Raw genomic sequence first — 60,948 nt, forward strand, 5'->3', positions numbered from 1 at the left:
TTTCTTTCCTTCTACTAACCCTGGGGTTCTTCATTTCTTCCTTTTCTAGTTGCTTTAGGTGTAGAGTTAGATTATTTATTTGACTTTTTTCTTGTTTCTTGAGGTATGCCTGTATTGCTATGAACCTTCCCCTTAGCACTGCTTTTACAGTGTCCCACAGGGTTGTTGTGTTTTCATTTTCATTCGTTTCTATGCATATTTATATTTCTTTTTTTAATTTCTTCTGTGATTTGTTGGTTATTCAGCAGCCTCTGTATATTGGAATTTTTAATATTTTTTCTCCTGCAATTGAGATCTAATCTTACTGCATTGTAGTCAGAAAAGATGCTTGGAATGATTTCAATTATTTTGAATTTGTCAAGGCTAGATTTATGGCTCAGGATGTGATCTATCCTGGAGAAGGTTCCGTGTGCACTTGAGAAAAAGGTGAAATTCATTGTATTGGGGAGAAATTTCCTATAATATCAATTAGGTCTAACTGGTCTCTTGTACCATTTAAAGTTTGTGTTTACTTGTTAATTTTCTGTTTAGTTGATCTATCTATAGGTGTGAGTGGGGTATTAAAGTCTCCCACTATTATTGTGTTATTGTTAATTTCCCCTTTCATACTTGTTAGCATTTGTCTTACATATTGCAGTTGTCCTATGTTGGGTGCATATATATTTATAATTGTTATATCTTCTTCTTGGATTGATCCTTTGATCATCATGTAGTGTCCTTCTTTGTCTCTTTTCAAAGCCTTTGTTTTAAAGTCTATTTTATCTGATATGAGTATTGCTACTCCTGATTTCTTTTGGTCTCTATTTGTGTGGAGTATCTTTTTTCAGCCCTTCACTTTCAGTCTGTATGTGTCCCTTGTTTTGAGGTGGGTGTCTTGTAGACAATATATATAGGGGTCTTGTTTTTGTATCCATTCAGCCAGTCTTTGTCTTTTGGTTGGGATATTCAGCCCATTTACATTTAAGGTAATTATTGATAAGTATGATTCCATTGCCATTTACTTTATTGTTTTGGATTCAAGTTTATACACCCTTTCTGTGCTTCCTGTCTAAAGAAGATCTTTAGCATTTGTTGGAGAGCTGGTTTGGTGGTGCTGAATTCTCTCAGCTTTTGCTTGATGTAAATATTTTGATTTCTCCTTCATATTTGAATGAGATCCTTGCTGGGTACAGTAATCTGGGCTGTAGGTTATTTTCTTTCACCACTTTAAGTATGTCCTGCCATTCCCTCCTGGCCTGAAGAGTTTCTATTGAAAGATCAGCTGTTATCCTTATGGGAATTCCCTTGCATGTTATTTGTTGTTTTTCCCTTGCTGCTTTTAATATTTGTTCTTTGTGTTTGATCTTTGTTAATTTGATTAATATGTGTCTTGGGCTGTTTCACCTTCAGTTTATCCTGTTTGGGACTCTCTGGGTTTCTTGGATTTGGGTGATAATTTGCTTCCCCATTTTAGGGAAGTTTTCAACTATTATCTCCTCAAGTATTTTCTCACGGTCTTTCTTTTTGTCTTCTTCTTCTGGGACCCCTATGATTCGAATGTTTGGGCATTTAACCTTGTCCTGGAGGTCTCTGAGATTGTCCTCATTTCTTGTAATTCGTTTTTCTTTTATCCTCTCTGATTCTTTTATTTGTACCATTTTACCTTCTACCTTACTAATCCTATCTTCTGCCTCCATTATTCTACTGTTTGTTGCCTCCAGAGTGTTTTTGATCTCATTTATTGCATTATTCATTAAATATTGACTCTTTTTTATTTCTTCTAGGTCCTTGTTAAACCTTTCTTGCATCTTCTCAATCCTTGTCTCCAGGCTATTTATTTGTGATTCCATTTTGTTTTCAAGATTTTGGATCATTTTCACTATCATTATTCTGGATTCTTTATCAGGTAGATTCCCTATATCTTCCTCTTTTGTTTGGTTTGGTAGGCATTTACCCTGTTCCTTTACCTGCTGGGTATCCCTCTGTCTCTTCATCTGTTTATATTGCTGTGTTTGAGGTGGCCTTTCTGTATTCTGGCAGTTTGTGGAGTTCTCTTTATTATGGAGTTTCCTACCTGTGGGTGGGGTTGTACTGGTGGCTTATGAAGGTTTCCTGGTTAGGGAAGCTTGTATCTGTGTTCTGGTGGATGGGGCTGGACTTTTTCTCTCTGGAGTGCAATGAAGTGTCCAGTTATGAGATGTCAGTGGGTTTGGAGTGACTTTGGGCTGCCTGTATATTGAAGCTCAGGGCTATGTTCCTGTGTTGCTGGAGAATTTGCATGGTATGTCTTGCTCTGGAACTTGTTGGCTCTTGGGTGGTGCTTGGTTTCAGTGTAGGTACGGAGGCATTTGATGAGGTCCTGTTGACTAATGTTCCCTGGAATCAGGAGTTCTCTGGTGTTCTCAGGATTTGGACTTAAGCCTCCTGCTTCTGGTTTTCAGTCTTATTTTTACAGTAGCCTCAAGACTTCTCCATCTATACAACACCATTGATAAAACATCTAGGTTAAAGATGAAAAGTTTCTCCATAGTGAGGGACACCAAGAGAGGTTCACAGAGTTACATAGAGAAGAGAAGAGGGAGGAGGGAGATAGAGGTGACCAGGATGAGATGAGGTGGAATCAAAAGAGGAGAGAGCAAGCTATCCAGTAATCACTTCCTTATGTGCACTCCACAGTCTGGACCACTCAGAGATGTTCACAGAGTTATACAGAGAAGAGAAGAGGGACGAAGGAGACAGAAGTGGCCAAGAGGATAAAGGGGGGAATCAAAAGGAGAGAGACAGATCCAGCCAATAATCAGTTCCCTAAGTATTCTCCACAGTCTGGAACACACAAAGAGATTCACAGAGTTGGGTAGAGAAGAGAAGGGGGAGGGAGGAGATAGAGGAGACCTGGTGGAGAAAAAGGAGAGTCCTAAGGGGGAGAGAGCAGTCAAGCCAGTAATCTCACTCCCTAGCAAAAATGGGTACTGAAGATTGGGTTCTTAAAGATACAAAATTGATACTAAATACCAAAAAGCAAAGATTAAAAATCTAGAGTAGAGGTTGGATTTTCAAAAATACAATATTAAAGAAAAAGAGAAAAAGTCATAAAATTATTTTATATATATATATATATATATTATATGAAGTTTGCTTTAAAAACTGTGGTCTTTTTTTTTTTTTTTTTTGCAAAGTAATAGTAGGTTATAAAATGAAAATTAAAGGAATAATAGAGGACTTAATTTTTTTTATTTAAAAATCTTAAAGAATGATGGTAAAAATAGTAAAAAATATATCTAGGACTTTCTCTGGTGTTGTTGTGGGCAGTGTGGGGTCATTTCATTTTCAGATAGTTCCTTGATCCGGCTTATATTTCTCAAGATCTATAGGCTCCTTCCTATGTACCCGGTACTATCTACAGGGTTTTAATCTATTGCACCTGTCACTTCCAAGGAAGGTCCCTCTGTTTTAGCTTCATCTGTTTGCTGGTCTCTTCAGTGTCTAATTTCCACGCTGGCACAAGGGGGCAGTGGTGGACACTTTTTTAGGCTCACTTGTTCGGTCATGCTGTGGAGAGGGAGGGATGCTGCAAACAAATAACACTGGCATGTGCTTGCAGTGTCTCGGCCACACTGGGTTTGCCCCCCGCCCATGGCGTGTGTGCTTTCCCTGTCTACACTGCTTAGGCCCTAGGTTGCTCTGCCAGGAACTGTCTGAGGCCGGCCCTGGGTTGTATGTACTTCCCAGGTCTAAGCTGCTCCGGTTCAGGTATTCAGGTAGTCCTCAGAGGCACAGACTCATTTGGGCCTGCGTTTTGTGCCCTTCTCAGATCCGAGCAGCTCACGTGACCAGGTGTTTGGTGAGCATGGTTGCTGCGACTTATCGCCTCCCCTATCCCTGCCACTTGGTTTTCTGGGTGTACAATTGGTGCACATTCGTAGGCGGATGTTGACCGTCCAGAATCCCAAGAAGTCTTGGTTAGCAACGAAGCCTGCTTGCAGTTTGGTAGTTAATGCCTCTCTGGGGCCGCAATTGCCCCCTTCTGGTTCTGGCTGCCCTCGCCTGCCTGTCTCTGGAGGGGGATGGGCTTGCCATGCAGCTGGCTAGCTCTGCTCAGTCCTTTGTTCTGTGAGAGGGCCTGGCGGTGTCTTAGGTTAGGGCTTTTTGAGTGGTAGTTATCCCACAGTCTGGTTTGCTATCCCAAGTTAGTTTCCTCAGATTTCCCTCGGGGCATTCAGGCCCGGTCCTTACTCTAAGCAATGCAGACTGCGCCTCCCTCCCAGTCCCCACTTGCTAGTGGCAGGTGCAGGCATCTGCACTGCTTCTCTGTTGGAGGAGTTACCATTGGGCACGTAATCTGTGGGTTTTAATTATTTATTTATTTTTCCTCCCAGTTATGTTGCCCTCTGTGGTTCCAAGGCTCACCACAGACTCGACAGTGAGAGTGTTTCCTGGTGTTTGGAAACTTCTCTCTTTCTTAAGACTCCCTTCCCGGGATGGAGCTCCATCCCTACCTCTTTTGTCTCTCTTTTTATCTTTTATATTTTTTCCTACCTCCTTTCGAAGACAATGGGCTGCTTTTCTAGGTGCCTGATGTCCTCTGCTGGCATTCAGAAGTTGTTTTGTGGAATTTTCTCAGCGTTCAAATGTTCTTTTGATGAATTTGTGGGGGAGAAAGTGGTCTCCCCGTCCTATTCCTCCACCATCTTAGGACCGAACCTTCTCTATAGTTATTTTAATATTTCCCTTAGACTAGAGCTAACTGGTTAGCACACTACCATATTCAGTATTAGAGAATTCTGTATTAGATTACATATTTATATTTACAAGTCTGTTGTCTGTTTTCACTTCTTTCATATAATAATCACCATCCTTCATTTAGCTTGAAGAACTCCCTTCAGCAATCTTGTGAGACAAATTTGTGTTGGTGAACTCCTTCAACTGTTGTTTGTTTGGGAAAGTCTTTATCTTACCTTCATTTCTGAAAGACAACCTTCCTGAGAAAAGTATTCTTGGCTGGCAGGTTTACTTTCATCAGTTTAAACATATCATCCCTTTCTCTCCTGGCTTGCCAGTTTTCTTCTGAGAAATCCACTGATATTCTTAAGGGAATTCCTTTTTTGTGAGCATTTGCTTTTCTCTTGATGCTTCTAAAATTCTCTTTGTCTTGATTATAAACAATGTGTCTTGGAGGCAATCATTTTGAATGAACTCTGCGGGGTGACTTAGCAAAGTTCGGTAGTTAGAATAGGAAAAAGCAGTCCAGAATGCCAGTAGCTAAAAGGAAGGAAAAAGCCCATGAAAATAGAACAAAGGAAGATCCGAGGACTGGAGTGAGCACCTCAGGTGGAACAAACAGCCCAGGGGGAGGAAAAAAAAAAAAAACATATAAAAAGAGGAGCCAAAGGGCCGGGGGTCTTTCTCTCGCTCTGTCTCTCACTCTCTCTCTCTCCCTCTCTCTCTTCTCTTCATGTCTTTTGGGTCATCATGCCCTCACACCTCGAGGATGTATTTTCCTTTATTTTCTAAATAAAACTGAGCTGAAACACAGACCTGTAACACTGATCTGTCTGAGAGCTGTGACACCGATCTGTCTGAGAGCTGTGACACTGATCTGTCTGAGAGTTGTGACACGGTCTGTCCAAGGGCTTTAACACTGGCCTGTCGCTTCAAATTTTTGTTGTGACGAGACAGAACTGAGGAAATCACACACTCCCCTGACAGCTACATGAACTTGGATGTCTAAATGTCATCAGATTTAAGACTCTTCTGTATTATTTCTTTAAGTACAATCTCTGTCCCTTTCTCCCTCTCTTCTCCTTCTAGGACTCCAATACTGTGCAGGTTGATTCTGTGAATGTTATCCTATATTTCACACAGGTTCTTTACACCTTTTCATTCTTTTTTCTCCTTTGTCCCCTGGCTAGGTAATTTCAATTGTATTGTCTTGTGCCTCAGCGATTCTTCTGCTGTTGCTGATGCTCTCTGTAGCATTTTTTATTTTGTTGCATTTCATTCATTTTAATCTTAAGCAACAAAATTTCTGTTTTCTTCCTTCTATTTTTCTGCCTTATTGCACAGCTTGAGGGGTCTCAGTTCCCTGATCAGAATAGAATTCATGCACAGCAGTGAAAACATTGGAGAAGGCAATGGCAACCCACTCCAGTACTCTTGCCTGGAAAATCCCATGGACAGAGGAGCCTGATAGGCTGCAGTCCATGGGGTCACGAAGAGTCAGACACGACTGAGCAACTTCACTTTCACTTTTCACTTTCATGCATTGGAGAAGGAAATGACAACCTACTCTAGTGTTCTTGCCTGGAGAATCCTGGGGACGGCGGAGCCTGGTTGGCTGCCATCTCTGGGGTCGCACAGAGTCAGACACGACTGAAGCAACTTAGCAGCAGCAGCAGCAGCAGTGAAAACATTGAATCCTAATAACTAAACCATCATAAAACTCCCTGTTTGCTTCCTTTTTTATGATTTTGGTCTCTGTACAAAAAAACTACCAAATTTATTCTGCAGAGCAACTCAAGAGCCTGTGCCCAACAACTATTGAGCCCATGCTCTAGGTCCCACAAACTGCAAATAGGAGCTGGCATGCTGCAACTACTGAAACCTGTGTGCTTAGAGCCTGTGATCTGCAACAAGAGAAGCCCCTGCATAGAGAAGCCTGCTGTCCACAAAGAGAAGTACTGCCTGCTTGCCACAACTAGAGAAAGCCCACATGCATCAACAAAGACCCAGTGAAACCAAAAATTTAAAACAATAATAATAATGGTAATAAATAACTTTTTAATCTTATTTTGTTCACATATTCTTTTCCTGAATTCCATTATCTGCGTTTTTTGGAGTTCCCTGAGCTTCTTGGTGGGTATACTTTATTTCTTTCATCATATGTCATTTATTTCATGACTTCCCAATGGTGAATAGCCATGTGAGCTACCCTGGGAGAAGTCCTGGGCATCTTCCCATTCCCAAACATAGCCTAGAACTATGAAGACTGCAAGTGTAACTGTAGGTCAGAGCCCTGGACACCATGCAGAGCCATCAGCCAGGAACTGGGTGGGTTCAACTCACAACCAGGCCATCACTCTCAGGTCTTATATTAGTTCAGCAGCCTCTCCACATGTCCACAATGGAATTGCGGGGGGAGGGGGGAGGGGGGGAGGGGTGCGGGGTGGTGGTGGTGGTGTTTTGAAATGTAATATTTACTGGGCCACTCCTACACGACAGCTCTCTGTACCCTGAAGAATCACAGCAGGATCATGTTTACATTTTCAGTAGTAACCAGACTAAAGCAATCTTGAAACAGTATGTCTTCAGAGGAGCCCATTAGTCTGAAATATTTCCTTTAAGAATTCAGTCATATCAGACCCCTCCATTCACATCTTTGAAACGTAAATAGACAAATGTACCTGATTTCCCCAGCTATCCCTTCTTCTGGATCCCCTCTGTCTAGGCTCCACTTTCTTGCCCTCTTGCCCCACGTGGATGCAGGGTGTGGGTGAGCACCAATTTGCCATCCATCAACTTAGAGATATGAGCTGATATAATTTGCTCAGAAGGATAGATAATTGGGAAGACAAGAAATGGCAACGTTCTGAAGAAACAGTAGGCAGGGATGGAAAGAATGGATTCATAACGATTTGATAACAACTAGACATGGGAGAAGAGCAAGGAGGAATCTATATCTGCTTGAGGAATAAACAGATAAAGTAACCTAGGGAATGAGAGATGAAAAGGCAGAGGTAGTTACCTAGAGTTAGAGTTTTAATTGACCCATGAACACTTAAGCAGGATAAGGAAAACTGTATCCATTCTCTCCCACCAGCAAACTCCTACTATGAAACTCACACCCAAGTCTGGTGCCCCAAAATAAGTTAAAAACAGGTGATGTGACATCTCAGGGAAGAACATACAGGAATGTTCAGGATTGGGTTTTTATCATGATTTTGTGAAATGAAAATATCTCCTGTCATATAAATAAACAAGAAATGCAACAACCATCAGTGATTTCTGGCCTCCAAACATGAATGAGGGTTCCCAAAACTGATCCAGGGGATGCTCCCACACCCCATGGTGATTGCTGAGGAGCTGGGGGAAAGCAAGAAGCAGCCATCTGCTGCTCCTTAAGGTGAACAAGGAAACAGGGTTGGCCCCAGATAGCTGAGCTGCATATGAAAGAATTGAATTCAGGGAGTCCAGAGGCTTGCATCTTCCCATACATAAAATGCTAAATTCCTTAACTTGGTACCTGATCTTTGATCTTCAGACTGCCTGCTCCCTTTGTTGTAAACTTGTATACAGCCTGGCTTCCCTTCCTGCCTGCTTGGAGCAGTTTTCTCAGAGCTACTGAGATGCTGTCTCCAGGGCTTAGAATCCTAAGCATTCCCACCAAATAAAATAACCTACCAGGTTCTGACTATATTTTTTGGTGGACAGTTCATCTTGCTAGGAAGGAGAGTGTGAATGTGAAACAAGTTTAGATGTGTTTTCTAAGTAAGAGTGACCTGGAGCATCTGTGTTCCTGGGTTAAGTCATACCCTCATTAGCCTTTGAAGGAGGTGAGAAAACAGGGCAGTGCACTCATCGTGTATTTCCTTTGAGGGAAATGGTGTTTGAGGACCAATCCTCGAAAATCATTTGTCATGGAACTTGGTAATAATTAACAAAGCAAAAAAAAAAAAATTTACTTTATACAGAATATTTCATTTTGAGCAATTCCCGTATAACACAATCACAGGTCAGCACTATTCTATTGAGATACAGGCAATTAGAATATCTGCAGCATGATCTTGTACTTAACACAACATCATGGAAAAGTCACTGTGGATGTTCCCAGGGCACTTAGTTCAACATCCTCATACCCATGGTCCACTTTCTCCCCCTGGAGCAGCCAGGGGCTCTCTTCTCCTTCCCCAGGATCAGCTTCCTCTCTAAAGATGTTTAGAGAAGAGCTTGAAAGAGGAAAGAGAGGTATGATTTAGAACAGAGACAAGGGGGCCAGACAGTGAGGAGGAAGCAAGTTAAGCATGTGGTGATGACAAAGCATCCCTGGGACCCAGGGGTGGGCAGGGAGGCTCAGCCTATTTCATATCAGTTGCAGTGAGGATGGATCCAAGCTGTCCTTTCAGATCCAGTCCACTTACTCTCTGGGACCTCAGCTCATGTGGAAACCCTGCATCACAGGAGACCTGTGCTCACACAGGAGCTCTGAGAAGACCTGCTTCCAGGCAGTGAAGTGCTAGTTATTCAGTTGTGTCTGGCTCTTTGTAACCCTATGAACTGTAGCCCCCCCGCCCCCCCCCCCAGGCTCCTCAATCCATGGGATTCTCCAGGCAAGAATACTAGAGTGGGTAGCCATTCCCTTCTCCAGGTGATCTTCCTGGAGATCTTTGACCCAGGGATCAAACCCGGGTCTCCTGCATTGCAGGCAGATTCTTTACCATCTGAGCCACCAGGGAAGCCCATCAAATGCATGAGATTATCCTGCATGAGATTCTCAAATGCATGAGAAACTGTAGAGAGGCTTGACATTGAGGAACTCAAATTCACCCTTTCCAGGACAGAGACCAAAGATTACAGGGGATCAGCTAACTCCACTCACCTGTCTGAGACCTCATCCCATCTTCCTTCTTTGGAAGCACTTCCTCCTCACTCCCCTGAGAGGTAGGATGAGCCCCACGCATTGGAACCTCTTCAGCATCATCATAATCCTCACCAAGGGCATAGGTCTTCTGATCTGGGGCTTCTGAGGGCACATCAGAGGTCAGATTAAACCACATTAGGTGGGTTGGTCTGGGAAATGCCTAAGATGCCTTCTGACCAGGTTTCTGAGCTGCTAAACAGAGGCACCAGTTTCAAAAGATTTTTTTTTTCTCTAAGACCATGTTTCATTTTGATGTGTCCATAAACCAAAACATGACTTTATATATCTTAATATTTCCTGTTTGAAAATATATATCTCAAAGCAATTCTCCCACCATTGAGCATTACTAAAGTATTTTGACAAATTGTGCTTTACAGATTTTTTTTTTAAAACCAGTGTGTATCTCTTGTGATTCTGAACACAGAGAGCCCAGTCCCAAATGTGAGACATCACAGAACAGCCAGAGAAGGATAAGGACAGACCCAATCTGGACACAAGGGATCCCTCTGGTCCATTAAAGGAAGATTGTTCCCCCTACATCTCCTCTCTATGAGGAGGGAAACTCTCCTCCCAACACTCAGCTGAAGCAGGTCCACCTCTATTACCTGGAGCGGACCTGGAGTCATTGTCCTCACCATCTGAGAGGAAGCCTAAAGTGGAGAAAAACATCACACAACACACAGAATGATCCTCCCACACCCACAGGACCGGTGTTAAGGCTGAGAAGGGATGGGTCTGGCTCTTGCAGTGTAGACAGAGGCTGGAGGTTCACAGGGCTGTAAGAGGCCATTCTGCCACTTTAGAGAGCTACCTCTGTGAGCCTGGGGAACGTGTGGGGTCTGCAGATGCTGAGAAAATACGCACACCCAGTGGGTGTGACAACTAGAGGTCCCAGGAGGGCAGACAGAGACACCCACCTGGGCTGCCAAGAAGACCCTCCTTCTGAGTCACAAGATGATCAAGCTCATCATACACGGCTTCAGCAAGAGCATCTTCATAGCTGGATAAGGCTGAGAGATCCCCCAGCAGGTCAGAGGTGCTTCCCCAGACACTTCGGTCCAGCAGGCCCACCCTTTATCTCCCTGATGTTCACACGGAGGCTGCCTGGACCTCGGCATCATCTTCCACCCCATGCACCATGTCAGCACCCTCTCCCCTGTCTGACCTGAATTCACAGCTCAGCCCTGACTCTGTCTGGTCTCATAGGAGAGGTCATGACTTATGAGAGTTCACGCCCCAGTCCTAAGAACCTCTGTCTACTCACCCCTTAGAGCTCAGCATGGAGAACATGGAGTTCTTCAGACTCACAACAGAGACCTGGCCCAGGTTCCCCTCCTCACACCTGCCCCATCTCCTGCCTCCACACACTCTCCCTGGTCCCCAGTTCCCCCTGCAGCCCACCTCTGCGCTCTGCTATCCATCTGAACACCTGAGTCACCAGGATGATGAGGACCAGGAAGAGAAGGGACCCCAGGATGAGGCAGAGGACCCCAGGCAAGGAGAAGATCCCAGGGAGAGGACTTGAAACTGGTCTGGACCCTAAAGAGAACAAGGCAACAGGGTGTGGAGAAGGTCCTGGGCACAGAGAAACCCCCTGTGCCAGCATTTCCAGGGGCTCCAGACAATGGCATCCCAGCCTCAGACACAAGTGCACTGACAGTGACGTGGCTCCCCCAGGTCTCATCCTGAGATGAGTCAACTCCATTCCAGCCCGTGTGACTCCAAGGCAGAGCTGGGGATTGTCAGGGAGCTGCCCTGCAGAGACAGCCTCTGAGGACCCAGCTCATCCCCTCTCCTTGGGCTTCAGGAGACAGAGCATCAAACAGTCCTGGGACCCACACCTCATTGATGAGGAGCAACACTCAGAGGCAGATGGGAGAATCTTAGATTCTGCAACACAGGAACCAGTCTCCCTTGGACCCCAGTCATGAGAAAAATGTGGCCCCAGGAACCAAGGCAGAGGAGTTCCCCAACATAACCCCCTGGGCTCCTCCCCAACAGCCAGGGCTCCTCAGGGTCTTTCCTCTCCTGAGCTGTCAGAGGGCCCACAGAACAGGTCCCCAGACCTGAGTATTCTCTCCTGCCCATGGGTGTTCACAGTACCTGTGGCAGTCGGGTCAATGTTTTCCTTACACCTAAAGAGAAAAACAGCAGTGTGAGGAAAAGAAATTGGCCAGAAAGCAGAGCAAACCCATTTTTCCCTCCTGAGCCTGAAATCAGACCTCAGTCTCCACAACACCAGTATCCCATCCTCCCAGCTCCCCCATCCTAGATCAGAGCCCCAGGACCTGGACACTGTCTAAATACAAACTCCCCACCACGCCTGGCTGATTCCAGTGCCCCTGCGCTGCCCCAGCTCACCCAGGGTAGACTCCAAGCCCCTCACTCACCAGAGCACCTCACACCAGTATCCTCCTCATGCTTGCTGTCGCTCTGCCCCCAGGACTTCAAAGCACAGTCGCACAGGGAGGACTCCCCACCCCCTCACCGCACCTCATCCAGCCAGATGCTCCCATTTCCAGGGCCAAACGCCGTGGCCCGCATGGCTTCCAGGGCTTGGCCACAGCCCAGCTGTGGACACACCACCTCAGCCTCTGCCAGGCTCCAGGAGTCATCGCACACAGTGCCCCAGGAGCCACTGTGCCAGACCACCCGCCCTGAGCACTTGGTGTCTCCTCCCCTGAGCTGGAGCTTCTCTCTGTCTGAAAAGGCAGCAGCCCCTCCTGTGACTCCCCTGGTGGGAGGAAGGAACCCCTGGGAGCCACAGGGGAGGGGGCGGGGCTGACGTACCTGTGCAGGGGGCAGCAGTTGGACAGCTCTTGGGTCTTCTTCCTGCAAACAAGAAGGAAACACTGGATCAGGAACAGCTGGGGGTGATCTTGTCCCCAGAAAAGATTATCTAAGGTCCTTGGGTCAGTGCAAATGACATGTGAAAACACAGGCTCATTATCTCCTGGGCTGAAACTTTCACTGCATCTGATCACAGCTGAAATTACTTAAATATTTACTTGTTTATCAGTCTTCACATCCCACAGCAAATATAAACACAGACACCTATAAATGTACACATACGCCTCTCTTAATGAAAGTTCCATGAAAAGAAGGACCTTATATATCTTATATATGCCATGTTTCTGCTATTAGGACAGTATCTGCACATTGTATGCACTCATTCAACAAATATATATGGAAAACCTTTTCTAAATACCTAGATAAGGGCTTGATAAATAGTCATTGAGTGAATGAATAGATGAATAAAATTCCATAAAATAAAACTTTAAATTCACACTAATCAGTGAAATAGTAAACCAAATATAAGTGAATGGTAATAGTCTATGATAATAGCTCATATTAAAAATAATCAGTCCAGAAGAACAGAGTTAATTTATACTCAAAATCTCACATACATAATTTTAATGGAAAATTATTAGATAGATTATAAGCTACTCTTACCTACTATTCAGTGTGACAAGTAGGCAAGTGAAGACTACTGTTGTAAAAGGAAACTGTTTTTTAAATTTATTTTTAATTGGAAGATAATTGATCTACAATGCAGTGTTGGTTATGTGTGCGTGTGTGTTAGTCTTTCAGTCCTGTCTGACTGTTTGTGACCTATGGAATGCAGCCCACTAGGCTACACTGTCCATAGGATTTTCCAGGCAAGAATATTGGAGTAGATTGCTATTCCTTTCTCCACTGGATCTTCCCTATCCAGGAATCGAACCCAGGTCTCCTGCACTGCAGGCAGTTTTTTTGCTGTCTGAGACACCAGAAAAGCCCAAAGTGTTGGTTAGGAATCTCTTAAAAAAGAAACATACAGGAAAGATGCAGAAATAGCAAACAGAAGACTGAAAAGTATATATAAAAGAATTGAAGCTGAGAGAAATAAATACAAATTCAAAGCAACACAAAAAACCAGAAGGGTAAATAGTACCTGTCATAAAGTATCAAAATTTGTATGTTCTTTCCAGATCATCCTATTAAATCTCCTACCCACTCTATGCAGAGAACCTCTGAGAAAAAGATGGCAGGATCTTTGTAAGCTGGTTGCTCATTTTCATGGTCAAAGACTTTCAATTCAGTTCAGTTGCCCAGTTGTGTCCGACTCTTTGCAACCCCATGAATCGCAAAACGCCAGGCCTCCCTGTCCATCACCAACTCCCGGAGTTCACTCAGACTCACATCCATCGAGTCAGTGATGCCATCCAGCCATCTCATCCTCTGTCGTACCCTTCTCCTCCTGCCCCCAATCCCTCCCAGAATCAGAGTCTTTTCCAATGAGTCAACTCTTCACATGAGGTGGCCAAACTACTGGAGTTTCAGCTTTAGCATCATTCCTTCCAAAGAAATCCCAGGGCTGATCTCCTTCAGAATGGACTGGTTGGATCTCCTTGCAGTCCAAGGGACTCTCAAGAGTTCTCCATAACCACATTTCAAAAGCATCAATTCTTTGGCACTCAGCCTTCTTCACAGTCCAACTCTCACATCCATACATGACCACTGGAAAAACCATAGCCTTGACTAGACGGACATTTGTTGGCAAAGTAATGTCTCTGCTTTTGAAAATGCTATCTAGGTTGGTCATAACTCTCCTTCCAAGGAGTAAGTGTCTTTTAATTTCATGGCTGCAGTTACCATCTGCAGTGATTTTGGAGCCCAGAAAAATAAAGTCTGACACTGTTTCCAGTGTTTCCCCATCTATTTCCCATGAAATGATGGGACCAGATGCCATGATCTTCGTTTTCTTAATGTTGAGTTTTAAGCCAACTTTTTCACTCTCCACTTTTACTTTCATCAAGAGGCTTTTGAGTTCCTCTTCACTTTCTGCCGTAAGGGTGGTGTCATCTGCATATCTGAGGTTATTGATATTTCTCCCGGCAATCTTGATTCTAGCTTCTGTTTCTTCCAGTCCAGCATTTTTATGATGTACTCTGCATAGAAGTTAAATAAGCAGGGTGACAGTATACAGCCTTGACGTACTCCTTTTCCTATTTGGAACCAGTCTGTTGTTCCATGTCCAGTTCTAACTGTTGCTTCCTGACCTGCATATGAATTTCTCAAAAGGCAGGTCAAGTGGTCTGGTATTCCCATCTCTTCCAGAATTTTCCACAGTTTATTGTGATCGACACAGTCAAAGGCTTTGGCATAGTCAATAAGCAGAAATAGATGTTTTTCTGGAACTCTCTTGCTTTTTCCATGATCCAGCGGATGTTGGCAATTTGATCTCTGGTTCCTTTGCTTTTTCTAACACCAGCTTGAACATCTGGAAGTTCACAGTTCACATATTGCTGAAGCCTGACTTGGAGAATTTTGAGCATTACTTTACTAGCGTGTGAGATGAGTGCAATTGTGTGGTAGTTTGAGCATTCTTTGGCATTGCCTTTCTTTGGGATTGGAATGAAAACTGACCTTTTCCAGTCTTGTGGCCACTGCTGAGTTTTCCAAATTTGCTGGCATATTGATGCAGCACTTTCACAGCATCATCTTTCAGGATTTGAAATAGCTCAACTGTAATTCCATCACCTCCACTTGCTTTGTTCATAGTGATGCTTCCTAAGGCCCACTTGACTTCACATTCCAGGATGTCTGGGTCTAGATGAGTGATCACACCATTGTGATTATCTGGGTCATGAAAATCTTTTTTGTACAGTTCTTCTGTGTATTCTTTCCATCTCTTCTTAATATCTTCTGCTTCTGTTAGGTCCATACCATTTCTGTCCTTTATCAAGCCCAGCTTTGCATGAAATGTTCCCTAGGTAGCTCTAATTTTCTTGAAGAGATCTCTAGTCTTTCCCATTCTGTTGTTTTCCTCTGTTTCTTTGCATTGATCACTGAAGAAGGCTTTCTTATCTCTTCTTGCTATTCTTTGGAACTCTGCATTCAGATGCTTATATCTTTCCTTTTCTCCTTTGCTTTTCGCTTCTCTTCTTTTCACAGCTATTTGTAAGGCTTTCCCAGACAGCCATTTTGCTTTTTTGTATTTCTTTTCCATGGGGATGCTCTTGATCCCTGTCTCCTGTATAGTGTCATGAACCTCATTCCATAGTTCATCAGGCATTCTATCTATCAGATGTAGGCCCTTAAATCTATTTCTCACTTCCACTATATAATCATAAGGGATTTGATTTAGGTCGTACCTGAATGATCTAGTGGTTTTCCCTACTTTCTTCAACTTAAGTCTGAATTTGGTAATAAGAAGTTCATGATCTGAGCCACAGTCAGCTCCTCGTCTTGTTTTTGTTGACTGTATAGAGTTTCTCCATCTTTGGCTGCAAAGAATATAATCAATCTGATTTTGGTGTTGACCATCTGGTGATGTGCATGTGTAGAGTCTTCTCTTGTGTTGTTGGAAGGGTGTGCTAAAATTCTAAAGAGTGGAGATCATTTCATTTTTAGCCAAGGATCTGAAGCTTCTCTTTCTCTATGGGAATTTCCCAATTTGTTGCCTGGATTAATGGATCAAAGTGGGACAGAGAAGCCTGCATGATTTGGGGGTTACCTGGTGCTGCAGTGACAAAATTGGAGACTTGAGAGCCTCTCTCATATAGCAGGTTTTCTCCTCAAATATCTGCTTAGTAAACATGCTGTCAATGGCAGGAGGCCAAAGAACTGTGTCAAACACCTTGGAAACAGAGTGGGTATTCCCTCATCCTCCTGACTGCTGAGCTACCAAAATATTCAGGTTTTCAATTATAAACTCTAAAAGCCCATAACACAGGGGCAGAGAAATCAGAGGCAGACTGAGTGCTACAAATACCGCAACCCAGACTTGTTACAGCTCAACTCTAGCTAGTTTAGACATCTGGGTGGTCTGAACCCCTTCTCCCACTTGCTTAACAAAACAGAATATAAATCCTTTCAGGTGTTAGAAAATGTATCTGGGATATCTTATTTTCTTATGCATCATTTTTCTCATTCAGTTAAAAATTGCATTGCATGTAAAGAGATGGATGACACGACAAATTTAAAAATTGAAAAAAGGAAGGTAAGAGAAGGCAGAGACACACATGCTAGATATGCTGGAGTTAGCAGATAAGGATTTTAACTATGAACAATGTGTTTAGGGGGAAAAGGGAAAGGAAAGAATCAAAATGTGAAAAGTGAAAAAAGTTAACAAATAATTGTAACTATAAGAAAATCAAAGGAACAGTTGCCAACTGAAAATAAAATATCTAGAATTAAGAACTGAATGAATAGGTTTAAAAGAATTTTAGACAGAACTGAACACAGCATTAGTGTCTTAGAGGAGTCCTAGAGTTGAGAGATGAGGAGGAGGAAAAGGAGAAGGAGGAGAAGGAAAAAGAAGGGAATAGGAGAAGAAGAGAAACAGAGTGCAGCAGAAGTAATATTTGAAGATGTAATAATTAAGAATTTTTTTTAAATGGTTGGAAGGCTATGAAAACCTCCACATCTACTAAAGCTGCAGAAAATCAAAGGAAAATGTCAAAAGTTACTGTTACTCTTTGGTGATGATTACTTTCTTTAATTCTTCAAGTTCCTTGAAATTTTGCTTTGCTGCTTTTGCCTTAGATGTAGCAGACACCACATTAAATTTTTACTGATTACCTTCAGGTGGTATATACTCTTCTCTGACCTTATATAGACTCACTCTACATTTATTGCTTCATCTTATAGAAAATACCTTAAGCTTTTATGTGTTCTTTGGTCCATAAAACTCAACAGGCTGCTGAAAACCTCTCATGTTTTGCAGAATGTTGAGCTACAGCTCAAGCCTGTGGTTACCTCCCTGCCCACAGACTCTAGTCTGTTTTTTGAGATCACTCCATTTACTGGAGTTTGCTTTCATCTCCACACTTGGAAACACACAAAAGCAGCTGTCAGAAGGGTGGTAGTAAAGATGATTTACTAAAGATTTAGTACCCTCAGGGACTTGGAGTACCTACAGGCCCAGGGAGAGAGATCTTTGGGTGACATTCTCCTAGAGGCTTATGGATGGGCTTCCTGCTTAAGCCCTGAGTGTAGTCGCAGGAATTGCATCCCTTTTACACTTTTTGACATTTTTAATGATCTTTCATATTTCCTCTCTCGCCTCAGTCATGGAGGTTCAGCCCTAGAACTCTGGGTGCTGCTGGAAAGAAATTGGTTTCCCCAGCAATATCAAGTGGGCACTAGCTCATTGCTTTCCTTTTCACCCGTGAGAGAGGCGCCACCAGCTAGTTCAAATTTATGCTGTGTCACCTTGAGGTAAGGAGCAGCACTGGCAAAATCCTTTAATCCTCCCCAATAATTCAAACTTAACTTTTTTGGCTCCAACAGAGTAATGAACTCTTCCTTCAGGAATCCTGGACTTCTAACAATTTCTATAGGTATCTGTCCAAATGAGCACTCACCATGTTTCTTCATGTTTTCCCTGACCATGGCCCAGGGGGCTGGGACAGCTTCACTAGCTCCTGCTGGCTCCAGTGTGTACCAATGTCTACCCACCTATTACTGGATGCCCAGGTGAGTGACCATCTTCCTGGTCCTTTGATATAAGTTATGGATCCCACAACTTTCACAGAGGCACTTTTAATCATGGATGTATGGTTAATTAGTTGTTAAAAAGAGAAGCAAATAGGAAGGAAGCAAACCACCATGATGCTGACATCACTCCTTCTTTGCCAAGACTTTTACACAATTAGCTGAAGTAGAGAAATTCTTTGAATAGTTCCATTTGAAATGACATATGGATGAATAGAAAATCTGAATAATTCTGATTTATTAAAAATATTGAATTTGTAGTTAAACCTTTCTACTATAACTTCAAAACAAAACAATTTCAAGTTCAGATGTATTTCAAAATTGTTAATAATGTGTGAAATTGAAATTTCCTGAATTTGAATGATGTTTTAAGAAGTACATGCTGAGGTTATCGGGTAAAGGAAACTGATGGGCATAGAAATTCTCACATGGTTCAGTGGGGAAAAAATCCCTGACTAAAGTATACCCTTTTTGCTTATATATTGTTCACTATGATTATACTTAAATAGTTATGTTTACTTAAAATATGTATTCTCCTTTATGGTTCTTGCCCCGATCTGAAACATGAATGAATAATGACAAAACCCATATTTTGTCATGAAATATCTAACGTTTGAAGTCAGTTTTCACTCCCTCCCTGCCATTGGAGACATATCACTCCAGGAGCATCCTGAGTACCAATAGCCCTTCCCTCTCTCTTACCTGAGCAGATCACAGAGGCCATGTTGCCATGAGAACAGTCAGAACCACCCAGGGCAGTCACAGGGCAACTGAACAGGAAAGACTCAGCCCCCAAACAGTGAAATCGGACTGTTGAGATCTGGTCATCTCTGCCACCAAGTGTGGTCCTCCGGGGGTGGAGATGGCGACTCCACAGCCGAGCTGATGACAGACAACATTGGCATTGGCCAGACTCCAGTGGGAGGCACAGAGCACTCTCCATTGTCCAGAAATGTTCATCTCCACCTGCCCCTCACACTGAGAAGGACCGTTTGTCATGAGCCGGACTTCTGAGTATGCTGGATATGAGATAACAGAATTTCAGAAACATCTCATGATTTCTCACCTGAACAGAATGTGCAGGGAGGTTAGTCCTGACCTACATCTCACCTGAAAGGACAAGCTGAACAGCTCCACTGTGGTGACAAGTGCCCCCTGGACAGGGCACTCTGGGGCAGGACCAGAGCTTAGTCTCCTCCCCCTCACACCTGAATGCTTCAGCCCAGACCTGGCCATCTGACTCTCTGAAGAGCTCATGTCCCAGGACTGACACAGATTTGCCACACCCCAGCTCTGCATAGATGACTTGGGCAGTGGGGAGTGTGAAGTTCCCATAAGACACTGGGATCCAGTCTTCTCCAGAATAAACTTCTACTCACCCAGAGCAGGGTCCATCCTCTCCAACCAGATGCACAAATCCTGAGAGAAACAAATAAATAAACCCACTGCATGTTCATGATCCTGGCTTGGCAACTGGAAACATGTCACAGGCAATGGTGTGAAAGCTTTTATTTTCCAGCACTGAGGCATGAAGAGAAAATTTGACAGTGTCAGAATTGCATTTTCATGGGCGGGTTTCAGAAGAGAAATCCAGAAGGATTTGCAGAGTTAGTTTAGAATGGTTGAATTCCAAAAACCTATATTTGATGCTGGTTAGGATGAGAATTCCTCATTTAAGGGTCTGGAAACTATAGGGCCCAAGGAAACCACACTGCAATGGGCATCAGACTTGGGTGCAGAACTGAACTAACCCAGAGTGAAATAGGTCCTTGGGATTCAAGAGTTTAGAGAACTAAGATCCAGACAAGGTTAGAAGGCCATCCTGACATTTCTGGGGCTAGAAGTCCAGCCGGATTTTTCTCAGGAGTCAATACTCAAGTCACTGATACAAGGGAAATCAATCGAGAGATCTGAGTGCAGGTCAGTCTATAAGCAGACTTATGGCTCATGGAAGGAAAGCTAGATATTATAACAAGTTTACTTCTTATGATTCCCATATGTTTCTCATAATCTCTGATGGTGAGAAATTCCAAGAATTTCTTATCCAACTTGAATTGTGAAAAAAAATTGTCCACAGATGAGTTTGAATATGAAGAAAGGTCAGAGTCATAGGAGAAAGGATTGGTCCTAGCCATCTTTCAAGAAAGCCTAGGATTTACCACTGAACCCAGGAGAGAATGAGTTCTCAGTGGGACTATACAAGGTGACTAACTGTGTTCATTAGTTCATATTACTGGTTTTCTTCCAACACATGAGAGTCTTAGCAAATGCTATGGAGTGGAGGTAATTTAATGTTTTTAAATTCTATCTATATGCTAAATGGTGCTTCCCAGGTGGCACTAGTGGTAAAGAACCCCCCTGCCAATGCACAAGTTCAATTCGTGGGAGGAGGGCATAGCAACCCACTCCAGTATTCTGTCCTGGAGAATCCCATGGATGAGGGAGCCTGATGGGCTACAGTTCACAGAGTCACAAAGAGTCAGACATGACTGAAGAGACCTAGCATGCACTCATAAGCTAACTGCAAACTACTTTCCTATTTCTTGAGAAATAGTCATCATGCTGTTTAAAAAAAAAAAAAAAAGGAGAGGGAGAAGAAGAGAAGACACAGCAAACAGCCATATATAATTTACAGATTTCTACATTACAAAAGCCTCAATATGGATGAAAGGAAGATTTGGGGAAAATATTTGTCCAGCAAGTTTTTAACACATTTTACCCCTGTCCTCCTTCCATCTGCGACCTAACCCTGTTTCCCTTTCCCATTTCTCCCACCGCAGACAAGAGAAAACAATCCTAAGAGCTACAAACAGATGGAAAAGAGAATCTGAAAGGGAAGAACTTCTGTAGGAGGGGAGTGTGGGTGGGATGAAGGGTAGGTTAAACTGAGAGTGGATGGAGTATGAAACTGAAAGAGGGAGACATTTGACCTTCAGGGACCACATTTTGGATAGAGGAAAGATAACCTAATGAAAAAAATAAAACTTCTCATCATAAAGAACAATTTTTAAATACATTTGCCTGATTTCTGACTGTGCTTATAATTATTTATGTACACGGTGGAATTCTTTCTGGCAAAGGACTCTGATTTCATAAGTATGAGAACATTGAAGGTTCAGAAAGAATATGTCAACAGAATAAAAATCTACTATAGAGAACAGGAGAGAACAGAAAAGACACTATAGAAATTAATGAATCAAAGGACCAGCTTGACCACTTATCCAAGAAGGAGTGGTGAGAGCCAGGATGATCTGTTAGCCTTTTGTTACTTACCCACTTTCAACTCCCCAGTCCAGGTTAGGACATCTGGTGTGGTCTGGCTGGGAGTTTGGTCATAGGATACACATTCTAATTAAAACATTTTTACTTAACAGGTTGTTAGTTTCTATATCAATCCCATGAGATTACAAATTTAAAAAGAACAAGAAAGAAATATTTCTTGTATGCTGTTTCATATACCAAGATACATGCTAAACACTCAAATATATGCTGAATAATCAATAAAGTCTTGTACACATCAGGATAGATACTTCTGAGATATATTATTATTTCTTTTTTATTTTCTACTTGATTTTAAATTTTATATAAAAGGATATGTGTGTGAAAATTGTAAGAAAATTTGTGCAATAGGAGGCTGGTGTGAGTGGATAAAGGTATTAAATATAATAAAAATACATCCTTGTCTGGTCTCTTGCTGTACAGACCTCCTGTATCCTTAGGCACACATAGCATCCTCCACACCACACCTGGACCCGCAGTGATGCTCAGAGAACCCCATATGGCCTTTGACATCTCCCATTGCCCTTCTTCTTCCTCTTAGCTACTATAAGTCTCCTCCACCTTCTTCAAAAATTACAGGTGTCTTCTTACTCCTATTCCTATCAAACAAGCCCCCAAACACAATTCTCTTATATCATTGAAGACATCAGGTATAAAATATAATTTATTACCACAAAACATAGAAATTCATATTTTATTGCCTATGTCTTTGACTTGTCAGTGTGTGGCTAAGTGTTCCTCCAAAATTTTGGTTTATACAGAGGTTTTAAAGAAAAAAAAAGAACAGACAATCCTTCCTAGTAACAATGAAAGGAGAACCCAGACTCAGAACATATCATCAACAACTCTGTTGTCCTACCAGTCAAAGAGCTATGAATATTCAAATCTAAATTTTCAAAGAGGACTTTCAATTTGGCACAAATCCATAAGTTCCTCTCCGATTTGTTTGATGATGTCCCCTGTGCCTCCACTCCTACTAACCTAGCACAAAAGTGTGTTTTGCACTATATATACAGAAAGGACTCCATCCTGGAAGGTACAGCCTCATTCTAGCCCTTTCCTCCTATGGGCTCACTGTGCAAAGCAGGTGCGTGTGGTGATCTGCAAATGTTTCACTCTTCCAAAAGTAAATTATATAAAAATGAGTATCAATTTTTATTGGGATATAGATTAAGCTATATCAGGTAAGATCACTGGGGAAGAAATAGCAGAGACTTGTAAGAGGAAAGTAGCAATAAATGAAGCCCATCAGGAAATCAGTCCTGAATATTCATTGGAAGGACTGATGCTGAAGCTGAAACTCCAATACTTTGGCCACCTGATGGGAAGAATTGACTCCTTTGCAAAGACCCTGATTCTAGGCAAGACTGAAGACAGGAGAAGAAGGGGAGGACAGAGGATGAGATGGTTGGATGGCATCACCGACTCAATAGACATGAGTTTGAGTAAGCTTTGGCAGTTGGTGATGGACAGGGAAGCCTGGCATGCTGCAGTCCATGGGTAGCAAAGAGTCGGACACCACTGAGCGACTGAACTTAACTGATCACTCACAGATACTTTATGCATTCAAGGAGGATATCTCAGATGTCTCTAGCTTACACATCTATTGCCCTGGTGATCAGACACCATCTTCCTTGGAGCTTTCTGTTCTTTCAGTAGGTGGGCAATTCACTGATCATACCTGAGCAGGTAACTCCTGCATCCTTGTCATGACCACAGTTGTGCTTCCCCCAGCCACGGGAAGGGCACTGCCACACGTGGGACTCCATTCTTCCACAATACACATGATCCAGCAAGATGGGTCCTGATCCCACCCAAAAGGGAGCAGACTCCACAGCACTGAGGACTTCTCCACAGCCCAGCTGCCTGCACACCAAACGGGCACCGTCCAGGTCCCAGCTGTCATCACAGATGGTGCCCCAGGAACCCTGGTGAAGGATCTCCACTCTCCTGGTGCAGGGCCCGCCCCCGTCCACCAGGCAGAGCTGTCTGCTGTCTGAGGAGACAGAAATGGGGCAATGGGGTGCTGACCAGGAGATGAGAAAGATCTTCTGTCCTGTGGGACCCTCACCCGAGCAGTTGGGGGCGCTGTCTTCAGAAGCTGATGCTGTGGAGCCAGTGCCCTGTGGAACATTTGGATCTGGTTTCTTATGGAAGTGATAAGAGTATAACAAGGATGAAAATGGACAAAAACAGGAAATATTACTACTAGGTAGCCTGAGACAGATGGTGTTACAAGGTCCTATCAGAGTTAACATTCTGATTTGTAGAGCTCTGCACAGAATCTGAGAAAGATTTACAGGAAATGTTGGTCTCTCTACCCTGAGGGGTTAAATGAGTTCAGAGTCACAGGATTAGGCTGGTAGCTGGATGTATTCTTTATAAGCTACACACTCTTGGTCATTGACTTTAGAGTCAGGCAGTGGCCTCATCAGAAGCTTCGGGAAGCAGCCATGAATCCTCTATCGTTAAAATCATTCTCCTTGGTATAGTCATGAGAACTGAAAAACAAATGGTCTGTGAGACACCATGGTTTACCCCAGAATAGTTCACTTATGATTCTAAGCTTCAAACTCCAGATCTGGATACTTAGTTTCAAAAAATATAATCTCTTTGAGTAGATTAAACAACCCTGCAGTGAGAGATGATGTCAGAAGATATTGACTGACATTGGCCAGATTCCACTGGGAATCACAGAATGCAGCTTCTTCTCCCAAATGAATATAATCTCTCCTTGGACATTGTGTCAGGAATTGCTATTATATAAAATTTGGAGTTATTTGTTCTCTAGGGGAAAATATGTATTTCTAACTCTCAGAGCAAAAATATGTTATAGTCCTGCTTTGAAAGCCTTTGAACAAACAATATTGACAGACACACTACATTATTCTGTCCTTTGATACATAACCAGTCATGGAAAGAAAGGGTAAATGATGTCTATCACTGTTGTAGTTTAAGTAAGTGAAAACTAGAGAATAAAACCTCAAATTCTGTACTTCCATGAAGAATGGAAGAGAAAGCAGGCCAATGGTCTGGTTAGGCACAACTTTAAATGCTGGAAATTTTCTTTAAGTAAAGGTATCATTGGAAAAGACTCTGACGCTGGGAGGGATTGAGGGCAGGAGGACAAGAGGACGACAGAGGATGAGATGGCTGGATGGCATCACCAACTCGATGGACGTGAGTTTGAATGAACTCTGGGAGGTGATGGACAGGGAGGCCTGGCGTGCTGCAATTCATGCGGTCGCAAAGAGTCGGACATGACTGAACGACTGAACTGAATTGAAAAGTATCAGAAATTTGTGGACACAACATGGACTAAATATGTTAAAATTCTAAAGAGTGGAGATCATGTAATATGTTTCAATGTTAGCCAAGGATCTACAGCTTCTTTTTCTCTGCAGGAATTTCCCAATTTGGTGCCTAGGTTAATGGCTCAGAATCTGGGCTCAAGAAACAGAGGACTCCTATTTGGACAGAGAAGCCAGCATAATTTTGGGTTACCTGGTGGTGAGACAGAATTGGAGACCTGAAATCCTTTCTCACACAACAGATTTTTTTCCTCGAATATGTGCTCATTATACAAGTCATGAAGCTGGCAGGAAGCCAAAGACCTATGTCAAAAGTCTTGGAGAGCAGAGTGGATATTCCCTTACTCTCTTGGGTGCTGAGCTTCCAAAATATCCAGGTTTTCAACCAAAATCTTTGAAGGCCCATGCCACATGGACAGAGAGATAAGAGGTGGATTGAGTGCTACCAAAACCGCAACCTAGACTTGTTACAGCTCAGTTCTCAGTTGTATTTATACATTTGAGTGATCTTCAACCCTTCTCCTACTTGCTTAACAAAACAGAATATGAATCCTCTCAAGGGTTAGAAAATGTATCTGGAGGATCATTTTTTCAATGCCGAGGACATGGGATGACATGACATATTAACAAAGTGAAAAAAAAAGAAAATAAGAGAAGGCAGAGACTCACAGGATAGAGGTGCTGGAGTTAGCAGATATAGATTTTAACTAAGATCAATATATCGAGGAAAAAAGAGGAAATGAGAGAATAAATGGTGAAAAGATGAAAAACATTAACAACTTATTATAACTATAAAAATCAAGGAACAGGTACCAACTGAAAATAAAATGTCTAGAGAGTTGAATTAATAAGTTTAGAAGAATTTTAGATAGAACTCAACACAGAATTACTGACTTAGAGGAGTCCTAGAGATGAGAGATGGGAAGAAGGAGGAGTGGGATAGGAGGAGAAGAGAAGCTAAGACAGAGAGACAGAGCAGCAGAAGTAATAATTGAAGATATAATAACTGATAATTTTTTTTAAATGGATGGATGGGCATGAAAACTCCCACACCTAGTAAAGCTGCTGAAAATCAAAGGAAAAAGGAAAATTTGGAATAATAACAGATCTGTTTAATACAAAAGAAGGGGGGAAAGAGAGGAAAAAGGAACATAAAGCACATGCGTCAATTAAAAGGAAATGATAGATACTAGCCCAACAATACCAATAACTGCACTTACAGTAAATTGGTTAGATATTTCAAATTAATGCCCATCTTGATAAAACCACAAAATTCATGTAAATGCTACCATGAAGATATTCAGCTTATATATGAGGGTAAAGAAAGGTTGAAAGTAAAATGATGGGGAAAATGTACATACTGTGTGAATCCTAACCGTAAGAAAACTGGAGTAGCTATACAAATGTTACAGAAAGTAGACTTCAAAGCAAGATGTGCTAATTGAGTTAAAAGGGGTATTTTCATGATTATAACAGGATACACCCTTAATGAAGATATTATAGATATTAAAATCCAAGAAAATGTCAAAACATTGCTTTGAAATATAGAATAATACTTGACAGAATGAAAACAGTAATAGACAAAATCATAATCAAAATGTGGGGACTTTAACATGTATTTTGCAATAGCATGCAGACCAAGTGTACAAAAAAGAATGAAGAATATAGCAGATGTAAACAACAGTTAGCTAAATAACATATATAGAGCAATACACCCAACAATGAAAGAACTTGTTATTTACATTATTGTAAATTCACTGCAAACTTTCATTTTTAAATGATCATCAGTTCAGCTCAGTTCAGTCGCTCAGTCGTGTCTGACTGCAACTCCATGGACTGCAGCACGCCAGGCCTCCCTGTCCATCACCAACTCCCAGAGTTTACTCAAACTCATGTCCATCGAGTCAGTGATGCCATCCAACCATTTCATCCTCTGCTGTCCCCTTCTCCTCCCACCTTCAACCTTTCCCAGCATCAGAGTCTTTTCAAATGAGTCACTTCTTCCCATCAGGTGGCCAAAGTATTGGAATTTCAGCTTCAGCATCAGTCCTTCCAATGAACATTCAGGACTGATTTCCTTCAGAATGGACTGGTTGGATCTCCTTGCAGTCTAAGGGACTCTCAAGAGTCTTCTCCAACACCACAGTTCAAAAGCATCAACTCTTCGGTGCTCAGCCTTCTTCACAGTCCAACTCTCACATCCATACATGACTACTGGCAAAACCACAGCCTTGACTAGATGGACCTTTGTTCACAAAGTAATGTCTCTGCTTTTGAATATGCTATCTAGGTTGTTCATAGCTTTTCTTCCAAGGAGTAAGTGTCTTTTAATTTCATGGCTACAGTCACCATCTGCAGTGATTTTGGAGCCTCCCAAAATAAAGTCTGTCACTGTTTCCACTGTTTCCCCATCTATTTGCCATGAAGTGATGGGACCGGATGTCATGATCTTAGTTTTCTGAATGTTGAGCTTTTTCACTCTCCTCCTTCACTTTTATCAAGAGGCTCTTTAGTTCTTCACTTTCTGCCATAAGGGTGGTGTCATCTGCATATCTGAGGTTATTGATATTTCTCCCAGCAATCTTGATTCCAGCTTGTGTTTCATCCAGCCCAGAATTACTCATGATGTACTCTTCATATTAGTTAAATAAGCAGGGTGACAATATACTGCCTTGACTTACTCCTTTCCCTATTTGGAACTAGTCTGTTGTTCCATGTCCAGTTCTAACTACTGCTTCCTGACCTGAATATAGATTTCTCAAGAGGTAGGTCAGGTGGTCTGGTACTCCCATCTCTTGAAGAATTTTCCACAGTTTGTTGTGATCCACATAGTCAAAGACTTTGGCATAGTCAACAAAGCAGAAATGGATGTTTTGATGATCATGTGATAGAGCAAAAACCTTCAGAGAATTGAATTTATACAGAATATTTACTTTGACCAGAGTGAAATTAAGTATTAATAAGAAAATATAGTTAGCCATCCCTACTGAGAAAATTAAGAAATATTCTTCCAAAGAATTCCTGGGTCTGGAAATAACTTTCAAACTTGAAAATATTGTGAAATAATGGTAACAAAGATATGCTGTAACTAAATTCTTCCAATGCAACTAAAGTAGTGTCTAAGGGAAATTTATACCCTAGATTTAGAAAAGAGGGGAGACATAAAATGAAAAAATGTAAGCTTTCATTTAAGAAGCTAGGATATGGGAAATAAAGCCTAAAGGATGTACAAGATTGGAATTAATAAAAAAAATAAAGTTAATCTAAAAAAGAAAGTAAGCATAAGACAAAGACAATAGAGGAAAGCTGTTCAAACATGCCTCATGAAAATTGATCAACACTGAGCAATACTAATCAAGAGCAGAGAGAAAAAACTTAATACCAGAATGAAAAGGCAAATCACTATAAATTATACAGATTTTTTGGTCATAGTTTTGAAATGCAATATACACATTTAATGTGGATAAATATCCAGAAGAGTTCCAGTTTCTCCACAACCTTGTCAACATTTGTCTTTTTTTTAATTATAGCCATTTTGACAGGTGTAAGATGACATCTCATTGTGGTTTTCATTTACATTTCTCTGATGATTAGAGATGTCAGTATATTTTCATATCCCTGTTAGCTATCCATATGTCTTCTTTGGTGAAATGGCTAGTTCCTGACTAATTTCTTTAATCAGTTTATTAGAGATTTTGTTGTTGTTGCTTTTGTTTTGCTCTTGAGCTGTAGGGTTCTTATATATTTTGCAAATTAATCCCTTATATGATTTGCTGTAAGGTGCCTTTTCACTCTACTGTTGTTTCTTTTACTGTCGTGCTGGTGTTCAGTCATTCAGTCGTGTCCAACTCACTGCAACCCCATGGAGTATAGCCTGCCAGGCTCCTCTGTCTATGAGATTTCCCAGGCAAGAATACTGGAGTAAGTTGCCATTTCCTTCTCCAGGGGATCTTCCGGACCCAGGGGTTGAATCCATGTCTTGTGTGTCTCCTCCACTGGCAGGTGAACTCTTTACCACTGAGCCATCTGGGATAATCTCACTTGTCTATTTTTACCTATTCTTTTGGTGTCATGCCCATGAGATCACGAAATAATATATTTTTATTTTGAAATTATAAGTAAAAATACCACATATCATATATCATATATCATATATATATACCATATATCATATATATATACCATATATCATATATCATATATCATATATCATATCATATATCTAAGATATAATTCCTAACTGGTGACAATACTACACCATCATACACAATAAAACAAATTTATATGCAGTAAGGTTTTAAATATTACTTAGTGGAATTATAAAATCATTTGTAGAAAATAAACTTGATTAAAAGTTATTTTGAGATGGAGAATGGCATTTGAAACATTGCATTAAAGGCATAGTCAAAAAACTAAAACGTTATAAATTTGGTCACATAATCTCCCATACACATATACAAACCTAAAATCATACACAAAAGATGGGGAAATATTTCCAAATAATGTTAAAAAAAATGGTAAATGATGTTAGTTTATAGAGTTCCTAAAAATAAATAAGAAAATTTGTAAAATATTCTAGAGAAAAAAATTAAAGATGGAGAAAGATATCTGAAACACCTATAAATATTTACTTATTAATCACTCTCCACATTCAGTAACAAATATAAACACAGGTGTCTATAAAGGCACACACACACACTAACACACCGCTGAATGAAGGAAAGACCTTGCATACTTTAATTAACCTGTGTTTATTCTATTAGGACAGTGCTTGTACATTGTATGCACTCATTCAACAAGTATGGATGGAGAACATTTTCTAAATACCATGATAAGTGCTTGTTAAATATTTATTAAATAAATGATCAGATGAATAAAATTCAGTGAAATATGTTTTCTTTAAATCAATGCTAATCAACAAAATAGTGAAGCAAATATAAATTAATGATAAATGGTTTATGAAAATAAAGTGTATTAAAGAAAATTAGTCCATAAACACAGAATAAATTTATATTTAAAATTTCCCTTATATACTTTTTAATATAAATGTATTTATTTTAATTGGAGGCTAATTACTTTACAATATTGTTTTGGTTTTGCCATACATCAACATGAATCCATCACGGGTTTCAGTGGAAAATTGTTAAATAGATTCTAAACTACTCTCATCTATTATTCAATATGACATACGCACAAGAGAATATTTCTGTAGTAAGAAGAAACTCTTTAAGGGAATATACAGATTTACCAAGTAGACTTAAGAAAAAGATAGACAAATAGCTACTGAGTAAAGCAAAACCCTCCTTGCTATTCTTTGGAACTCTGCATTCAAATGGGTATACCTTTCCTTTTCTCCTTTGCTTTTTGCTTCTCTTCTTTTCACAACTATTTGTAAGGCCTCCTTGACAGTCATTTTGCTTTTTTGCATTTGTTTTTCTTGGGGATGGTCTTGCTCCCTGTCTCCTGTACAATGTCATGAACCTCCATCCATAGTTCATCAGGCACTCTGTCTATCAGGTCTAGTCCCTTAAATCGATTGTCACTTCCACTGTATAATCGTAAGGGATTTTTTTAGGTCATACCTGAATGGTCTAGTGGTTTTCCCTACTTTCTTCAATTTAAGTCTGAATTTGGCAATAATGAGTTCATGATCTGAGCCACAATCAGCTCCTGGTCTTGTTTTTGCTGACCGTATAGAGCTTCTCCATCTTTGGCTGCAAAGAATATATAATCAATCTGATTTTGGTGTTGACCATCTGGTGATGTCCATGTGTTGAGTCCTCTCTTGTGTTGCTGGAAGAGAGTGTTTCCTATGACTAGTGCATTCTCTTGGCAAAACTCTGTTAGCCTTTACCCTGCCTTCATTCCTTACTCCAAGGCCAAATTTTCCTGTTACTCCAGGTGTTTCTTGACTTCCTACTTTTGTATTCCAGTCCTATATAATGAAAGGGACTTCTTTTGGGGGTGTTAGTTCTAGAAGATCTTGTAGGTCTTCATAGAAGCTTTCATAGAAGCTTCATAGCTTCAACTTCAGCTTCTTCAGCATTATTGGTTCGGGCATGCTGCTACTTCTGCTAAGTTGCTTCAGTCATGTCCAACTCTGTGTGACCCCATTGATGGCAGCCCACCAGGCTCCCCTGTCCCTGGGATTCTCCAGGCAAGAATACTGTAGTGGGTTGCCATTTCCTTCTCCAATGCATGAAAGTGAAAACTGAAAGTGAAGTCACTCAGTCGTCTCCAACTCCCAGAGACCCCATGGACTGCAGCCTACCAGGCTCCTCCGTCCATGGGATTTTCCAGACAAGTGTACTGGAGTGGGTTGCCATTGCACAGACTTGGAATACTGTGATACTGAATGGTTTGCCTTGGAAATGAACAGAGATCATTCTGTTATTTTTGAGATTGCGTCAAAGCACTGCATTTCGAACTCTTTTGTTTGCTATGATGGTTACTTCATTTTTTCTAAGGGATTCTTGCCCACAGTAGTAGATATAATGGTCATTTGAGTTAAATTCACCAATTCCAGTCCATTTTAGTTCGCTGATTCCTAAAATGTCTACGTTCACTTTTGTCATCTCCTGTTTGACCACTTGCAATTTGCCTTGCTTCATGGACCTAGCATTCCAGGTTCCTATGCAATATTGTTCTTCACAGCATTGGACTTTGCTTCTATCCCCAGTCACATCCACAGCTGAGTGTTGTCTTTGCTTTGACTCCGTCTCTTCATTCTTTCTGGAGTTATTGTTCCACTGATCTCCGGTAGCAATTTGGGCACCTACCAAACTGGGGAGTTCATCTTTCAGTGTCCTAACTTTTTGCCCTTTCATACTGTTCATGGGGTTCTCAAGGCAGGAATACTGAAGTGGTTTGCCATTCCCTTCTCCAGTGGACCACATTTTGTCAGGACTCTCCACCATGACCCGTCCATCTTGGGTGGCCATATTGGCATGGCTCATAGTTTCACTGAGTTAGGCAAGGCGTGGTCCATATGATCAGATTGGTCAGTTTTCTGTAATTGTGGTTTTCAGTTTGTCTGCCCTCTGATGGAGGAGGATAAGAGGCTTATGGAAGTTCCCTGAAGGGAGAGAATAACAAGGAAAGATAAGAAGCCTTCCTCAGTGACCAGTACAAAGAAATAGAGGAAACCAATAGAATGCAAAAGACTAGAGATCTCTTCAAGAAAATTAGAGATACCAAGGGAATATTTAATGCAAAGATGGGCTCAATAAAGGACAGAAATGGTATGGGCCTAACAGAAGCAGAAGATATTAAGAAGAGGTGGCAAGAATACACAGAAGAAATATATAAAAAAGATCTTCATGACCCAGATAATCACGATAGTATGATCACTCACCTAGAGCCAGACATCCTGGAATGCAAAGTCAAATGGGCCTTAGGAAGCATCACTATGAACAAAGCTAGTGGAGGTGATGGAATTTCAGTTGAGCTATTTCAAATCCTAAAAGATGATGCTGTGAAAGTGCTACACTCAATATGCCAGCAAATTTGAAAACTCAGCAGTGGCCACAGGACTGGAAAAGGTCAGTTTTCATTCCAATCCCAAAGAAAGGCAATGTCTACAAATGTTTAAACTACCACACAATTGCACTCATATCACACACTAGCAAAGTAATGCTGAAAATTCTCTAAGCTAAGCTTCGACAGTACATGAACCATGAACTTCCAGATGTTCAAGGTGGTTTTTAAAAAGGCAGAGGAACCAGAGATCAAATTGCCAACATCTGTTGGATCATCGAAAAAGCAAGAGAGTTCCAGAAAAACATCTGTCTCTGTTTTATTGACTATGCCAAAGCCTTTGACTGTGTGGATCACAAGAAACTGTGGACAATTCTTCAAGAGATGGGAATACCAGACCACCTGATCTGCTTCTTGAGAAATTTGCATGCAGGTCAGGAAGCAACAGTTAGAACTGGACATGGAACAACAGACTAGTTCCTAATAGGGAAAGAAATATATCAAGGCTGTATATTGTCACCCTGCTTATTTAACTTATATGCAGAGTACATCATGAGAAATGCTGGGCTGGATGAAGCACAAGCTGGAATTAAGATTGCCGGGAGAAATATCAATAACCTCAGATATGCAGATGACACCACACTTATGGCAGAAAGTAAAGAAGAACTAAAGAGCCTCTTGATGAAAGTGAAAGAGGAGAGTGAAAAAGTTGGCTTAAAGCTCAACATTCAGAAAACTAAGATCATGGCATCTTGTCCCATCATTTCATGGCAAATAAATGGGGAAACAATGGAAACAGTGACAGACTTTTATTTTGGGGAGGCTCCAAAATCACTGCAGATGGTGACTGCAGCCATGAAATTATAAGATGCTTACTCCTTGGAAGAAAAGTTATGACCAACCGAGACAGCATATTACAAAGCAGAGACATTACTTTGCCAACAAAGGTCCATCTAGTCAACGCTATGGTTTTTCCAGGAGTCATGTATGGATGTGAGAGTTGGACTATAAAGAAAGCTGAGCACCAAAAAATTGATGCTTTTAAACTGTAGTGTTAGAGAAGGCTCTTGAGAGTCCCTTGGACTGCAAGGAGTTCAAACCAGTCCATCCTAAAGGAAATCAGTCCTGAATATTCATTGGAAGGACTGATGCTGAAGCTGAAACTCCAATACTTTGGTCACCTGATGTGACGAGCTGACTCATTGGTAAAGACCCTGATGTTGGGAAAGATTGAAAGGGGAAGGATAAGGGGACGACAGAGGATGAGATGATTGAATGGCATCACTGACTCAATGGACATGAGTTTGAGCAAACCCTGGGAGTTGGTGATGGACAGGGAGGCCTGGTGTGCTGCAGTCCATGGAGTTACAAGGAGTTGGACACGACTGAGCAACTAAACTGAACTGAAAGTAAAACTGTCTGCAATAGACTCAAATAGATATACTGAGAAAGCTAAGTAATCAGAGGAAACAGAAATTACAAACAAAACACCAAGAAAAAGGCACAAAAGCCTGAAACTGAAAGAAATATATACAAGTGTAAAATGTACCTGTTAAAAAATATCAGAATTAATGTATTCTTTCCACATCATCCTATCAAACCTCCTACCCAATCTATACAAAGATCCTGTGAGAAGTGATGGCAGGATTTCTGCGAGGTGGTTACTCACTTTCAGGGTCAGAGACTTAACCACCTCCCACTTTCTGGTGCTTTACTGTAGGAAAAATATCATCAATAAAAGATTTAACAGTTTAATACTTCTTTAGCCTTCAAGTGGAAAAGACAAAGAGATGAGGCAAGAGAGGCAAGGAGTGGTGAATATATGTTTTTGAAATATCTGTCACCACATTCTCTCAGGCAACACCCAGCATATCATTCAAGATATACCTGAATGGGGTGTGTGTGTTTGTGTATGTAGGAAAGAGAGAGAGAGAAATGTTGCAGGGAATAAGCACTTTGGTTTGAATATCTGTCACCCCCCAATATTTATTTACTTCATTCAGCACTTGCTGTTGAAATCCCAACTCCCAGTGTAATGGTAGAACCTTCTCAGACTCTTCCAAAAGCAGAAGAAAAGAACACTGCCAAACTCATTTTATGAGGCCAACAAGGTTCTGATATCAAAACCAGACAAGAAATATCTCTGATAAACAGAGGGACAAAAATCCTCAACAAAATATTAAAAAACATAATTCAATAATGCATCCAAAGGATCATGCATGATGATCAAGTGAGATTTGTTCCAAAGGATGCAAGGATGGTTCAATATTCACAGATTATTCAATGTGATACACCAAGTAAACAAAATGAAAATGAAAATCATATCCTCTCAGTAGATGTAGAAAAAACATTTGAAAACATTAACATCCATTTCTGATTTTAAAAACCTCTATAAAGTAGATATAGAGGGATTATATCTCAATATAATAAAGACCATATACAAACTCACAGCTAACCTCCTACTCAACAGTAAAAAGCTGAATATTTTTTCTCTGAGATCAGATGCAAGACAAAGATGCCTAACCACCACTTTTATTTAACATAGGTTTGGTATTTCTAGCCAAAACAATCTGGCAATGAAAAAAAATAAGGACACACAAATCTGAAAGGAAAAGGCAAAACTGATGCTATTTGGAGATTTCATAATATTATATATAGAAAACCCTACTGCCCCCACCAAAATCTGTCAGAACTAATACACTCAGTGAAGTCGCAAGATACAAACTTCATATACAAAAATCAGTTGCATTTCGATACACTAATAACAAATTGCCACAAGGAAAAATTAAGAAAACAATTCTATTTACAGTTCAACAAAAAACTGATAAATTATTAGGAACAAATTTAACCAAAGAGGTGATAGTCCTGTACACTGAAACTCTAAGACACTGATGAAAGATAGTGGATTTTGTTATCAAAATTCCAAAGGAAATTTTCACAGACATGGAACAAACAATCCTAAAATTTGTATGGAACCACAAAGGACCCTCGGAAAAGGCAATGGCACCCCACTCCAGTACTCTTGCCTGGAAAATCCCATGGACGAAGGAGCCTGGTAGCCTGCAGTCCATGGGGTCGCTAAGAGTCGGACACGACTGAGCGACTTCACTTTCACTTTTCACTTTCCTGCATTGGAGAAGGAAATGGCAACCCACTCCAGTGTTCTTGCCTGGAGAATCCCAGGGACGGGGAAGCCTGGTGGGCTGCCGTCTATGGAGTCACACAGAGTCAGACACGACTGAAGTGACTTAGCAATAGCAATAGCAACAAAGGACCCTGAATAGCCAAAGCAATCTTGAGAAAGAAGAACAATATTGGAGGTGCCATGTTTCCTGATTTAAAACTATATTTCAAAGCTCTATTAAGCAAAACAGTATAGTGCTGGTATAAAACTGGGTGCAGAGATCAACAGAATAGAATATAGAGCCCAGAAATAAACCCAAATACATACAGTTAATTAATTTTTGACAGAGGAACTAGGAATATGCAATGCCGAAAGGACATTCTCTTCAATAAATGGTGTTGGGAAAACTGGACAGCTACATGCAAAAAATAAAACTGGACCACTCTCTCGTAGCATTCACAGAAATTAATTCAAAATGGATCAAAGACTTAATCATAAGTCCTGCAGCCATAAAAATCCTGGAAGAAAAAGTTATAGACATCAGTTTTGGTGGTGGCTTTTTGGATTAGGCAACAAGAGCAAAACTAACTAAGTGGGACGACATAAAACTAAAAACTTCTGCACAACAAAGGACACCATCAGCAAAATGAGGAACTTAGCAGGCAGTCCAGTGGTCAGGACTCAGTGCTTTCACTGCCATGGCCCAGATGAAATCTCTGTTTGGGGAACTAAGATCCAGTAGGGCATGCAGGTTGGTAAATATATAAATAGAGGGCAAAAATATTGTGGTGAAAAATATTTTTTTTTAAATGGAAAGACAATCTATAGTATCAGAGAAAATATTTGCAAAATATATTTCTGATATGGGTTAATATGTGGAATACATAAAGAACTCATACAACTCAATAGCAAAAGAATACAGTCTCATTTAAAAATGGGCAGAGGACCTGAGTAGACATTTTTTCAAAGAAAACATACAGTTGTTCATGAAAAGGTACATGAAAAGATATACAACATTACTAATCATCAGGAAAATGCAAATCAAAACCACAATGAGATATCACCTCATAGAGTTGTTTTTATCAAAAAGACAAGAAATAACGAGAATTTTTGAGACTGTGGCGAGAAGAGAAACCTTGTGCACAGTTGGGGGAAAGATAAGTTGGTGCAGCCACCATGGAAAACAGTATTAAGGTTCCACAATAGAAACTCAGACCTAAAAATAAAACTGCCATGTGAGTTAGTAATTTCACTTTGCGGTATTTATTTGAAGAAAATAAAAACACTAACTTAAAAAGATATGTGCAACCCAATGTTCATTGCAGAATTATTTAAAATAGCCAAACAACATTAAGCCTTTTTTGATGGATGAATGGATAAATAAAATTTGCTATGTACATATATCCAGCCATAAAAAAGAAGAAAATCTTGCCATTTGCAACATGGATGGAACTTGAGGGCCTTATGCCAAATGAACTAAATCAGATAGAGAAAGAAAAATACCATTTAATCTTATTTACATGTGCATTATTTAAAAAAAAAAAAAAAACAGAAAAATGAGTTCAGAGATGCAAAGAAGTTTGGTGGTTTCCAGAGGGTCAATGTGGTCAAAATGGGATGGGTGAAGGTAGCCAAAAGATACAAACTTCCAGGTCTAAAATTAATGTCATGAGGATGTAATGTACAGCATGGTGGCTACAGTTACCCCTGTATCTTATACTTGAGAGTAGGTAGGAAAATACATCTTAAAGTTTTCATCATAAGAAAAAAAATTGTAACTACATGTTGCGATGGATATTACTATACATGTGGTGATTATTTACCAATATGTACAAATACATAAATGCTATGTTGTACACTTAGGACTAGTACAATGTTACAAGAATTACATCTCAAAAATTTTAACAATCAAGGTTGGAATATGTGAATTAAATTAGTTCCATCCTTACCTCATTTAGGTTTCTCTAGTGGCTCAAATGGTAAAGAATCTGACTGCAATGTGGAAGACTGATTTTGATACCTGGGGTCAGGATGATCCCCTGGAGAAGGGAATGGCAACCCATTCCAGTATTCTTGCCTGAAGAATTCCATGGACAGAGGAACTTGGCAGGCTATACAGTCCACAGAGTCGCAAAGGGTCAGACACGACTGAGTGACTAACATTTTGACTTAATGTCATTTTTGTGGACCCAAATTAAACTTAGATTACTAAAATATCACTTAGATTTTAAAATATCAAATCTCACTGCATCCTACCGGGATTGAGACAGACACACAGAAACATACAGTGAGTCACCTGCACACGAAATATAGGCTTCCTCCTTCAGAGAGCATGAAGTGTAATTCCAAGGGTCAGAGGGACACGGCCAGAGAGAGGTGTCAGTTTTCCAACAGTGGATTCTATCCACCCACTGGGGTCTAGAACCTTCTCTGATACCAACAGAAGAGTTGAGTGTTCCACTGTCCCCACAGCCAAGCTGTCTGCAGATCATGGACACAGTGATGTCTTCCATGGGGCTGCAGCAGACACTGCCCCAGGTCCCATTGTAGAAAACTTCCAGCCACCCAGCACAGTGCTGGTCCTCGCTCACCATCCTGAGGGCCAGGAACTCTAAGGTTGAAAGGGGAGGAGACAGGACACAATAAAAACTTTGCTGGATGTTCTAGGTTTTTATTTCTTCTAGAAATAGTGAACATTCATCTCTGACCTTTTTCAAGAGATACCCACTAGACGACAAGACTGACATCACCTCCCTTTTAACTGACTTTGTCCATTTGTGTCTGTCTTTCTATTTCTACCACAATGGTGTAGTGGAAATGAACTGAGAGGAAGACCAAACTTCGCGGGTGCTAGTGAGGGAGGGAAGCTGAATCCTGCTTCCTGATAAAATCTTTAGAGTATGTCAAAGGGATGTGATGTGGATACTGGGGAGATAGGCAGAATAATTAACCCCAGAATGTCCACATCCCAATCTCTGCAACTTGTGAATCTGTTACCATATCTGACAAGAGGGATTTACAAATGTGATTAAGGTAAGGACCGTGGGATGGTGAGTTTAAGCTAGAATATTGTATTAACAATGTGAGCCTAGTCTAACCACATCCTTAGACCCATTGTCTTAAAAAGTAAAATACTTTTTTTAGCTCTGGTTAGAGAGATGTGACTCTGGATAATGGTTGAAGACAGGCAGCATTGCTGATCTGAAAATGGATGAAGGGGGCTATGAACCAAAGAGTGTAGGCGTTTTCTAGAAGCTTGAAAAGACAAGAAACAGATTTGCCCCTAAAGCTGCAAAAATGATGCAGCACTGCTAAAGGCTTGATCCCAGCCCAGTGAGATCCCTGCTGGACATCTAAGCTACAGAAGTAAGGCAATAAACACATATTGTTTTAAACCACTAGTTGGTTTGTTGTTACCTAAGCAAATGAAACTAGTACTGTGGGTTTAAATTTTTTGTATGTAACTGGAGAGAGCCCTGCTTTCAAGAAAACCTGTGAGAAAAGGCTCTGCCAGGAAACACTGCTGAAAAGAAAGGACCAGAACCTCAGCTGCTGCAGGAGGAAGTGAAAGCACCTCATCTTCATATCTTCTGGAAAGACAGGCTCCATGGAAGGAAGGCTCCTTCTCTGGTCCTTTCAGCATCTCTCCCTCAGGGCTCACATCCCCGTCCCCCAGGGCCCCACCCCTCCCCAGCCTGTGGACAGTGTGCAGCGCGGACCTGAGCAGATGACCCCCGCGTCCTGCTTGTGTCTGCAGTCGTGCCGCCCCCAACCCCGGGGAAGGGCACCTTCACACGTGGGACTCGTTTCCAGCACAGTTCAGGTCGTCCAGCCAGATGGGCCCTGATCCTGCCCCAAAGTGAGCAGACCCCGTGGCATTGAGGGCTTCTCCGAGGCCCAGCTGCCTGCACACCACGCGGGCATCGTCCAGGTCCCAGCCGTCATCACAGATGGTGCCCCAGGAGCCCTGGTTAAGGATCTCCACTCTCCCGGCGCAGAGACCTCCTCCGTCCACCAGGCGGAGCTGTCTGCTGTCTGAGCAAAGAAATGGGACAGTGGAGCGGTGACCTGGGGAATGAGAAGGGTCTTCTGTCCTGTGGGACCCTTACCTGAGCAGTAGGGGACTCTCTCCTCTGAGGCCATAGAGCCTGCTGGTTCAGATATGGAGTCGTTGCACTATGGCAGCACCTGGGTCTGATTTCCTGCAGAAACAGCAATGATCAGAAGTCTGGAAGGGTTGAATAACAAAACTGTTAAAGGAAATAATGACCTAGTGATGGAGCCTAAGATGAAAGTTGTGACCCAGTAATAAAGTTATCATAATCTTAGTGTTCACCTTCTCCAAAGATAGTTCTGCTTTTGACAGTACCACAATTTCTGTTTTAACCCAAGTGTTGCTGTAAGAATGAGTTAAGTAAGATGTTTTATCGCTAAATCTATCCCTGAGCTTTGCTTAGTCACTCAGTCTTGTCTGACTCTTTGCAATCCTGTGGACTGTAGCCCTCCAGGCCCCTCTGTCCATGCTGATTCTCCAGGCAAGAATACTTGAGTGGGTTGCACACCCTCCTCTAGGGGATCTTCCCAACCCAGGGATGTAACCCACGTCTCCAGCTTTGATGCTTTACCGTCTAAGCCACCAGGAAGCCCAAATCTACACCTAAGTAGAAGCAAAACAAAATTCTTTCTGAAGGAGTTCTACAATTTCTTCAATATCTATCTTTAAAACAAACACATATAAAATAGATTTCATGAAAAACAGAAAGGAAAAAGGAGACACTAGAAAGAATTTCCCAGGGCTTTCAGCTGCTAGAGTTATCTGACAGAGAATTTAAATAGCCGTAATTAAAGTGCTTGTGGAATTAAGCACTGACAAAATGTGTATCTTTGTAGAGAAATGATAACAAAACCAAATACTTCTAGAGCACAAAAACTTGTTACCAGAAACTAAGAACTAAAGAATAAGTGTAGCCACACATTAGCTCAGCATAAGGTACAAACATCAAAATGAAGATCAGAGGATATTCTTCAGATTAGAAATTCAGGTTCTGGTTATATTGTTGTATAGCAGATTTTTCCCCAAAACTTAGTCCAGTCACTCAGTCATGTCCGACTCTTTGTGACCCCATGGACTGCAGCATACCAGGCTTCGCTGTCCATCACCAACTCCCGGAGCTTGCTCAAACTCATATCCATCGAGTCACTGATACCATCCAACCATCTCATCCTCTGCTGTCCCCTTATCCTCCTGCCTTCAATCTTTCCCAGCCTCAGAGTCTTTTCAGATGAGTCAGTTCTTCACATCAGGTGGCCAAAGTATTGGAACTTCAGCTTCAGCAACAGTCCTTCCACTGAATATTCAGGACTGATTTCCTTTAGGACTGACTGGTTTGATTTCCTTGCAGTCCAAGGGACTCTCAAGAGTCTTCAACACCACAGTTCAAACGCATCAATTCTTCAGCACTCAGCCTTCTTTATGATCCATCTCTCACATTCATACATGACTACTGGAAAAACTATAGCTTTGACTAGACAGGTCTTTGTTGGCAAACCAACGTCTCTGCTTTTTAATATGCTGTCTAGGTTGGTCATAGCTTTTCTTCCAAGAAGTAAGCATCTTTTAATTTCATGGCTACAGTCACCATCTGCAGTGATTTTGGAGCCCCCAAAAATAAAGTCTGTCACTGTTTCCACTGTTTCCCCATCTATTTGCCATGACATGATGGGACTGGATGTCATGATCTTTGTTTTTTGAATGTTGAGTTTTAAGCCAACTATTTCACTCTCCTCTTTCACTTTCATCAAGAGGCTCTTCAGTTCCTGTTCACTTTCTGCCCTAAGGGTAGTGTCATTAGCATATCTGAGGTTTGTGATATTTCTCTTTGCAATCTTGATTCCAACTTGTGATTCATCCAGCCCGTCATTTCGCATGATGTACTCTGCATATAAGTTAAATAAGCAGGGTGACAATATATAGCCTTGACATTCACCTTTCCCAATTTGGAAACAGTCTGTTGTTCCATGTCCAGTTCTAACTGTAGCTTCTTGACCTGCATCCAGATTTCCCAGGAGGTAGGTAAGATGGTCTGGTATTCCCAACTCTTGAAGAATTTTCCACAGTTTGTTGTGATCCACATAGTCAAAGGTTTGGTGTAGTTAATAATGCAGAAGTAGATGTTTTTCTGGAACTCTCTTGCTTTTTCTGTGATCCAACGGATGTTAGCAATTTGATCATTATGAAAAGGCAAAATTTAGTAGCTGAAAGAAAATATATATATACTTCATTTTGCTTATGACTCTGGGTCATTAATCAGAAAAAGACTCAGTTTGGCAGTCTTTCAGTCGGGCCTTTCAGTGCTGCAATTAGATGTTACCTGGAGCTGAAGTCATTTAAAGATTTGACTGAACCCTGGTTCTGTAAGGAAATTCCCAGAAGTGTCCTAAAGGTAAAGGAACATCATGTCTTCAACTTAATTCAGAAAGATTTTGCATACTCAGGAAGAAACGGGGCAGAAGGGGAACAGAGAAGGAAGGACACAGAGAGAGAGAGATTAAAGAAAATGTTTATACAAACATTGAGAAATCCAGGTAAATGTCATCAGGGAATTTTTATTTTATTTTCCCAACACTTTTATAAGTCTCAATTACATCAAAATTTAAAAAAAAAAATTAAAAGATGAAAACAAGTCAAAGATAATTCATTGCCAGGACACTTTCACAAAAATACTCATAACATAAAAAATTAAATACCTAGGGAAAACTTAGTAGAAGACGGGCAAAATCTCTGAGAGAAATTCAAGATCTAACTGAATGGGGGGATGTATTATGTCAATGATTTGGGGAGCTCAAAAAGATACAAGCATCTGAATGCAGAGTTCCAAAGAATAGCAAGATGAGATAAGAAACCATTCCTCAGTGATCAATGCAAAGAAATAGAGGAAAACAACAGAATGGTAAAGACTAGAGATCTCTTCAAGAAAATTAGAGATACCAAGGGAACATTTCATGCAAAGATGAGCTTGATAAAGGACAGAAATGGTATGGACCTAACAGAAGCAGAAGATATTAAGAAGAGGTGGCAGGAATACACAAAAAAACTGTACAAAAAAGATCTTCACGACCAAGATAATAATGATGGTGTGATCACTCACCTAGAACCAGACATCCTGGAATGTGAAGTCAAGTGGGCCTTAGAAAGCATCACTACAAACAAAGCTAGTGGAGGTGATGGAATTCCAGTGGAGCTATTTCAAATCCTGAAAGATGATGCTGTGAAAGTGCTGCACTTAATATGCCAGCAAATTTGGAAAACTCAGCAGTGGCCACAGGACTGGAAAAGGTCAGTTTTCATTCCAATCCCAAAAGAAAGGCAATGCCAAAGAATGCTCAAACTACTGCACAATTGCACTCATCTCACATGCTAGTAAAGTAATGCTCAAAGTTCTCCAAGTTAAGCTTCAGCAATATGTGAACCATGAACTTCCTGATGTTCAAGCTGGTTTTAGAAAAGGCAGGGGAACCAGAGATCAAATTGCCAACATCTGCTGGATCATCAAAAAAGCAAGAGAGTTCCAGAAAAACATCTATTTCTGCTTTATTGACTGTGCCAAAGCCTTTTACTGTGTAGATCATAATAAACTGTGGAAAATTCTGAAAGAGATGGGAATACCAGACCACCTGACCTGCCTCTTGTTAAACCTATATGCAGGTCAGGAAGCAACAGTTAGAACTGGACATGGAAGAACAGACTGGTTCCAAATAGGAAAAGGAGGATGTCAAGGCTATATATTGTCACCCTGTTTATTTAACTTCTATGCAGAGTACATCATGAGAAACACTGGGCTGGAAGAAGCACAAGCTGGAATCAAGATTGCCGGGAGAAATATCAATCACCTCAGATATGCAGATGACACCTCCCTTATGGCAGAAAGTGAAGAGGAACTAAAAAGCCTTTTGATGAAAGTGAAAGTGGAGAGTGAAAAAGTTGGCTTAAAGCTCAACATTCAGAAAACGAAGATCATGGCATCTGGTCCCACCACTTCATGGGAAATAGATGGGGAAACAGTGGAAACAGTGTCCAGTTTTATTTTTGGGGGCTCCAAAATCACTGCAGATGGTGACTGCAGCCATGAAATTAAAAGACACTTACTCCTTGGAATAAAAGTTATGACCAACCTAGATAGCATATTCAAAAGCAGAGACATTACTTTGCCAACAAAGGTCCATCTAGTCAAAGCTATGGTTTTTCCAGTGGTCACGTATGAATGTGAGAGTTGGACTATGAAGAAAGCTGAGCGCTGAAGAATTGATGCTTTTGAACTGTGGTGTTGAGAAGACTCTTGAGAGTCCCTTAGATGGCAAGGAGATCCAACCAGTCCATTCTGAAGGAGATCAGCCCTGGGATTTCTTTGGAAGGAAGAATGCTAAAGCTGAAACTCCAGTCCTTTGGCCACCTCATGAGAAGTGGTGACTCATTGGAAAAGACTCTGATTCTGGGAGGGATTGGGGGCAGGAGGAGAAGGGGCCAACAGAGGATGAGATGGCTGGATGGCATCACCGACTCGATGGACATGAGTCTGAGTGAACTCCAGGAGTTGGTGATGGACAGGGAGGCCTGGCTTGCTGCGATTCATGGGGTCACAAAGAGTCAGACATGACTGAGCGACTGAACTGACTGACTGACTGAGGGAAAACCTAGTAGAAGATGGGCAAAATCTCTGAGAGAAATTCAAGATCTAACTGAATGGAGGGATGTATTATGTCAATGATTTGGGAAGCTCAACATTGTCAGTGTCAATCATCCTCAAATTTCTATGTCTTCTCTCAAATTTCTAAACCTATTCTCAAGGTAAATACCCTTAAGCTTTTCTTTTGGTGAAAAATGACAAACTGATTTCTAAATTCATACAAAATACAAGCAACCAAGAGTGACCAGCACAATTGGTAAGAAAAGCAACAGTGTTAGAGGAGTTAATATAAAGTAACTCTTGTAAATTAAAATTATTCAGACTTACTACAAAGCTTGAAACTCGGGGAAATACTGAAGGACACGGAAGCCTGGTGTGCTGTAGTCACATGGGATCACAAAGAGTCAGACATGACAGCAATCGAACAACAACTATGACGTTATCATAATTAAGAAAATACAGTATTAGAGCAAGGATAGGCAAATGATAACATGGAACAGAATAGAAAGTCTCAAATAAGACAGACATACTTGCCCTTCTGCGTATGACGAAGGCAGCACTGCAGTGGGGAGAGTCTTTTCAGAAAAAGATTCTGAGTCAGTTGGATGTCCATATGAAACCTGACCCTTATCTTACACAGATATCAGTCCCAGAAGGAATGCACAATAATATGCAAGAGAAAAAATGATAAAATTTCCATAAGATACTCTTAGAGAATGTTTTTAAGATTTTCGAGTAGGCAAAATTCTTTTTTAAAGTATATAAGAAGCATTAAATGTACAGAAAAAAGTTGGTAAGTTATGTTTACAGAAGATTAAGAAATAAGTTCATCAAAGGACACCATCTGATTAAGAATATGAAAATATAAGACCAAGGGTTAAACATGGAAAATAAGTAACACATATTTGCGTCCAAAGACACTGTCATGGTAAGTCGTCACATCATATTTGTAATAGTCAAGAACTGGAAACAGCTCAGATATCTACTGTCAGTCTAATGGATCAGTACATGGTCCTGTACTGATACGCTAAAGTAATAAAAAATAGGTGCTACAATAAACAACATCATGTGTGAATCCCAAACATAATTTTGAGGCTTAGAAATTAGATACAAAAGATGCAACATACAGCATCCTTTTATAGAAAGTTCAAACATTGATAAAACACTATGTTAGCAGAAGTTAGCTAAGTGATTTTCCGTTTAGAGGAGGGAGGACACAGTTACTGGGGACGACAGTGACTGTGGTGCTGGGGACATTCTCTTTGTTGCTCTGGGTTGGGGTTCATACTGAAGTCTATATTTACTGCCCCTACATTGTTTTCTATGATTATATATAAGCAACAATGTTGCTTAAAAATATATTATTCCCCTTCACATTTCTTGCCCTGATCTGAAAAATGAATGAACAAGAAGATCGACATTTCACCATGAAATACCTAACTTTCGAAGTCCATTTTCCCTCCCTCTCTGCTACTGGGGACATATCACTCCAGGAGCATCCTGAGTACCAGTAGCCCTTCCCTCTCTCTTACCTGAGCAGATCACAGAGGCAGTGTTGCCATGGGAACAGTCAGGACCACCCAGGGCAGTCACAGGACAACTCCACAGGAAGGACTCAGCCCCTGAGCAGTGAAATTGGGCTGTTAGGATCTGATCACCTCCTTCCACCAAGTGTGGTCCTCCGGGGGTGGAGATGGCAACTCCACAGCCAAGCTGATGACAGACAACATTAGCATTGGCCAGACTCCAGTGGGAGGCACAGAGCACTCTCCATCGTCCAGAAATCTTCATCTCCACCTGCCCCTCACACTGAGAGGAGCCATTTGTCATGAGCCGGACTTCTAAGTATGCTGGTAGAAGAAGACAGAGTTTCAGCAAATCACATGACTTTCTCACCTGAGCAGGGTGTTCACAGAGGTGAAAGGCCTGACCTGCATCTCACCTGAACAGACAACCTGAGCAGCTCCACTGTGGTGACAAGTGCCCCTTGGACAGGGCACTCTGGGGCAGACCAAGAGCACAGGCTCCTCCCCCTCACACCTGAACTCTTCAGCCCAGACCCAGGCACTGGACTCTCTGAAGAGCTCATGTCCCAGGACAGACACAGCCTTGCCACACCCCAGCTCTGCACAGATGACCTGGGCAGTGGAGAGTGTGAAGTTCCCATAAGACACTGGGATCCAGGCTTCTCCAGAATGCACTTCTACTCGCCCTGAGCAGGGTCCATCCCCTCCAGCCAGACGCACAAATCCTAAGAGGAAACAACAGCAAAACCAGTGAGTGTTCATGGTACTGACTTGGCAACAGGGAACCGCACATCACAGGCAGTGGAGTGAAAGTTTTTCATTTTAGGAGTGGAGCATGTAGAGAGTCTTTGACAGTGTCATAATTGAATTTTCTTTTTTTTTTTTTTCTTTATCTTGTAGTTTTTTTTTTAATTTTATTTTATTTTTAAACTTTACATAATTGTATTAGTTCTGCCAAATATCAAAATGAATCCGATTTTCATGAGCAGGTTTCTAAAGAGAAATCCAGGAGGATTACAAGGTCAGTTTGGAATGGTTGAATCCCAAGAACATACACTTTGAAACTGGTTAGAAATGTGAATTCCTTGGTCTAGGAGCCTGGAAACTACAGAGCCCAATTCAGATCATTGGAATGGCTGAATACTGGAAACACATCTTTTAGCATTGGTTGGAGAAGTTAATTTCTCATTTAGCAGCCTAGGACCTATATACAGATCCAAGGACACTGTATAATATTCAGGCACTTAAACTTGAACATAGAGATATGAGACCAGAAGCCACTGAGAGGAATGTGGGCTATAAGATTAGAGACTTAGCATCCAGACAAGCTTAGAAGCTTTCATGGGACTTGTGGGGCTAATATTCTGACCAGTTTTCTCTCCCAGAAGCTAGTCCTCAAGTGACCTAGGTTAAGGAAAGTCCTGAGGCTGGATCGATGAGGGCATGCCAACCTGTAGATGGGTGACAGCTCCAGAGAAGAAATATGGACACTATCACTAATTCAAGTTTATGGCATCACATCGTGTCTTTCTGATACTTTTTGATGCCAAAAAATTCCATGAATTCCTTCAGTGACCTCAGTGGGAAGGAAAATGAGTTAAGAAAACTCAGAGAGTCATAGAGAGTCCCAGCCATCTCTCTTGAAATCCTAGGATTTGTCAAAGAATCTGGGGGAGAGTGTGCTCTCAGTGGGAGTTTACCAGATAGCTGAGTTTCCACATCATCTCCTATTAAAGGTTTTTCTTCTCAAACAGGACTCATAGAAAATGCTAAGGGCTGATAATAATTGATTTTAATACTATCATTGTACTAACTCTAACCACAGAAAAACATGCATTCTTCTCAAGCACACATGGAATAGTCTCCAGGCTAGGTTACAAATAAGCCTTAACACATCCAAAAATATTAAAATAATTCCAAGTATCTTACATGACCATAATGGAATGGAACTAAAATTCAATAATGATCAGACAACAGAATTCATGAATCTATAAAAATTAAACCACACACTCATATTTTAACATTGTTTTCCTATTTCTATAAAGAATGCTATTTAGATAGGAATTGCATTAAATCTATAGATCACTTTGAGAAGCATAGGCATTTTAACAATACTAATTCTTTCAGGCCAGAAACACAGAATGATCATATTGTCTTTAATTTCTTTCATGAATGTTTTACAATTCTAAAAGAAGATGGCATGTTGCCAAAAAGAAGGAGGAAGAAGAAGGAGAAGGAGGACGAAATGAGCAAACAAGCCATAATTTGAAGAGTTCCAAGTTGAAAAAGCCTCAATATGGATAAATATGCAAATATTTGTGGGGAAACACTTGTTGAATAGGTTGTTAGCATACTACATCACCCCCTGCTCCTCCCATCTACCACCTAAACTGTTATCCTTTCTCATTTCTCCCACTTCAGACAAGCAAACACCATTTTAAAAGATACAGATAGATGGAAAAGAAAATCAGAAAGGGTAGCTACTGCTGAAGAAGTAGGATGTAGGTGGGGTATATGGCATGCAAGGTGGGATCAAGGAAGTTTTGAAACTAAAGGAGGAAAACCAAAATAAAAGTTCATCATTTGGTCATCAAAGGAACACATTTTTTTTTAATTTTATTTTTAAACTTTACATAATTGTATTAGTTTTGCCAGATATCAAAATGAATCCATCACAGGTATATTTTGAACTGAATGAAGATAACCCAATGAAAAAACTTTATTTAATTCATCAAGTACATTTTGAACTGAATGAAGATAACCCAATGAAAAAACTTTATTTAATTCATCAAGTACATTTTGAACTGAATGAAGATAACCCAATGAAAAAACTTTATTTAATTCATCAAGTACAATTTCCTGATTTCTGGGTATGTTCTGATTATTTACTTCTGAAGTTCTTCCTGGTGAAGGACTGCTTAGTGATGCCCAACATCCAAAGAAAAAATTATTAGAATTTCAAAAAGAGAGAAATGTAACCCATAACACATTTTTTTAAAAACAATCATTTAAAGCGGGTTCAGAAATTACAGAAATGATTGAATTGGCTGAAGAACTCCTTAAATCCCTAATATCAATATGCTTAATGAAGCATAAAAATAAACAGGGAGGAAAACTAGGAAAAATAAACAAATGAGACTTCTGAAACTGAAAAATATAGTATTGGAATGAACATTTGGATTAATTACACAAGAGACTACACATTGCAGAATAAAAGAACTGGGAAGTAAAACACAGCAGTAGAGACTATCTAAATTGAACCAAAGAGAGTAAAAAGGCAGAAAATATGAATGGAAACACAATGGCATGTAGGATAATATATAAAATATGTGTATTTGGAGATTCAGAATAAGGGATGTGTAGAAAAATATTAAGAAAAGATAAATGACATTTTCCCAAAGTTATTGAAAACTGTAAACCCACTTATCCAAAAAGCTAAACAAACCCCAAGCAAGATAGTGAAACCATTCTCAGAAAACTTGACAATGTAATTACTGATGTTCATTGGTAAACAAACAAACAAAAATATGTTAAGAGCAGCCAGGGAAGTTTGACACATTATATACAGGGAACAAAAGGATAAATATTGCTTACTGACTTTTTGTTGGAGGCAATGAAAGTCAGGTGACAATGTAAAAACATATGTAAAGTATTGGGGTTAGGCATTTGTTAACCTAGAATGGAATCACCCAAGAAAATACTTTTCAAAACTGAATGAAAATTAAAATGATTTCAGGTAAATGAGAGATGATAGAATTGGAGGCCACCAGACACACACTACACAAAACTGCCTCAGAAAGTTCTTCAAGCTAAAGGGAGATGACAGCAGATGAAAACATGGATCCTCTCAAAGCTATAGAGACTGTGTTGGTTCTCTATTAGAAGATTTAAAGCAAAAATATTAGCAACACACTATAAGATTCATAATAAATTTATGAGTAGAATGTATGACAATGACAGCACCAATGACAGGAACAGGAAAGTGGAAGAAAAGTATAGTGACTGACATTGCAAGTTGTGACATAATATCATTTCAAGGTAAAATGTAACTGAAGATTAATAATTCAACATTGGGCTTTCCCAGTGGTTCAGTGGTGAAGACTCCACCTGACAATGCAGGAGACGTGGGTTCAATCCGTGGTCTAGGAAAATCCCACATACCACAGAGCAACTAAGCCTGTGCACCACAACTAATGAGCCTGTACTCTAGAGCCCAGGGGCCACGACTACTGAAGCTTGTGCACCATAGAGCCTGTGCACTACAGCAAGAGAGGCCACCGCAATGAGAAACTCATGCCTGCAACTAGAGAGCAGCCTCTGATCTCCACAACTAGAGAAAAGCCCATGCAGCAGTGAAGACCCAGCCAGCAACAAATAAAAATTACTTAAAAAAAATTTTTAATTAAACATTATAATCACCTAAAAACCTGATACAATTAATAAATCAATACAGTATTTAAATTAAAATGATAAAATATACTCGAAGATTAAAATAAGAACAAAGATATAACATATAGCAGCTGCTGCTGCTACTGTTGCTAAGTCACTTCAGTCGTGTCTGACTCTGTGCGACTCCATAGATGGCAGCCCACCAGGCTCCCCGGTCCCTGGAATTCTCAAGGCAAGAACACTGGAGTGGGTTGCCATTTCTTTCTCCAATGTATAAAAGTGAAAAGTGAAAGTGAATTTGCTCAGTCGTGTCCAATTCTTAGCGACCCCATGGACTGCAGGCTACCAGGCTCCTCCGTCCATGGGACTTTCCAGGCAAGAGTATTGGAGTGGGTTGCCATTGCCTTCTCTGACAAATAGCAGGCAAGTACACTTAAACCCAGTTATATCAATAATAACATTAACTGTAAATAATTTAAGTACTCCAAATAAAAAACAAGATGATCAGACCAGATAAAATAAGACAAAACACTATACTGTCTACAAACTTATATGTGTTTAAATATATACACAGAAACATATTAAAGAGGTAAAAACTACATACCATGCAAACACAAATCAGAGAAAACTCTATATAATATCTAAATTAATATCATACAAAGTCAGACTATAAGACAAAGAATTCATACAGAGAAAAAGAAACATTTTATGATAATAAAATACAAAAGAAATTATATAGTATTGAAACTGGTGGGTTAAAAATAAAGTGATGCTTAGAAGAAAATTTAGAACCTTGATGCTTCCTTGATGATTACATTAGAATAAAAATAGAAACACAAGGAAATGATCCAAGACTCCATCTCAAGAAGCTACAAAAGCAATCACAATCATAACTGAAAAAGAGGAATGAAAACTGAGCATAGAAATCAATTAAGAAAAAAGCAAATACACATCAAGAAAATCAATACAGTCCATTAGTGATTCTCTTAAAAAGAACATTAACACTGATAATCTTCTAGCAAACCAATTAAGAAAAAAGAGGAACACATTAACAGCACCAGTAACAAAAGGAGGAATATCATTGTAGATCTTCCCAACATGTAAAGATATGAGATATGAACCAGTGCTACTACTTTGAAAATTTTTTGTAAAATGGGCCAAGTCCTTAAAAACACATTACTTGTGAAACACAATTCACCAAAATCTGATACAAAAAAAGAGAAAAATATGAGTAAACTTATTTGTTAAATAAACAGAATCCATATTATAAAAATTTTCCACTAAGAAAACTTCCAGCTACAAATGCTAGCACTTTCACGGAGCTCAGAAATGACTCCCACAACAGGATAAAGGAAGAGAGGGAGGGAAGGAATGAGGGCAGGAAGGAAGTGTAACACAGAGGCTGTGGTGAATGTAGGAATTGACCTGCATCTTTCCAACTCTCCCCTTCTGCAATCCTTGCATCTTTATCCCCTCACCATTTTGCACTTCAGTACTGTAGTCCCTGGTGGCTCAGAAGATAATCAAGATTCTGCCTGCAATGCGGGAGACCCAGGTTTGATCCCTGGGTGAGGAAGATCCCCTGGAGAAAGAAATGGCAACTCACTCCAGTATTCGTGCCTGGAGAATCCTATGGTCCATGGGATCACAAAGAGTAGGACAGGACTGCAGGAACTTGGAATGCTTGCATCACAGTCCTTCACAATTTGTGTGTTCCCTCCCAGATCTTCCACTTGAACTCCATGAAATCTCCTCATTATTTCAAACAAGCTTCTCTACATTCTCCTCTGGTCATTCTTACCACTCTAGATTTATCCTAAACACAGTACTTCACTTCCAGCAATCCACTACTGAGGCTGAAATTTCTCTTCCTTACTTGACTCCTAAGGTTGAGCAGAAGAAAACCCAAGAGTTTTGATTAAAATAATGAAAATACATGGTATTCTAATCTTATTTCTGCTATATCACCACCACTTTGACTTATCTTCACATCATTAAAATATGCCTGAAAATACAGAAAGAACAGACCAGGAGGAGGAAACTAGTGACAAAAAGAGAAATAGAAGGAACCTGGAACCGTTCATAAAAATGTGAGAGTCTAAGTTAGAGCAATGGTAGTCAGGGTGTACAAACCACAATCAGGGTTTAAATATTAGTTCAGTTCAGTTCAGTCACTCAGTCATGTCCGACTCTTTGCGACCCCATGAATCGCAGGATGACAGGCCTCCCTGTCCATCACCAACTCCCGGAGCTCACTCAAACTCATGTCCATCGAGTCAGTGATGCCTTCTAGCCATCTCATCCTCTGTCGTCCCCTTCTCCTCCTGCCCCCAATCCTTCCCAGCATCAGAGTCTTTTCCAATGAGTCAACTCTTCACATGAGGTGGCCAAAGTATTGGAGTTTCAGCTTTAGCATCAGTCTTTCCAATAAACACCCAGGACTGATCTCCTTTAGAATGGACTGGTTGGATCTCCTTGCAGTCTAAGGGACTCTCAAGAGTCTGCTCCAACACCACAGTTAAAAAGCATCAATTCTTTGGCGCTCTGGTTTCTTCACAGTCCAACTCTCACGTCCGTACGTGACCGCTGGAAAACCACAGCCTTGACTAGACAGACCTTTGTTAAATATCAGAGCACTTCCAATTCTATACTTCTAAGTATATCTTAACTGGAATTAATAACAAGACATCAGTATTCTTAGGATAACATTGGGAGTTCTAATTTCACATAAAGTTTAAACATCACACACTCAGATGCTGATTTATCAAAATATGATAGAGACACCTGTAGTATTTCCACAAATTTATCTTCAGTTGGAACCATGATTATGACATTGTGACAATGAGGAGGATTACTTGAGATGCCAGAAAACAGGTTTGTTTAAAACAAAAGTTTCTAACTAAAATTCAAATTTACCTTGAAAATAATTATTTTTAATAAGAATGATAAAGATAATGGAAGAAAACATTTTGAAGAGATGAATAGATTTATGACATAAGTGCTGTAGTGGTTTCACAAATGCATACTTATCAAGCAGTTTTGTATGTCAGACATACCTCAATAAAGTACTTTTTAAAAAGGAAAAGAATTGTTTCCTTAAGGGCATCAACTAGAATCATCAAAGATCTGCTGAAGGTGAGATTAGAAAAGATCACTTTTCCAATGATCTTCCTGTACATAAACACCCAAGAGCTGATTGGCTGTGGCTGTTAAGGACCTACTGCAGATGTCTTCAGGGCTCCCCTGTCCCACCATCCCATTAGATGGGGTGGTACTATCCTAAGACCAGCCTTCTACCTTAGGGAATTCACTGTGATAACTGACAATATCTTCCTCCAGTCCAGTTGTTCTGATGTGATTAATAACCTGGACATCCAATCTGCAATTGTGATAACTAGAAGCATCTCTGCCAAATACTCTGAGCACCCATTCACACCCTGGTTTCACTTCTTTCCTGCATCCACCTTGGCATAGGTCAAACAAACTTAGATAGCACTGAGTACTTCTTAGGAGTCACATCAGGTCCTCTTAGCTTCAATTCAGTTCAGTTCTGTTCCTCAGTCATGTCTGACTCTTTGCAACACCAAGGACTGCAGCATGCCAGGCCTCCCTGTCCATCACCAACTCACGGGGTTTACTCTATCTCACGTCCATTCAGTTGGTGATGCCATCCAATCACCTCATCCTCTGTAATCCCTTTCTCCTCCCACCTTCAATCTTTCCCAGAATCAGGGTCTTTTCCAGTGAGTCGGTTCTTCGCATGAGGTAGCCAAAGTACTGGAGGTTCAGCTTCAGCATCAGTCCTTCCAATGAACACCCAGGACTGATTTCCTTTAGGAGGGACTGGTTGGATCTCCTTGCAGTCCAAGGGACTCTCAAGAGTCTTCTCCAACACCACAGTTCAAAAGCATCAATTCTTCCGTGCTCAGCTTTCTTTAGAGTCCAACTCTCACATCCATACAGGACTACTGGAAAAACCATAGCTTTGACTAGACTGGTCTTTTTTGGCAAAGAAATGTCTCTGCTTTTTAATATGCTGTCTAGGTTGGTCATAGCTTTCCTTCCAAGGAGCAAGTATCTTTTAATTTCATGGCTGCAGTCACCATATGCAGTAATTTTGGAGCCAAAAAAAAAAAAAAGTCTGTCACTATTTCCACTGTTTCCCCATCTATTTGCCAGGAAGTGATGGGACCAGATGCTGTGATCTTAGTTTCTGAATGTTGAGTTTTAAGCCAACTTTTTCACTCTCCTCTTTCACTATCATCAAAGGCTCTTTAGTTCTTTGCTTTTGGCCATAAGTGTGATGTAATCTGCATCTAAGGTTATTGATATTTCCCCTGACAATCTTGATTCCAACTTGTGCTTCATCCAGCCCAACATTTCTCATGGTGTACTCTGCATATAAGTTAAATAAGCAGGGTGACAATATACAGCCTTGACGTACTCCTTCCCCGATTTGGAACCAGTCTTTTGTTCCATGTCCAGTTCTAACTGTTGCTTCTTGACCTACATACAGATTTCTCAGGATGCAGGTCAGATGGTCTGGTATTCCCATCTCTTGAAGAATTTTCCAGTTTGTTGTGATCCACACAGTTAAAGGCTATGGCATAGTCAATAAAGTAGAAGTAGATGTTTTTCTGGAACTCTCTTGCATTTTCAGTGATCAAACAGATGTTGGCAATTTGACCTCTGATTCCTCTGTCTTTTCTAAATCCAGCTTGAACATCTGGAAGTTCACAGTTCATGGACCACAGCCTTGTCTAACTCAATGAAACTATGAGCCATGCCATGTAGGGCCACCCAAGACAGACGGGTCTTAATGGACAGTTCTGACAAGACATGGTCCTCTGGAGAAGGAAAGGCAAACCACTTCAGTATTCTTGCCTTGAGAACCCCATGAACTCTTAGCTTCACTGCCTCTTATATGTGGTGCACTTCAGCTACTGTGTTGTAAACTTCAAGACTTGATTTTCCTGCTCCCTCAACATCCCTACAAATGTGGTGTGAGCTCCCCACTTGATTCATCAGGTACACCAGTGTGATGAGATTTTCCCTGCCACAAGTCCCACTTCTGGCCTCCTCTGACTGTGACCTAGGGACATTTAAATGCACCACTGAATTTCTCTCACACCTTTTCCTTGTGTAACTGCACCATGACTTCGGGTATGGTCACTTGTCCATGGGTCTTCACATGCCCTTGTGGGGTCACCATTGCTTGGTTGAGCCTGTTCTATTGGCATATCACTCACATATCAACCTGATGGAGTGTGGTGACTCTGACTTTTAGGACCAGTGAGGATAATAAACCTTGTTGCCTACAACTCTCCTGTGACACCCCGCCCCCATCAATGTAGCCACACCCTACTGACCATTATGTCAAAGAATACAGAACAATTACCATGCTGAGACTGAGTCACAGAGGTTGAATCCAGAAGCTAATCTGTATGAAACTTTTGACCTCACCTCTACCTCCTGTGACACATCACAAAGACCCTTCACCCAAGTATGTTCTAAAGGCTGTATCCATAATCTCAAATCATTCCGGTAATAAGACAAAGGCTTTTCCTGCTAGAGATCCCCACACAAACCAGACAGGACTTACCTGAGCAGACTACTCCAGCATCGCAATCATGTGAAAGGCTATCATTACGATAGTCTTTAATCTCAGAATGCTTACAGTCACTGACAGTTGACTCCACCCCTTCACATGAAACATACAAAAGCCAAATGGGGCCAAGTCCTGGTCCAAAATAAGCCCCTCCAGGAAAACCAATGGCAGCTCCACACCCCAGCTGTCTGCACACGACAGATGCATCCTTCAAGGTCCAGTCCATATCATCCACTGTGCCCCATTCTCCTTGGTGCTTCACTTCCACTCTCCCCTCACAGTGGTGGGTTCCATCCTTCAGCCTCAGCTCCAGAGCTGCAAAAGAGACACACAGCATGAAAGATTTTAGGAGACTTAGAGTGGCATAATATTTAAAACATTAGCTCTTTGAGGAGCAAAACAGTGCATGGGATATAGTATTTCCTGACCTCTGTGGTATGAACATTCCCAGTGTGGCCAGCTCTAAGCCCCCAATGTGCCATCACTGAACACAGAGCAGGAAGGGAGGCACCAAGTATTTCTCAGGAGCCTTTAGAACCAGCTCCAGGGACACCACCGAGGACAGGCCTTCAGAGTCTCTGGATGCTGCCCTCCCTGTAGATGTTCCCAAGGCTACTAGGGTCCAGCTTCTCCATCTCAGTTGCAGCTCATGGCCCGGGATTCAGGGAGGAATCCTCCCTCTCCTTTCCTGTCCATAGGAAGCATGTCATCCAGCTCAGGAACAGATGGCTGGGGTAACAGGCTCTAAAATGTCCTGGTTATTCCTGCCATCTGGTGTTCATGTCTTTGTGTAATTCCACACTCCAATGTACCTAGTAACATGCGTCTAACAAATGGAATTTGATGAAAGTGATCAGATGTCACTTTAGTGGTTAAGTCATAAGATGACTCTGGTTTCTGCATATAAAAAGGAGTTCATTAGTAAGAACATCATAGATGGAGACATTACCAGTGTTCAGTTCAGTTCAGTTCAGTCGCTCAGTCGTTTCTGATTCTTTGAGACCCCATGGACTACAGTACGCCAGGCCTCCCTGTCCATCACCAACTCACGGAGTTTACTCAGACTCATATCCATTCAGTCAGTGATGCCATGCAAGCATCTCATCCTCTGTCTTCCCCTTTTCCTCCCACCTTCAATCTTTCCCAGCATCAGAAGACTCTATTTAAAAAAAAAAAAAAACAAAAAGAACTAACTAGATATTTTGTGATTCTCTGATAGCTCAGTTGGTACAGAATCCACCTGCAATGCAGGAGACCCCGGTTCAAATCCTGCATCAGGAATATCTGCTGGAGAAGGAATAGGCTACCCACTCCAGTCTTCTCTTGTGGCTCAGCTGGTAAAGAATCAGTCTGCAATGCTGGAGACCTGGGTTTGATCCTTGGGTTGGGAAGACCCCCTGTAGAAGGGAAAGACTACCCACTTCACTAAGGCCTGGAGAATTCCATGGACTGTGTACAAAGAGTCAAACATGACTGAGTGACTTTCACTTCTTCAATTCTTCAACCAGATATTTTGAAGCTGAATAATAAATGAATGGTCTTCCCAGGTGGTGCTAGTGGTAAAGAACCTGTCTGCAAGTGCAGGTAATGTAAGACTCGGGTTTGATCCCTGGGTCCGGAAGATCCCCTGGAGGAGTGCATGGCAACCCACTTCAGTATTCTTGCCTGGAGAATCCTATGGACAGAGGAGCCTGGTGGGCTACAGTCCATAGGGTCACAAAGAGTCAGACATGACTGAGGCAACTTAACATACACAATACAATGAGTAAACTGAAGAATTCAACACAGAGATTCAACAACAGACTTGACCAAGGGAAAGAAAAAGAAAAAAGAATCAATGTGTTAGAAGAAAGATTAGTTGAAAGCATCCAAATAGAGGAGCCAAAAGAAAATGAAAGGAATATAGAAAGCCAGTGGACACCATAAAGAGAAACTGTATGGACTGGAATCATAACAGAAGAAGTGAAGGAGAAAACAATTAAGGGCTGAGGACTTCCCTGGTGGTGTAGTGGTTAAGAATCCACCTGCCAATGTAGGGGACATGGGTTCAATCCCTGGTCCAGGAAGATTCCACATGCCGCAGAGCAACTAAGCCAGTGTGCCACAGCTGCTGAAATGTGTGCACCTAGAGCCTGTGGTCTCCAGCAAGAGAAGCCACTGCAGTGAGAAGCCTGTGCACTGCAGTGAAGAGTAGCCCCTGCTTACCACAGCTAGAGAAAGCCCGCATGCAGCAAGGAGACCTAGCACAGCCGAAAATAAATAATTATAAAAAAGAAAGAAAGACAGGCTGCGAATTTCCAAACCTGGGGAAAGATCTGGGCACCTAAGTTCAAAAAGCTAATAAGTCACCTCAAAATTTCAATCCAAACAACCTTCTCTAAACTGTTCAAATGCAAAGAGAAAGAGAGAATTCTAAAAGTCTAAAGAGAAGAAAAAAATCTGTCACCCAAGAGAACTCCCATAAGGAGATCAGCAGATTTGTCCAAAGAAACCTTGCAGACCACGACAGAAGGAGTGGTAACATACTCCATCCTCACTCAGGGGAAAACAGCTCCCAGGGAGGGAGGGACAGGAGAGGGCACAAGAGAAAGTGCTCCCTACAGAGTCACAGCAAATCCTGGCGGGGGGAAGACCATCCCAGGCCTCCAGCACATCAGGAAATGAGTCACAGGGACCGGGGCAGGAACTTGGGAACTTATACACGTGGGGCTGCACATCAACTGCTCTTTACAAACAGAGGGACAAGTCGTTCATTGGAAGGACTGATGTGGAAGCTGAAACTCCAATACTTTGGCCACCTGATGTGAAGAACTGACACATCTGTAAAGACCCTGAAGCTGGGAAAGAGAGAAGGTGGGAGGAGAAGGGGATGACAGAGGATGAGATGGTTGGATGGCATCACCGACTCAATGGACATGAGTTTGGGTAGACTCCGGGAGTTGGTGATGGACAGGAAGGCCTGGCATGCTGCGGTCCATGGGATCGCAGAGTCAGACACCAGTGAGCGACTGAACTGAACTAAACTGAACAGACAAGAGGTCCCCGCTCCTGGATGCAGGCTTCTCTGCTCCCTAATGGACACCTGGTGGGAACAGGTGAGGCCAGCAGGCAGAGCCTCTCACAGAGCCCAGTGCTAGGCAGACATGGCAACAAGCAGAGGGGAGCCCGAGAGATGGGGGACAGAGCCAGAGAGCTCTGATCCAGTTACATGCAGCGGCCATGACACCCAGCCCTGTGGACACCTCGTGTGCTTCACAGAGCAACGGACTGGACTCACTACCTGCTCTGCAGCTCTGTTCCTCTCATACAGACAGGCTCCACCTCCCCTCATACACACACACACACACACACACACACACACATACACACAGGCTCACACACTCCCCCCACATACACAGCCTCACACAGCCTCACACACAACTCACACACTCCTCACTCACCCTCACTCACCCACACTCACCCACACATACTCCTCACACACCTTAATACTTGCATACTCCTCACACACTCCACAAACACATACACTCTTCACACCCACATACACCCTCACACATACATACCTTCACACACTCACACACACACATTCTTCATACCCTCACACACACACACCCTCACGCACTCCTCACTTGCACACATACACACACAATCACAGAACCTACAGGAGCGAAGACATAGGAAACACAGGGACCCAGGGGCAGTGCTCACACACCAGGCACGTGGAGCGTGTGGGAACAGCCCAGACTCCCAGGTGAGCTCAGTCACTGGAACTTCCACACAGTGAGAGCCACTGGGACTCCTAGAAGCTCCCTGAAAACAAGGGAGACCGTGGAGGGGACTTAGGCTGACTCAGCTCAGTCCAGACAAAACTTCACGGCTCTGTAAAATCTGCCTCTATGACCAATGGATGCCCCCCGCCCCCGCCCCCCGCCGCCATAGGAAAGGAACCAGTATTCACATCAACATGGTTCTTTTTGGTCAGAAACACTGAGGCCAGGTTCCACAAGTCCAGACACCTTTCCCTTCATCAAGGCGTCCACTCCCCTGCTGTGAACCAGGAGAGAGGGGCAGCTCTTACCTTGACCACCCACCACGATGCCGAGGAGGACGACACAGAGTCCCCGCAGGGAGAGGTGTCTGCCCAAAGCCATCCTGACCCCACGTCCTCAAGGTCACAGTCCCAGCTGCAGGATCAGCCTGTGAGGAGGTGTCAGGGTGCCGACTGGGGTCTATATAGACCACCCCTTACACCCTCCCTCCTGAGAGCCAATAGAGACACCTCTCACCATTTCAGGCACTATCAGAGGCTGCATCTGCCACTTTCTGCAGCTCAGACACCAATGAGCTTCTGAATCTTCAACATCTCCTTATATGAGCAACACGGTCCTTTGAGCTCCTGCTTCCATAGTCCTGACAGCTGGGTCCCACCACTGGGACTAGGGTAGAAACGGTTCATCAAAAATCATGAGTGCCTTTCTCTCCCCTGATCACCCTGGTCAATATCTGCAGACTGTGAGATCTCACAGGGTCTGGGTGTGGGATCTGTTGACCCGTGGAGAATAACTTTTGTAGAATCAACTATTGATCTTCCCCGGCACTGAGCTCAGGGTGGAAGCAGAGAACTACAGGAAGTCTTGAAATACAAGAGTATTTATCAGGTCAGCAGAAAATGAGGACCAGGAGTACAGGAATTCACAGGTTAAGGCATGAAGTGAGACCCATCAAGTTGGGCGGATGAGATTGCAGGGTTTTCCCCCTTCTCAGAAAAATCTGGAGACTGGGTCCTGGAGCACGTGCCTAGATGCTCAGTCGTGTCTAACTCTTTGCAACCCATGGACTGTAGCTCACCAGCCTCCTCTGTTCAGTGGATTTCCCAGGCAAGAATACTGGAGGGGGTTGCCATTTCCTTCTAAAGGGATCTTTATGACTCAAGGATCAAATCTGCTTCTCCTGCATTGGCAAGTGTGTTCCCTATAGGGACATTCAGACGTGTTAAATCCCTTTCCCTTTATTGCATTTCATTTTATGTGAAGTATCTCTTTCAGCTAGTCACTAAACGAGGCTGACAGAGAGAAAGAGATTGCTATTAAAGGAAACAAAGAGAAAGTAGAAGTCGTCATTCAACTCTAGCCCACCAAATTAGGAGCAGGGATCTCTAGAAGAAAACATGGGGCTTCACTCTTGGCTCAGCAGTGAAGAATCCGCCCACAAAGCAAGAGACGTGAATTCGATTCTTGGGTCAGGAAGATCCCCTGGAGAAGGAAATGGCAACCCACTCCAGTATTCTTGCCTGGAGAATTCCGTGGACAGAATGGCCTGGGCAGCTACAGTCCATCGTGTCAAAATGAGTTGGACATGACTAAGTGACTAAACAATGAAAACAAGAAGAAAATTATACTTTAGAAAGACTAAAGTTTTCTAAACTTCACATGTACTCCCTTTATATGCTGAGAGTATGGT

At 41.5% G+C, this 60,948-nt stretch overlaps 1 protein-coding gene across 1 annotated transcript; it reads right to left on the reverse strand.

The window, feature by feature from the left end:
- Positions 1 to 8,752: 8,752 nt before the first annotated feature.
- On the reverse strand, positions 8,753 to 59,639 carry LOC113893409 (antigen WC1.1-like). Its single transcript, XM_027543411.1, is given in 20 exon segments — positions 8,753 to 8,921; positions 9,568 to 9,706; positions 10,219 to 10,263; positions 10,531 to 10,623; positions 11,015 to 11,188; positions 12,004 to 12,315; positions 12,404 to 12,465; positions 16,273 to 16,312; positions 18,797 to 18,925; positions 18,928 to 19,113; positions 19,205 to 19,513; positions 23,055 to 23,369; positions 37,581 to 37,895; positions 39,004 to 39,061; positions 39,063 to 39,319; positions 39,394 to 39,486; positions 45,501 to 45,818; positions 45,911 to 46,219; positions 55,486 to 55,806; positions 59,567 to 59,639. Coding segments are annotated over 20 exon segments (3,693 nt in total). The 3' UTR covers positions 8,753 to 8,776.
- Positions 59,640 to 60,948: the final 1,309 nt, after the last annotated feature.

Source organism: Bos indicus x Bos taurus, chromosome 5, assembly GCF_003369695.1.
Source record: "Bos indicus x Bos taurus breed Angus x Brahman F1 hybrid chromosome 5, Bos_hybrid_MaternalHap_v2.0, whole genome shotgun sequence".
NCBI classification, from domain to species: domain Eukaryota; kingdom Metazoa; phylum Chordata; class Mammalia; order Artiodactyla; family Bovidae; genus Bos; species Bos indicus x Bos taurus.